Here is a 72,089-nt window from a genome sequence, read left to right as displayed (position 1 = left end):
GCCAGCGTAGATGGCTAGATATCCTAAACGCAGCCGATCATCTCGAGACTATGTTCTGCACATCTGACACGTTGTAGTTAATTCATCAATACTTGGCCCCCGGTCGAAATTCACTCCCATCTGCCCCCAAAATGCTTTTATGTCATATGTTACCTTAACCAACGGATTCTCGACATTCTTCACATACTCGCAGTTCAGGCCAGTTATCTCTTCAATTTCATGCAGAGAAAACCTCACTGGTTGAACACCTACGAGACTCCACAACTCATACTTTTTCTTGCACTCAAGCTGAAAACACAGTATATAGTGCACCAGCCTTGAAGCCCATCCAAAATTCATTTCATGGAACTTTTAGAACACTCCTAATCTCGAGTTCTTGAGCTCCTCTCATTCATCTGCCTCGAGTGCTTCTTTAAGAGTAGGGAAGAGCTTTCTGTCATCGCTGTAGTAGGCAATGATTTTACTCGAAAAAGGTTCTTGCCCTACAGTACACAACCTCTGTGGAAAATCAAGCTTATCCATTTTGAAACCTGCAACAAAAAGCACAAAAAAGAATGATACAAGAGAAGTCTGCAAACGAATAAAAGAAGTCTACAAGAGAAGTCTACAATTCAAAATGAAGTCTACACGAGAAGTCTAGACTTCAAAATGAAGTCTACACGAGAAGTCTACAATTCAAAAGCAAAGCCAAAAACAGTGGACAACAATTCAAAAAAGATGTCTACATATCAACAATGATGTCTACCTTAAAGTAGACTGACGGGAAGCAGAAAATGGATTAGAGAAGAAACTAATAGGTTAGTTAACAAACTAAGAGAGAGGTTGCAGCAATATAAGTCAACTAGTTAGGTTATTAGTTGAACGAGAGAAGACATAGAGAGATGAAGTACCGTTCATTCGCTGGAAAGATGAAACACAGTTCGTTCGCCTGCTAGAGTAGAAGCCGTGAGACTGACAGGAAGCAGAGATTTGGACGAGAAGCACTGTTCGTTAGAAGTCGCCGGCTCAGATCTGAAAAAGAAAAAGGTAAAGGTGGTTACTTTTTAGCGACAGAGCGGACAAAGCCAAAGACATTTAACTTACTAGAGCGACGGAGTGGACAGCGACTAGTTTAAGCGGCGGAAACGGTGTGGCTAGAGTTCGCCGGAAATCTCCCTGAAAATCGCCATGAGAGAGAGAACGGCGGGGATTAGGGTTTTTTTACCCCAAAAAGCTTAACAAATCGTATTTATATTCTGGGTAACTTTTCTGGTTAGGTTAAAAAAGGTTTGGTTGAAATTCGATTAGGCTAGCATTATATTGGTTAGATCCGGTTAGGTTAAATTTGATGTGTGGACTTCTTTGTAAGTCTACAACGATTTTTTTTTTATGTGTGGACTCCTTTATTATTTACAAAAATTAATAAATGATTTATTAAATTTGTTTATTTATTTTTAATAGTTATAATATATGATTTAACATTCTTATTCGTAAATATGTAAATTTAATTTAAAATTAAAGATTTTTTGTAAACACCAATAAAATAGACTGAAAGGACGTCTCAAGATAAATAGATTTTATTGTAGGTCTACGAAACCCTAAACCACAAATCTCAAACCCTAAATGTTTTGCTTGATAATCAAAAAGTCTCGATTATACAAAATATAAACTACTAAACATTAATATGCAGATTTAAGTTAATAATAAAAAAAACAAAATCTAAAATCTAACCCTATGAAATCAACCGCTAAAAGACATAACATGTTAGAACCTTTTGTTTCTAAACCATGAACATTGTCTAACACATGATAACCAAATTAATATATATTCTTCAAAATTGTTCAATTATATGAAATTTTAATTATTTACTTCATATTATCCATTATATTGATGATTAGTTAAGAATGTCATAATAATTATTTTTATATATTTTCAAAATTAAATTATTAGATCAAATTAGAGTGTAGACTACAAAACAAGTCTATAAGGTAGACTTTGTAGGAAGTCTATATATATGTAGACTTCTTTTATTACGTGTAGACTTCCGAAAGATGGAAATGTAAAATACATTTCTGTTTTTTTGTTTGGTCATAAGGGTTAAATGGTATTTTCACTACCCATTTAGGTTGGTTTTGCATTTGACTGAAAGTGTGGTACACTTTTAAGTTTGACTTGAATATTTGGGTTGGTTTTAGCAAATATCCCTGAACAGGTCTCAGTATAATTTGAGATGGCATGTTATATTAGTTCATTCGTTGTTAATTTGTTGTAAAAGATTTCATCATAAATTACCTGTAATTTAACAACTATATTATGACGATTGTTATCTAGTACACAACGTAACATCATCAAGTTTACAACAAATTTTTACGTTGGTAACATGCCATAAGTCTACGATGAATAACTTTTGTTTTTTTTAGCGCTGATTTATTATGATATTACAATTATGAGAAAGATTACATAGATAATCCGACAACCGACAATACTACCTGCCTTATAAGGATCTACGCGTAACTGCATCACCTGAACTGTCCTACGAAGATCACGCATGATCGAGTTTACTTGCACCATGTTGAAGATCCCTTGTAAGTTTTTCCTTTATAGTATGTATAATTGTTTAATAAATCGTTTTATCAGGGAATTGAAACTTGGATCTACTGGTGTAGAAACATTAATGAACATTTAGCTAAACCATTGGACTAAGAAGGCTTCTGCGGATGAATAACTTCTGTTAACAACCTAAAATTTTAGTTTTGAAGAATACTGCACAGTCTAATTCAATAAGGACTGTATAAATAGGGAACACATTAAGTGATTGTAAGACGCAGCATCGGAGACGGTGAAAGTAAACACTTAAAAGTGAGTTTGGAGGGAAGCTCCTTTTGACGTGTCGTGTTTCTTTGATTATATGTGTGATGGCTTTTCAAAAAAAAAATGTCATAAGATAGGTTTAATTGATTAAAGAAACTGCCGTAAACCTAAAAAACTATATAATCAATTAAAACGATACGTAAGAAATCAAATTACATTACCAAGACAGAAGAGGTGGGTGCGTTTTGGGAGGTGAGCAGCATCAAATATTGTATATAAAAACACTCACATGAAGGGGAGAGCTATAAATGAGTAAAATATATTTTAGATTTTGACCTCTTTTTACTCCCCATTTAAAGTTTTGTACATCAGTTTGGTACCTTCACTTTTAAAAAATGGGTTTGCAATATATAGCCTCGGTAGTTCATTCAAATGTACTTGCAAATCAACTGAAACTGAAAGGAAGTGTTTTCAATGTCACAAATTCGATCACCAATGGCAGAAAAAGTGACTGGAATATCAACTCAGACATTTTATGATCCAGTCATTTTTTCTGCCATAATTTGGCAAACAAAAAACTACGGAAAATAAGGCAATACTAACAATTTCTCAAAGTTTAAACTATAAAGTTATAGTATTACATTTGACATACAATGCAACTAGTGAGAAGAGGGCCAAACTAACAGTCCGGTTATATGTATTTAGCCGTCTAAAGTATAAAAACAAAAAAATTCTTCCATAACCCATTACATTAAAAAAATTATTTCATTAGAATCATGCAAATTTTGACACATAAACCTGTTGTTGCTTGCCGACAAAAAAAAAAAACCTGTTGTTGCTTCATGAGCTTTGACAGTTCAAACATTTTTAGAAGTATTCCATCCGGTTCTAAATAAATATTTATTTATAAAAAGTTCATTTATAGAAAATAGAAATTTTATGTTTTCACTGCAATTTATATGAGTTAACAATAACAAATTGTTAACTGTTTTATAAAATAATTGTATTTACTGTATTACTATTAGTTTAAAACATAAATGTTTTGTATACTTATTTTAAAAATTTAATGTGTTTTTGATATGCGTATATATATATATATATCTTATTATATAAAGTTTGGTTATTCAAAGTTGTTAATTAACATGATCGCGACACATGACAATTATATATTTTAAGACTGTGACTTGTGTTAATCTATCTCATAATTAAAAATATATATACTAAGATACTAACAAAAATGAATTTTATTAAAAATTAATTATAAATATTATTTAATTGTAATTTCCTTTTTTTAAATCCTAATCAAAATATTATTTGATAATAATGTTTCTTCTAATATTGTGACATGTGTTTAATATATAATGATTAAAAATATTTATAATAAGATAACAAAAACGAATTTTGAAAAAAAAATACTTTTAAAATTATTTAATAGTAAACATAATTTTTATAAAATATTTAGTAGTAATATTTTTAGAAAATTTCTTTTTTCAAAATGCTAAAAATTTGATTTGAAAACCAATTATTTAATATAATTTTTATTTTCTAAGTTTTTAATGAAAATATAATTATAAAAGATTATATTGAGCTTGGTTCTTCAAAATTGCTAATTAACGTGATTGTAACACTTGTCAATCATATATTTAAAAATGTGATACGTGTTAAACTATCTCATAATCAAATATATATACACTAAATAATAAAAAAAAATTCATAAAAATTAATTATAAATATTATTTAATAGTCTTATTATTATTATTATCTTATTATATAAAACTTGGTTCTTCAATGTTGCTAATTAACGTGATTGTGACACATGTCAGTTATATATTTAAAAATGTGATATGTGTTAAACTATCTCATAGTCAAAAAAATATATACTAAAATAATAAAAACAATTTTTTAAAAAATTAATTATAAATATTATTTGGGAAATTGCCAAAAATAACATTTTCAAAGTGCCACTTTTCATGTTTATACTAACCACTTTTACTACCATCTTTAAAGAAGGGTAAAAGACATTTATAACTTTTTGATTAACTTTGACAAAAAAAAAACATGAGGGTAACTTATCTAAACTTAAAACATTAACTCTAAACCCTAAATCATCAACTCTAAACCCTAAACCATGAAACATCAACTCTAAACCCTAAACCCCGAAACATCAACTCCAAACCCTAAACCTTCAACTCTAAATCTTCAAATCTAAACCCTAAAATATCAACTCTAAACCCTAAACGTAAACCCTAAACCCGAAACCCTATATTTTTCTGAAATTCAAACCCTAAACCCTAAAACCCTAAACCTTCAAATCTAAACCCTAAAACATCAACTCTAAACCCTAAACGTAAACCCTAAACCCTAAATGTAAACCTTAAACCCTAAAACACCAACTCTAGGGTTTTAGGGTTTTAGGGTTTAGGGTTTAGGATTTAGGGTTTAGAGTTTAGGGTTTAGAGTTGAAGGTTTAAGGTTTAGGGTTTAGAGTTGATGTTTTAGGGTTTATGGTTAATTTTTTAGGTTTTAGGGTTTAGAGTTTACTTTTTAGGGTTTAAGGTTTAGGGTTTAGTGTTGATAGTTTAGGGTTTAGTGTTGATGGTTTAGGGTTTAGAGTTGAAGGTTTAGGGTTTAGAGTTTATGTTTCGGGGTTTAGGGGTTAGAGTTGATGTTTCTGGGTTTAGGGTTCGTATGTAAAAAAAAATAGGGTTTAGGATTGATGGTTTATTGTTTAGGGTTCGTATTTTTTTTAAAAAAAGGGTTTATGATTGATGGTTTAGGGTTTAGAGTTGAGTTTTAGGGTTTAGGGTTTGAATTTCGAAATAGTATAATTCAAAAAAAAAAAAAAAAATTTTTTTATTTTTTTAGATTTTATTTATTTAAATATTTATTTATTATATATATATAAAACAAGGGCATAAGAGTCTTTTGCCAATTAATGAATATGATATTTTTGAAAATGCCCCTTTGGTGAAGGTAAAAACGAAAAGTGGTAGCATGAAAGTCGTAAACATGTAATTTTCCCGTATTATTTAATAGTCTCTTATTATTATTATTTAAATTATTATTATTATTATGATTATTATTATTTATTTTTATTTTTAAAGATACTAAAGATAGAGAATTATAAAAGATAAATATTAACTTTTAAGAATTTTTAAAAAAAAAAATGAATTGTAAAATGCTACAAGTACAATAAATTATTTAATAAAAAACATCAAGAAAAACTAACTTTAAAATAAATAATATTATTTTTTTTAAAACCTAACGAAAAGAAAATTGTAAAAGTACTCTTATTATTTTCTTATAAATAACTTACTTTCTTTTTTAATAGATAAATGTATGTTAAAAATTTATGACCAAAAATAGTTACAAATATTTCACTTCTAATTAACACGATTTTGACCCGTGTGAATTATATATTTAAGATTATGACATGTGTTAAACTATTTTTTAATTAAAAAATATATGTAATTAAATAATAACAAAAAATTATTTGTAAAAAAGTAACTATTAATTATTTAATAATAATTTTCCTTTTTTAAAATATTAAGCAAATAATTATATGATAGTGATTTTTCTTTTAATATATCGACATGTGTTAAAATCTCTCATGATTAAATAAATATATGCTAAGATAATAAAAATGAATCTTTAAAATTATTTAATAGTAAGAATTAATTTCAAAAGTTATTTAACAGTAGCTGTTTCTAGAAAATTCTTTTTTAATAGATAATTAACAAAAAAAATATGTAAAAATATTAGTGATATAGAAAAAAACGAATTTAATAACAATCACGAGAATTGTAAAAGTACTCTTATTATTTTCTTATAAGTAATAATAATAATTTCATTGATAAACATGATAGTAAAAATTATTTAATTAACAAGAAAATTGTAAAAATATTAGTGATATTGAAAAAACGAATTTAGTAACAATCATGAGAATTGTAAGAGTACTCTAATTATTTTCTTTGAAAAAAACTATTTTTTAAATAAATAACATTACTTTTTAAATTAGAAGAAAATTGTAAAAGTACTCTTATTATTTTCTTATAAGTAAGTAACTTTCATTTTAATAGATAATTGTATGTTAAAAAATTATAGCCAAAAATAGCTACAAATATTTCACACATATATTTAGGTTTAAACTTCCACATATTATTTTTACAAAACACAATAATAGTTACATGAAAAGTATTACCTGAGTATTTTCTTTTAATTTGTTGATACAACTCAACTTTTTTATAAAATAACTTTTAATTTTGATGTTGCTGTCGTACATGAGTATGTATGAATATGATGAATATGTGTTTGTATGTATAAGACAAAATATATAAATAACTAAACATAATTTTTTCTATTAAAAATAAAATAGTTGTATAGAAATCTAAAAGAAAATTTAATTTTAAAATTATTAATTTCCTTTTTAAAAGTATAAATAAAATAAAAATGTAAATATAATCTTATTTTTCTTATAATTAACTAACTTTGCTTTTTAATAATTGTGTGTTAAAAAAATAAACCAAAATTAACTTCAAATATTTCACCTGATATGATTGTGACATGTGTCAATTTAAAAAAATTAGATTTTGAATGTGTCAATTTAAAAAAATTAGATTGTGAATGTGTCAATAAAAACTGCCGTTGTGTGAAAATAACTTTTTCTTTTTCTAAAATCCTAAATAAAATAGATTTCTAAAAACAAATTCTTTTCTAATCTTAACCAACTAATATTTTTTTTGTCTTTTTTTAAATCTTCACTAGAGAGAATTGTAAAATTTTATTTAATAGTAATTTTTACTTAAAAATTAATGATAAACATGATAGTAACAGTTATTTAATTAACACGAAAAAATTGTAAAAATATTAGTGATATTGAAAAAACCAAATTTTAAAAATGGAAACTTTTAAAAATAGCTAATATAAGCTGGAAATAATTATTTGATAGAAGTTTTATTTTTCTAAATCCTAGACAAAATATAATTGTAAATGATTATGTAATATTAATTTTCTTTTCTAAAATCCTAAAAAACTGTAAAAGAATATTTGATATTTATTTCCTTTTTTATAAAAAAAAATCCTAAACAAAAGAAATTTGTATCATATTTTTAAGTCCTAACCAAAAGAGAATTGTAAAATTTTATTTGAAAATATTTTTAAGAGAGTATTTGATGATGAACATGATACTAAAAATTATTTAATTAATAAAAAAAGTGTAAAATTAGTGTTGATACGAACTGTAAAAATAATAATTTTAAAATTATTTATTAATAACTAAAAATAATTATTTGATAGCAGTTTATATTTTTCTTAATAATTGTAATAGGTTATATATCAGCCAAGAGGAAGCACGCATCAGACCCCTTCCTCTAAAGATTTGTGCATGCATGATCGCATCTCCAAAACTACTACTAGGACACCATCAGAGACACACCGAGATACAAGAGCACCGCCAAATCAAACAGAGAAAATGACCATTTGACCCGAAGATGAAGCACCAGCCTAACCAAGAGGAAAAAGAGTGGGTCTCTCACGACCGTTGCCAGAGAGCACTTGGAGCCGAAGGGGCCGAGATCATAAGAAAACTGAAACTTTTCTTAAAAAGAGATTAAAGAAAAAAAGGGAAAGAGATCGTCTAGAAATTGTAAATTTAGCTACTCAAATTGGTAAAAAAACCCAGGACCTCGTAGTCCAGTGGTATCCTCCTTGTGGAGGGGAGGTGACCGGTTCGACTCGCGGGGAGGGGGAGGCGTGTCCAGGGCCCGTAAGAAGGTACAGACAAAGGCTGGCGCCGGGCCTAGGTGGTGGGCCGCAAGGTCAACACCTGGTTAATAAAAAAAAAAAAAAAAAAAAAAAAAAAAAAAAAAAAAAAAAAAAAAATTGGTAAAAAATTCGTCTCATAATACCTTTAACCTTCGTTTGAATCTCCTTTTGCACCATATTTTAAATTCTATTCTTTTTAACTAGCTCTAAAATCTCACTTATTTTATGTTTAGGTTTAGTTTATACATAAATTAAAAACAAAATTCCATATGTTTAGGATAAATTTTCAATTTAATTTTTGTTTATTTTTACAGTTTTAGTCCAAACTGTGTACTCGTGATTTGAAGTAATTTGCACTAAAGTGACAAATCCAAAATTATTCAGATATGATATCTTTAAAAATGCAGTGTTATTAAACTCATCATTTGATAAACTAATTTATATTTGCAGTCATTAAAAAAATAAAATAAAAATAACCTAAAATTAAAAGAGAGGGTGGGACAATTTATTACAGTACCGTAGCTGAAAACAAAGGGAAAGATAAAAGTTGAGGTCAGATAACTAGAGAAAATAAAACAGTAAAAGTTATTTATAGATCTTAAATTATTAAATACGAAATAGCATATATGCAATTATTAAATATAAATTATATTAGTATCACTGAATTTTTAGTTTATAGATATAAAAATATATGTATCACTTAATTACACTCTTCATTATCCATGTCATTCTTTCATATATTGTTTTGAATCGTTTATTTTAGATGAAGCAAAATTGTTCTACAATATGCGTTTCTTGTATATAAATACAAATTAAATCGTATTGCTGTATCTACTCGGTTTATTTCGTACCGCTCAATCCGGTTTTACCATTCAGAGCCTTTTTTAAGAACCTATATCAGACATCGGGACTCGACATGAATACACATTACTCGATATATACTATTTTCATTTTTATCCATTTGATTTTTTCATAATATCGTCGTTATTAAATAAGATATAAAAGAGTAGATTTTGATATTTGTAAGAACAAACCAAGTAACAAATACTAAATATTTATAAATATATAAAATTTTGATAGATTTTATTGTTTAAGTTGTATTTAGAAAAAGACAATTAGACATTAAGAAGACAATGTATTTTTGAGAAGTACATAGAAAATAGTTTGTTATTTTCAGAAGTGAACAATATGATCTCATATCGAGAAGTTCGTGTATTTTGCTCATTTTTCTTTGTAATAGACACAAGTATTTGGTTTAGATAACTCTCATGTTTTTTTAGTAGAATCAAAAAACAAACTCTTATGTTAAAATATAAAATATTACTTCATCTGTTATAAAAAAAATCTACGTTTTAGAAAAAGAAATTTGTTTCTAAAAGATACATTTCTTTACATTTTAATAGACTTTTTATTAAATAATAATGTTAAATTGTAAACTTTAACAAAATTAATTGTGTTTATTAGATTTTTTTTGGCGAAAATTTATGAGAATTAGTTAATCACTAAATAATGCATTTACTACTAAATTTTAATATATTTTATTAATATTTGTGGATATTTTAAAACACATATCTTTTTAAAACATATAAAGTATTTATCTATATATATATATTTGTGTTGCCATAAAAAACGGATAATGTATATAATAATATAATAAATTAATTTTAAATATTTTAAATATTTTACAAATAAGTACTTGAAAATAACAACTAGCATGGTGAAACAAATAAATCATATAATAAGGAAAACAGGTGTCAAACAAATGTTAGTTTACAAGTATGTTAGCTCGAGCAGCCAATTATTCAGCGGCCGGGTTAAAGCAATTGCTTTCGGAGCGTGCATGAAGACAAATTAATTACACTTATCATAAGCTTATTTAATTATTAGTAGCCCTCTTAGTATGTTCACTGAAGTCTCTTATCGGCGGTTTACAAAATGGTTTCGAATTCGATCATAGTACCTTAGTAATTTTCATGAATTTCCAATTAAATATAAATTAACAATAATAGACATATTCGTTAATTATTCTGTAGTAATTAGTTTATGTCTCATAATTTCGGAGAGAGATGGACACAAAATAAGTATGAAAATGATCAATTTTGACTCCAACAATTTCAGTCATGCCAAATACGAAATTGTTGGAGTATAATTAATATTCTAGGGTAAATATGAAAAATTGTCAAAAATATCATTTTCAAAATACCAATTTTTATGTTTACACTAACCACTTTTACCTTCATCTTTAATGAAGAGTAAAAGACATTTACAACCTTTTGATTAACTTCGACAAAAAAAAACATATGGTTAACTAATCTAAACTTAAAACATCAATTTTAAACCCTAAATCATCAACTCTAAACCCTAAACCATGAAACATCAACTCTAAACCCTAAACCCTGAAACATCAACTCTAAACCCTAAACCCTAAACCTTCAAATCTAAACCCTAAAACATCAACTCTAAACCCTAAACGTAAACCTTAAACCCTAAATCTAAACTTAAAACATCAACTTTAAACTCTAAATCATCAACTCTAAACCCTAAAACATGAAATATCAACTCTAAACCCTAAACCCCAAAACATCAACTCTAAACCCTAAACTCTAAAGCTTCAAATCTAAACCCTAAAACTTCAACTCTAAACCCTAAACGTAAACCCAAAACACTAAACCCTATATTTTCTAAAATTCAAACCCTAAACCCTAAACCTTCAAATCTAAACCCTAAAACATCAACTCTAAACCCTAAACGTAAACTCTAAACCCTAAAACCCTAAACCTTCAAATCCAAACCCTAAAACATCAACTCTAGGGTTTTAGGGTTTAGGGTTAAGGGTTTAGGGTTTAGAGTTGAAGGTTTAGGGTTTAGGGTTTAGAGTTGATGTTTTAGAGTTTAGGGTTAATTTTTTAGGGTTTAGGGTTTAGAGTTTACTTTTTAGGGTTTAGGGTTTAGTGTTGATAGTTTAGGGTTTAGCGTTGATGGTTTAGGGTTTAGAATTGAAGTTTAGGGTTTAGAATTTAGGGTTTAGAGTCGAAGGTTTAGGGTTTAGGGTTTAGAGTTGATGTTTCGGGGTCTAGGGTTTAGAGTTGATGTTTCGGGGTTTAGGGTTCGTATTTCAAAAAAAAAGTAGGGTTTATGATTAATGGTTTAGGGGTTAGGGTTCATATTTAAATAAAAAATAGGATTTAGGATTTATGGTTTAGGGTTTAGTGTTGAGTTTTAGGGTTTAGGGTTTGAATTTCGAAATAGTATAATTCGAAAAAAAAATTAAAAAATTATTTTTTATTTTTTAATATTTTTATTTACTTAAATATTTATTTATTATATATATAAAGAACAATGATATAAGAGTCTTTTGTCACTTAGTGAATAAGATATTTTTAAAAATGTCTCTTTTGTAATGGTAAAAATGAAAAGTAATATCATGAAAGTGGTAATCATGTAATTTTCCCGGTAAATATCCAGAAAATTATTTGTTTCAAGGTTATGAAAGATTAAGAAAAACTTGAAAGTTTATTTATGAAATTATATACAATGCGGGGATAAAACACACAAATCAAAGAATTCACTAAGGTCCAAAGCAAAATTACAGTCGCGATGCTCCTTTGCCACTGAAATAGACAAGCACAATCTTTTCTATGATGTTAAAATTAAGTAATTGTTTCTATATGTTCAAACTGGCCGACGGTAATTTCTTGCATTGATCACTTAAGTGTTGTAAGGAATAATTCTGATGGTTACATACATGTTTAAAGTGATCGATGACAGTTTTCTGTATTGATCGATTGTGTGCTGTAGGAAATAATTTTGCATATTATTTATTATGATGTCTATAATTAACTTATGAACTAACAACCGTTTTTGGATTCATATGATTTTTTCTTCTTCTGAACAACAACATTTGATTAAAAGCTGGGAGTTCAATACAGAAGAGTAGCATCGATACACAAAGTTGATTTTGCAAGCATGTCAGCTTTGGAAGGACAAATAGTAGATCTATGGTTATGAGGGGAAGCCCACCGAGATCACGAAGGATGCATGGGATGACCTCATCGCCTATTGGAAGCTACTCTCCTCGATCCGTAAGGCCAACTCGTGCTCCCCTTCCCGAAGAACGAAGGATAAAGATGGGATTTTTGTATGGTTCTACGAACCATGCAAAAATCCCACACCCAAGATTCGTCAAGAAGTTCTAAGTTTTATTTTAAATATTTAATTTTATTCCTTTAATCTTATATTTATTAATTCATTTTAATTTTAATATTTAATTTAATTTATTGTTTCTGTTTGTACGCTGAGAAGACGTGAGTCTTACCATCTCTGTCAGATCTATTCAAGATTACTCAAGCCACATCAGACGTGGTTTTTGTAGATCCTGCATCTAAGAAACTCTTTCACGAAGTGGCTGCTCGGGTTGAAGAAGCGAAGACGAAACTAACCCATCAGTCTCCCGATGGATTACCAGTCAAATTGACAACAAAAAATATCGACAGGATCTTTGAAGAGGTAAAATTGTAAAATATATTTCGTTTATTTGATTATTTTTATATAATTATATTAATATGTTTTTTAAGTGGCTCCTAGAAAGAAGGGACGGACGGTTGGAATATGCTCCGTCAACGAAGTCGCAAGAGCGAATTTGTCATACTTTTCGAGGCAGGATGAGGAGACTTCTCGGAAACAGGCTCGAATGAATGCCCAACAGGTTCACTTGGACTCCCTTGAGGATCTGCTCGACTTTATGGCGGTGGGAAACCCGCTTATGCAGAAAGCATTGAACGCCAGACAAGCGGATTTCTGGATGCAATGACCTCCTCTCAAATCCACGGATCGAGAAACTCCGAAACCGAGCACCCACCCCAACCCGTAGCTTTTTTATTTTCTTTCGTTTTGTATTATAAATTTAAATATTTTGTTTAATTTTGTATTATGACTTTTGTATAGATTTTTAAAAAAATTATAAAATTTTAATTTTTTCGTTTTATAAATAAAATATTTTAAATTTCGAATATTTCGTAATATTATATATAATAATAATATAATTATATAAACAACAATGAATATTCCTTGTTAAATCCTCGTAATAGTTACGAGGTGTTTACAAGGCAAGACTTGTAAAGTCCTCGTAAATGTTACAATGAATTTACAAGGAATGACTTGTTAAATCCTCATAATAGTTACGAGGTGTTTACAAGGCAAGACTTGTAAAGTATTCGTAAATGTTACAAGGACATTACAAGAAATTATTAAAACGAAACTTAACATGGACATTACGATGATCTATTGCTTGTCTTTTACGACGAATATTATTTGTTGTAACGTTTACACGGAAGTTACGACGAAACCTCCATTACGACGAACATTTTACAACGAAACGCTATTCCTTGTTAATTCGTCGTAACTCCCTATTACGACGAATTAACAAGGAATGTAGGCTTGCCTTGTAGTGATTAAACTTCCATTCCAAAAGCCTATTATTAAAAGTTCTAAGCCTTTTGATCTAATCTATTCAGATATTTACACTTATCCATTTTTGAGTTTGAGCAGCATGAAATATATGTTGTTTTAATTGATGGTTTTTCATCCTATCTTTTGGTATACCCTATTCGAAAAATGTGATGCTTATTCAAAAATTTTACACTTTTCTTCTTTTGTGAAAAAGCATTTCAACTACAACATCAAAAGTTTCCAATGCAACAATGATGGAGATACAACAATTCCCAACTCATGTAACACTTTGAAAATCATGGCATTTCGTCAAGATTTTCATGCCCTCGTACCTCTCAACAAAATGAAAAATCTGACAGGATGATAAGAACCATAAACAATGCAATCAGGTTGCTCCTCTTTCAAGCTCAAATGACCCCTTTATACTGGGTTGAAGCACTCCACATTATAACTCATGTTCTGAACATCTTGCCATCATCATCCATAAAGAACCAAACTCCTTTCTTTCTTTTCTTTGTTCGATCTCTAACTAATGATCACGTACGCATGTTTGACTCACTTTGCTTCCTCAATTGTTAATCATTCCACAGCCCACAAACTTTCTTCTTGCTCAAGTCCATGAATCCTTGGTTATCATCTTCATTATAGAGGTTACCAGTTCCTCGACCTGAAGACAAATCACATAATCATTTCCCGTCATGTGATCTTTGACGAAACCACCTTCCATGCAGCTCAAAAACAATCCAAATACAACAATCCTTATTCTTTCTTGGATAGTTTTGATGATCAACCACATACTTTCATGTATATTTTTAAAAATCATGTACTCGAAAACACTGCTCCTCTTCCACCGATTACTTTTCTCCTCTCATTCTTGCTTCACCTTCATCGCCAAACCGAACTACTCGAAATGTCAATCTGCAACATGCTAGAATGACTTTGAGGATAGAAAATGTTTACTCTTTTGGCGTCTTCTGTGTCTAGGTTCCCAAAAACAAAACTAAAAGATTTAGATGATCCGAATCGGAATCCGTCCATGTTTGATGAGTACGGTGTATAGATTATAAATAAGACTTGGAGGCTAGTATCTCAGCCTCATGGTGTTAACATTATTAACTCACTGTGGTTTTAAGCATAAACATTATGCAGATGCAAGTTTGACACGATATAAAGCGAGTTTTGTAGCAAATGGAAAAATTCAAGAAGTTAAGACTTATTTCAACGAGACATCCTCTTCGGTGGTGGAACGAGAATCTGTTCAAACGGTGTTGAACGCAGCATTGAGCAGATGATGTGAAATTTAAAAAGCTCGGCGTTAAGAATTCTTTCTTGTATGGATCAATCTCTAAAACAATTTATAAATATCACCCCCCCCCCCCCCCCCCCCCCCCAAGTTTTGATGAAAAAACCAATTCTCACTATGTTTGGAAGTTGGATAAGGCTCTTTATGGCCTTAAAAAAACCTCCAGGGCGCGGAATGCTCGCTTCAGTCACTATCTTAAAGGAATGAGCTTTACTAGCAAATTTAACGAGTCTTTGTTTGTGTATAAAAAATGCATGAACTTTTCTTACCTTCTTCCCTACCCTACATAGATTATGTCATCTTAACTAGTTCCTTTCAAGCTCTCCTTCACCAATTAACAGAAAAACTCAAGTGGAAGTTTCCAATGTCAAACATAGGAAGGCTACAATACTTCCTTGGAGGCAGTGTGGATTACAGTGCCTCCAGAACAATGCTCTCAAAAATATTATGCAAATGAGATAATCGAACAAGCCGGTATGATAGAGTACAATCCGGTTTCAATTTGTGGATGTGAACTCTAAACTATCGAGAAAAAGAGGAGATCAAATAAAAAATCTAACACAATAAAAAAAGTGGCAGGGGCACTACGTATCTCACATTTACAAGACCAAACATCTCTTACGCAATGCAACAAGTATGTTTATTCATGCATGATCCAAGTGTACAACATTATAATGCACTGAAGAGAATAATTCGTTACATTTAAGGAACAAAATATCATGGCCTACAACTATATAATACAATTACATCATATTTGAATGCTAATTGGGGCTACCCTAACAAGAGTATGGTCTACATCGGGTTAATGAGTGTATGTCAGAGAAAACTTGATTTCTTGGTACTCAGAAGGCCAGCAGATTGTCTCTCATTCCATCGCTGCAGAAAAGCACAGAAGAGTTACCAACATTATGGCATAAGCGTGATGGATTCAAAAGTTGTTGTTTGAATTTCATCTCCCAATATCTAAGGTGACTCTCGCCTTATGTGACAATATCTAAGGCACTACGTATCTCACATTTACAAGACCAAACATCTCTTACTCAATGCAACAAGTATGTTTATTCATGCATGATCCAAGTGTATAACATTATAATGCACTGAAGAGAATAATTCGTTACATTTAAGGAACAAAATATCATGGTCTACAGCTATATAATACAATTACATCATATTTGGATGCTAATTGGGCTGGCTACCCTAACAAGAGTATGGTCTACATCAGATTAATGAGTGTATGTCAGAGAAAACTTGATTTCTTGGTACTCAGAAGGCCAGCAGATTGTCTCTCATTCCATCGTTGCAGAAAAGCACATAAGAGTTACTAACATTATGTTATAAGCGTGATGGATTCAAAAGTTGTTGTTTGAATTTCATCTCTCAATATCTAAGGTGACTCTCGCCTTATGTGACAATGTTAGTTATGTTAATCTTGCGTCCAATCTAGTTGGGCACCAGCAAACAAGGCATGTCGAGCTTGACTTGCACTTCTTCCGTGTAATAGTTGCGGTTGGACATGTTACAGTTTTTATGTACTGGTGGCTTATTAGTACGCATAAATTTTCAGTAAAGAGCTCTGATCATCGATATTCAATTTCTTTTGAAACAGTTTAACCGCTTGAAACTCCGTCAATCAAATTGAGGGAGGGTAAAAGAATATGCTCACATATTTTTATTATGTTTGTAACCATCAGAGATACTCTCATGTAATATAGGAAAGATATTAGTCACCTATAACAAAGTAGTATATATAACTATTGTACATTCATTGATTCAATTAAGGAAAATTAATCAGACTTCTAACATTTTCACAAGCTAATAAGCAATATACAGAGAGACAGAGCGAGAGAGTATAGTACCTGAAGATAGGTTTGCTTCCAGAGATCTGGTTCAGTCTGTTTCTTAACAGATATGTTCTTGACATGAGAGAGAGAGAGAGAGAGAGAGAGAGAGAGAGAGAGAGAGAGAGAGTTATATTAGATATATAGACATTTCTAAACATTACGTTACGATAGATATATAGACATTTCTAAACACGACAATTTAGTAGTCGCATTTGTACTGTATAACATGATCATGTTATACAGTACAAATGCAACTACTAAATTGTTGTGTTTAGAAATGTCTAAATATCTTAGCATTCATATATATATATATATATATATATATATATAGAGTTATATTAGTCATCAAACTATTTAACATATATTTGAAAAAATGACTTTATATTTTTTTCAAAAAATATTTATATTTTGTATGTGAAATGAGATAATAATATACATGAATATATAAAATTTAAAGTTTGTACTTCAATTTTAATAGAATACTAGATCTCGACCCGCGCAACCGCGCATATTTTTGTTTTCACTTATTTTTATATAAATATTTTGTTTTCAATTATAAATTGGTATATATTATAATATATATGTGTCTATCAATTTTTAAAACATAAAAAATTTACTGTATATTTTTTTCATTAAATAGATTGTTTCAAACTTTCACATGTATTTGTATCTTCTTCTATACATATATTTTCGGATTATTATTTCATTATTAAAATCGTAACTATATATATAAAGATTAGTAAAATATTGTTTTATTGTCATATTCAAAGATATTGTAACATTTCACAAATTTAGAAAGTTTTTAAAAAATTAAACTTTTCGCTTCATAGATTTATATTATCGGTTAAATAATTAAACATTTAGTTTTTGTTTAATTTTTAAAATAAACTATATAGTTTAAAATTTGTTTTCATTGATTTAAGGTAGTAAAGATTAATCATTGTTAGATAATATGATTTTTTTTATTTAAAAAAATATTTACAATGTTAAAAGTTAACATCGACAAATATTTAAATATTTAGCATATAGAGGTATAATATTACAACATTAAATTATATCTATTTAATTTATACTATCTATAAATCCAATGGATCATCTATTGTTTAAATCTAATTATTGATAGCCCAATAAAAATTTATGGTAGGCCCAAAATTTAAATGATTAGATTAGATATTAAATGTAACATGAATTTCTATGAATAAGTTCATTAGGTCCATTTTTAAAAATCACACATGAATCAAGATTGTGACTTCTGTTTTAATATATAAGATATGTAAAAATTGGTTAGAGAAGTCGACAAAAAAAAATTGGTTAGAGAATAATCTGATTAGAAGATAATATTAAGTTTGGTAAGAGAATAATTTGATTTAAAATTAATTATTGTATTCTTATAATTCCAATATATATGTGTGAATAATATTAATCATCAAATTAGAAATGTCTATATATCTTATCATTCAAATATATATATGCGTGAGTTATATTAGTCATCAAACTATTTAACATATATTTGAAAAAATGACTTTATATTTTTTTCAAAAAATATTTATATTTTGTATGTGAAATGAAATAATAATATACATGAATATATAAAATTTAAAGTTTGTACTTCAATTTTAATAGAATATATGTAAAAATTGGTTAGAGAATAATCTGGTTAGAAGATAATATTAAGTTTGGTAAGAGAATAATCAGATTAAAAATTAATTATTGTATTCTTATAATTCAATTATATATGTGCGAATAATATTAATCATAAAATTAGAAATGTCTATATATCTTATCATACAAATATATATATATATATATATATGTGTGTGTGTGAGTTATATTAGTCATCAAACTATTTAACATATATTTGAAAAATGACTTTATATGTTTTAAGAAAACATTTATAGTTATATTTTGTATGTGAAATGAATTATTAGTATACATGAAAATATAGTATTTAAAGTTTTGATGTCATACTAAAAAAAATTCTGTTTAATTTTATTGTAAACCTTGATTATAGAATATTTCGATTAAGCAATAATGGTAAGTTTAGTTAGAGGATAATCTAAGAAAAAAATGATTTATTGTTAATTAATTAATAATTATGAAATAAGTGGTACAAATTGTAATTATTATAGTGAATGAATGGTTATTTTTAAAGGTAATCTTATATATTAAAATAGAAGTCATGACTTCTTTCATGTATGATTTTTTTTTTTTAATTTAGACTATCACTTAGAAACCTTATTAAATGTATTTTATTAAGACTAATAATACATAGAGTCTTTAAAATACTTTAATCATAATATCCTTTTATATCTTTTTATTTTAAATATAAATATATTTATTTTAAAATTCTAACAAATCTGTTTAAAAAGATTTTTACAAGATCTTCATTTTCGAAATTATATTTGAATATTTCACTAATTTCGCATAAAATAAATACAAAATAATTTTCAAATATGTTTTCTCATGAATATATTAATTTGCTTGATAACTAAATGCAAATACAATAAGATAAATATATAATAAGAAGTGAAAATACATACGGTTTTAAACAATTGATTAATTATAACATGTAAATTATAAATTTATTGTATTTGAAATAGTTATATTAAAATTTAAATATATGATTAACGTTAAAAATATATACCACTAATGTTTAAAAACAATAATTTATGTATAGAAAAGTAAAAAAAAACATTTGAGCGGGTTCAGTTTTAATTTAACAATACAGATGTTAATAACAAAACCAATCAAATCCTAACCGACGTTTTCTGAAACAATTATAAACCGGAGTATAATCAATTTGGCCGGTTAGAACATAAGATAACAAAATGTCAAGATGTCAATCTGACTCCCACCGAAGGTCGTTAAGTCATATTTTTCTTCTTGCAACCTCTTCTTCTTCTTCTCTCGCTCATTTGGGTTTTTGATTATACAGACGCGACCAGACCAGAATATATGGCGGTAGTAGGATCAGAGTCGCGGCGAACAGAGGTGTGCTGATCTCATCCATCTTCTCCCTTCTTTCGTTTCGTTAGAATAGGTGTTTCTATTTTCCGATTTTGTGAAATGATAATCGCAGATGAATTGGGCGACGATATGCTGCTCAGCCTTCTCCTGTCTCCAGCTCTACTGGGCACGTCTTGTCATTCGCAAATGGCTCAACGTTTCTTCCTTTGATTCCGATTATAGCGCCGATACTGACGACGACAGACTCTCCCTTTCCGGCAGCCAAGGTCAAACCTCATATCTATAAATTATTTCTTTTAAAAAAAAAAAGATTTAATGTGGCTGAAACTGAACCTGGTGTAACAGATTTTGATCCACGTAGCTCTGGTGCCACCAAAGATGATGATGATACTGATGGTATTGTTGATAACTCTCAGCTCTCTCAATTGTATATTCAGATTCCTTTTGCTTATACTTGAGACTTAATCTCAGATTGTCCGAAGCTTAGAAGACGCAATTCAGAAACTTTCAGGGTTCAGTATATTGACACACAAGCAGTCAGGTCTTTTCATTTCTCTGCTTTTTCATCTGTGCAAAAACAGCTTCTTTTGTTGCTTAGTGAGTCCCCCTGGTGTGTTATGTGGTTTTGATGTAGCCAGAATCTGTGCCGGGACATGGAATGTTGGAGGAAGAGTTCCACCTGCTGACTTGGATATCGATGGTTGGCTTGACACTCTTGAACCTGCCGACATTTATGTTCTTGGGTATTGTTTTGTTTTTTTTTTTTTTTTTTTTGGCTCTCATGTCTTTCACTTTAATTTAATTACAAATGGTGAGTCAGTTATGTATTCAGTCTTCAGGAAATCGTTCCCTTAAATGCTGGAAACATTTTTGGTATTGAGGATGCCCAGCCTGCTTCTGAATGGGAGAACATCATACGTGATGCTTTAGACCGAGTTCGACCTAGAAAGCCCAAGATTCTATGTCACAGTGATCCTCCCTCTCCCTCAATGTTTAAGCCATACAAAGAGGTCTCTCACAACGTACACGATATCGTAAGTGAAGAATCACTTACTAACATAGAAGTTTTGGATTCCACCAATGACAACGCATCACCATCAATGCAAATTAATAGTGATTCCCAAAGGGATGAAAGGTTTAGTTACAATGAAAGAGTTGGTCTGAGCTGGCCAGAACCTCCTTTAAAGCTGCTCAATCAATATGTCTTGGAAAGACGTGGTGGTGCCTTCAAGTCACTGAATCTGAGAAAACCAGCGTATCTAAGGATCGTGAGCAAACAGATGGTCGGAGTGTTTCTCACCGTCTGGGTTCGGAGGAGCTTGCGCAAGCACATAAGCAACCTTAGTGTGTCCACTGTTGGTGTTGGTATTATGGGATACATTGGTAACAAGGTCTTGATTTCTCTTAATAATTACTTGGCTCTTAATAATTTATTCCTAAGTTAGCAATAACTTAACGGTTTCTCGTGGTGTCACTTACAGGGATCTGTATCTGTGAGCATGTCAATCTATCAAACACCGTTTTGTTTCCTGTGCTCACATCTGTCATCAGGGGAAAAGGATACAGATCACCAGAAAAGAAACGATGATGTACGTGAAATTCACAGAAGAACGCTGTTTCATCCCCATTCTTCAAGTGCCAGTGTTCTTCCAAGAAGCATCCGTGATCATGAGTACGTTTTATTTCTCGGTTGATACAATCTCTCTCTCTTAGTTTATGGACATAACCAGATGAAGCTTTTGTAGAAGAGTAATCTGGCTGGGAGATCTGAACTATCGGATTAACTTGTCGTATGAGAAGACACACGAGCTTATTGCAAGAAAGGAATGGCAGAGGTTACTTGAGAATGACCAGGTACGTTTATTGCATTTGTTTACATAAATTTTAAATCACAGAGTCCTAATGTTTATGTTTTTCGAAGGTTACGTATTGTATTAAACCTTTGATATGTCTTATTATTTGGTAGCTTTCAAACGAAATGAGAAAAGGCAATGTATTCGAAGGATGGTCAGAGGGGGTTTTATGTTTTCCACCGACATACAAATACGAAATTGACTCAGAAAACTACATTGGAGATGACCCGGAATCAGGAAAACGTAGACCGGCCTGGTACTCTTTTCACACACTATGTTACAACATATTTTTGTTTAACGCACAGAAAGGTAAAAAAGTGAATGTGTGTGGATCAGGTGTGACCGCGTCATTTGGAAAGGGAAGGGAATGAAGCTTCTTAGTTACAGAAGGAATGAGATTAAGCTATCGGATCACCGGCCTGTCACAGCCACGTTCTTGGCCGAGGTTGAGGTTTTGTCTCCATGGAAACTGCAGCGTGCCCTTGCACTCACTTATGCCGAGATCCAAAGCCAGTTAGCTTGTAAGGTCGCCTAAAAACCCTCTAAGGTCAGATCAAATTTGTACAAACTCCCTCTTCTGTAAGAGGACACCACATTATTATTTGCAGTTTGTGTATTATCATTAGAGGAATGTATAATAGTGTGCAGGCGAGAAATACAGATAATATTTGAAGATAAGAAACTCGCATTTCATGTAGATATATTTCATTTTGCTTCACCTTCATGATGAACGCAAGTTATGATTATTAGGATCTGTTCTTGTTTATCCGTTGAATTGTAGGCATCTAATTATGAAACAGAGAGGAATAACCAGTTAATAGAAACAAAAATAAACCAGTGGTTTCACATCCTCACTTTATCTCTGGCACCCCGAGACGTGATCTTTCTGTCTTTAACACATTATGCGTGAAGAAGATGCAAGAAACGAAACAACACCAGCCACCTCCGGTTGGGTGTGTCACACTGGTTTTGGCCTCCTGCCAATCCAAGGAGTATCAGGGGCGGAGGTAAGGTAGTGCAAGAAGAGTGGGGTCAGCTGATCCCACTATTTTTTAAAATATATTTGTTTTTGTTCCGAGAAAAATTTAGATTGATCCTATTAGAAAAAAAAATCTGACCCTAATACAAAACGTTTTTTGGCTCTGCTAAGAGTATGATAGTGACGGGGGTTTGGTGGCAGGCAAATTAAATAGAGGATTAAGGCAATCAGGACTGCTTGGGTCCGTCAATAGTGGTTAGTTAAGGGTGTTTCAAATTAAATTAGGGAGTTTTGGGTGTTTCAAATTAGGTGGGTTTAGTTTCAAATTAAATGGAAGATTTTAGGGTGTTTTAGTTTTAGTGGGACTTAGGTGAGTTTTGAAATTATTTGGGTGACTTTGATGAAATTTTAAAAATACAAATACAAATTTTTAGGTGATTTGATAAGATATTTTGTAGATTTTAAAGTTGTTTTTTTTTTTTTTGAACAAGTAGATTTTAAAGTTGTTAAGGTGATTTGAAAGAGAAAAATAATAGTTTTGGTTAAAAAAACTTTTCTCTTACGGGTTTATGTACCTAGTCATTACGAATATGCATAAACAAATCAAACTTGGCCATTAACGTATATTACAATATATTACAATCACTTATGCCGAGATCCAAAGCCAGTAAGCTTGTAAAGTCGCCTAAAACCTCTCTTAGGTCAGATCAAATTTGTACAAACTCGGTCTTGTGTAAGAGAATACCACATATTCAAATTGTATATTCTCATTAGAGAAATGTATAATAGTGCGCAGGCGAGAAATACAAATAATATTTGAAGATACGAAGACCGCATTTCATGTAGATATATTTCATTTTGCTTCACCTTCATGATGAAGGCGAGTTATTATCATTAGGATCTGTTCTTGTTAATCTGTTGAATGGTAGGCATGTAATTATGAAACAGAGAGGAACAACCAGTTAATAGAAACAACATCAAACAACTGGTTTCATATCCTCACTTTATCTCTGGCACACCGAAGATGTGATCTTTCTGTCCTTAATATATTATGCGTGAAGAAGATGCAAGAAACGAAACAAAACCAGCCACCTCCGGTTGGGTGTGTTATTGAGAAGAAGAATCATGAATTCTTAAAGAAGACTTAACCCATCCACGGCTCCCCATCCAAGCTTAATCATTCGCACCGAGCTATCTTCACGGTAACCCATCCACATCATCGTATCCAATAGACCGTTGGAGACTGAATCTCAGAGAAACAAATGAAGAAGAAAGTGTTTTGTGGTTAAACTGTAACTGTAGAAATTTTACTGTAGAATTTAGGTTGTAGCATTTTTTGATTTAGCTCTAAGTGATGTAGCTTTAAAATTGATTACTACAACAATATATTTTCTACGGCCAAAAGGATGAGGCATTAGAAAATAAGGCTTTTACAACCATTCTTTTTTATTTTTTGGCTGTAGCTTTTAAAAACAAGATAAAGCATGATTGGTGATTTAAAAGCTGTAGATTAATATTAAAGCTAAAGTCAGCTCATACAGTCCAATCAATCACCCCCAACATCATACATTATTTATAATCAATCTAGATCTTATCCTCTAGCACACCTCAGCACATGATCCAAGACGGTCGAATCTATTTGTTGTGGTCACACAATGAGCTGACATTGCAGCCGTTGGAGTAGTACTATGCTTTTGTGTTGGACGTTGATCATATCCTTGGCTTTAGCTGAAACACATTGACTGGGCTGAGAGTTGATCTTTGTTGTGGGCTTTTTGGTTTGATGTGAGGCTTCATTTAGAGATCTATCAAGCATGGGCTTTATGTTGTTAATACTCCCCCTCAAACTTGGAGTCAGAGGAAGGGAGACACCAAGTTTGGCTCGCAGTTTGAAGAACGGTTCCCGAGCAAGAGACTTAGTAAACACATCTGCTAGTTGTAATGAAGCACACATGTGTTTAACCTCTAAAGCCTTGAGCGCCACTCTTTCCCTGACATAGTGATAGTCTACATCAAAGTGCTTTGTTCGCTTGTGGAACATAGGATTGACAGACATGCAAACTGCTTAGAGATTGTCACACAACAGCAAAGGCGTTACTTGTTGTTGCAAACCCATGACCTTGAGAAGATTCTGCAACCACACAACTTCAGACGCAGCTAATGACATTGTTCTATAATCTGCTTCAGTTGAGGATTTGGACACAGTCTCATGTCTTTTATATGCCCATGATATCAAATTAAAACCGAGCAGAGTACATAACCCTTCAGTCGATCTTCTTGTCTCCTTACAACCGGCCCAATCACTATCACTGAAGTCTTGATGCTGATGCCCATCTCTGATGTTCCCTTAACAAACTGAAGTCTCCTTTTCAGGAGTTGGAAATCAGACTTGGCAGGTGAGTGCATACATTGACATATATAGTTGACAGAGAACTGCAGATCCGGCCTTGTAAGAGTTAGATACTGCAGCTGTCCTTCAATGCTTCAGAAATAAGATGGCTCAGAGAAGAATTCATCTTGTCTTGTGACTGAATCAAGCTTTAAAAGAAGTGGCGTCGGCATGGGGGCGCAATCTGCCATTCCTGCAGTAACAAGAAGGGCCACTGCATATTTTGACTGATTCAGAAACAGACCTTTAGTATCCTGATGGACTTGTATTCCAAGAAAGTAGTGGACAGAACCCATATCCCTCATTTTGTTTACTGTATTAAGACTCACCATCAACTTGCCAAGCAAAGTGTTGTTGTTTCTTGTCAGAATCATCTCATCAACATAGAGGAAAATATATATGACATATGTTCCTTGGTGATAAATGAATAGAGATGGATCAGGAAAGCTGCATTCGAAGCCAAACTCAAGCAGAAAATCACTGAACTTGTCAAACCAGGCTCTCGTTGTCTGTTTCAAACCGTGTATAGCTTTCTTGAGTTTGCATATATACCCTGGTCTGCTTGAATCTTCATAGCCAGGAGGCTGAGTCATGTAAACCGTTTCCTCTAAATCCCCATGCAAAAATGCATTTTTTGAACATCTAGTTGCTTCAGCGACCATCCTATTGTTACTGCAACATGGAGGACGGTTCTGATTGTTGATGTACACACCACATGACAAAATGTCTCAATGTAATCATATCCTTCTTCCTGTTGATTGCCTCTGGCCACAAGTCTTGCTTGGAGTTTCAACACAGTACCATATGCATTCAACTTTTTCTTATAGATCCAACCACGATCTACTGGTTTTTGACCTTCCTCTGGTGGTACAAGCTCAAAGGTTTCTGTTTCTTCCATGTTTTCCATCTCAACATCCATAGCAGCTGTCCATCTTGGGTTTTTCAAGACTGCTTTCACTGACTTTGATTCTGTATAATCACTCTTAACAGTCACCAAAGCATAACAAGGATTTGGTTTAATAATACCATCCTTTGCTCTGGTTCTCATAGGATGAGTTATTTGTTCCTCTGGAGATTCATGTTCCTGCACCTGTAGACCAACTGTTTCCGGAGAACCAATGTTTGGAGTACTGTGACCTGAAGATGCAGAAACTGAGCTTGGAGCTGGAGATTGATCAGCTTGCTACTGTTGGGGCTGAGACTGAGCTTGTGTCGAACTGTCTGAGTACTTTCTAGGAATCAGATCTTCTTCAGAAGTCATCACATGCTTTTGAGCACCACTCTTGGTTATGTAAGTAGAACACCAAGAATAGAGTAATGGTGAAGTGGTGTCTCGATGATATTTGCTATACATATTAGAAAAGGAAAGTCATGTTCGTCAAATAAAACATGCCTGCTAATAAAAACCTTTCCAGTTGGAGGATAATAACAACGGTATCCTTGAAACTTCTCATTGTAGCCTAAGAACACACATAGTAGGGACTTAGGATCCAATTTGTTTGTCATGTAAGGGAGAAGATACGAAAAGCATTTTCAGCCAAATACACGAAGAGCAGTATACGCTGGTGTGTGACCATTTAGAACTTCAAACGGACTCTTGTTTTCTGACATCACTGAAGAAGGCAAGAGATTACCAATAAACACAGAAGTGAAGAACGCTTCAACCCATAGCTCTTGAGGAACTTTTCTATGAAACAACATAGTAAGCGCCAACTCAGTTAAATGTATGTGCTTCCGTTCTGCCAGACCGTTCTGTTGCGGAGTATGTGGACACGACACCAGTTGTTGAATTCTAGAAGCAGCGAGATGAGTGAGGAACTGCCTACTGATGAACTCTCCACCTCCATCACACTGAAACTGTTTTATCTTCTTCTGTAGTTGGTTTTCAACCATGTTTTGAAACCTTATGAACTCTGAATAGAAATATGAGTTCTGCTTTCATCATGAATGAAATCTGCTCCAAAGTACATGCAATTTTCAAACAAAACAACACAATCAGTCTATAAATCTTGTAATTGTAAAATATGTTAGCTAACGTTTAAATTATTTGAAAATAATGATGTTGTATTTAGAATGGTCAGATTATATGTATAATTTTTGTTACACTTCACTAAGCCACAAATATATCCTTGGTTGGTCTTGTGTTATTACAATGGCTATAATAAGATTAATGAATGTGTATTATAACATGACAATACAGATCTGGTTTATAACATTAATATGAAGAAAATAATTTTTTTTTTTTGGACGTCAAACGGCTGATCTATTACTCAAGCTTGAGGTGGTCTGGAGAACCAGACCGGAATAGAATAGCCAATGTAATACAGGTCCCTGTGATAGGATCTTGCTATCTTAGCTAAACAATCAGATGATACATTTTCAAAACGAGGAATAAAAACAATCGAGAAGTCTGGAAATCTGCTCTTCAGCTTATGTAGCTCATCTAACTCAGTGGAGAAGTTGGGCCATGCTCCTGGGTCTTGAATCATTGAGATTAGATCCTTACAATCGGTGCCAAAAGCCTGACACGTCGACAGTTGAAGCATGCATTCCATCGCCCATATAAGGGCATCGAGTTCCGAATGAAGTGGTGAGATTCTTCGTCGCTGGTTTCTTGCTCCCAATAGCTAAGTTGTTCCTCCTGAGGTTTTCATTGTCCATCCATAACCACTGAAGAATGCGTCATGTGTCCATGAGCCATCTATTAGGCATCTCTCAGAACTTGCTATCTTGTCAGGGGTTGTTGTAACTGTCTGTTCTTCTTCTTCTTGTTTCATGTTTGCTTCAAACCAAGCATGACATTCTGATTCAGCATGTCGGATAGTTTCCAAAGGGTCCCTGTCTATTCCTCTGAATAGTTTATCATTCCTCGCTTTCCAAATCAAGAAAATAATTTTGTATCGTATTAAAAATGTGTTTTATAACCGGATAATACATCATATGTTCGAGTTGGGTTACTAGAAGAAATGGAATAATATGTATGTGTGAGTTTTAACCGGATATTAGAAATTAATCTTGTGTACATACTCGATTGGTCTTCTGTTATTACAAAAGAAACAGTAATATTAATAATGTATATTATAACCGGATAATACATTGATTATCCGGATTATAACAGTAATATCCATACAATACTATTTGTATCTGAAATATGAATGTGTATTATAATATCCACAAAATAATAAGTAATAAATATTGGCGGTATACCGGATGTTATATATTATACATATAAAACTTTTTCGTATCAGAGAATGAATGGGATGATAATGTGTTATAATAATACTTATAATTTATCATAGCGAGAAAAAAAATAAAGAAAAAAATATACCTACAAGAAAAAGAATATTGATATAGAATTACGAGAAAGAATATTTTTAAGAAAAAATAAGAGATATCTATTACAAATGATTGAATAGGTCATTTGTATAGGAAGAAAAAAGAAGAAGTTGATGTATATCATAGTAACAGTAGGCTCTACATAATTATATTCACATGGTTTTATCAAATTCGGTTAAGACATTTGGAATAAAAAGCTATTTTCGATTTTTCATAACAAATAATATATAGTGCAACTGGGTGAATCTAGTCTTTTCTTGAAATAAGCAACTCACACACACTCCCTTTTCAAAAAAAGATTAATACACCAAAGACTACACTTAAATATTACGAATGTTTGGAATTCATATAGTGCAAAGAAACATTGCTTTTGTTAATTTGAACTGAAGAGCGATCTAAAATCGGTCTATTTTCGATATTATATCCATAGTTAGTGCATTCATCATAATTAGAAGCTCCAGTTCTATATCAAGCTCACAATCCATACCGTTACTAGTATCAATATCGTTATCATCATCAATTCGAACTCGATCATTATTCGAAGGGATAGTAATCCTTTTTCTGTGCAATAGAGATAGTTAACTTTTAAACTGAAATACTCGAAAAACTAAAATACTCAACCTGAACTCGAATGGGGTATCCGATCTCAGAGCATGATTAACCCACAAACCCATTTGGGTCACTTAATCATTATTTTAGTAATTAAATGTAATTAAGAACCTTAGTTAAGAAACACCTTGACTTTGGGCTCCAATGGTAGTCTCTTATTTAGGGGTTCTTAAAAAAAAATAATAAACATTTTTTAATTAAAGATAAAATTTATTTATTAAATAAAAAATTATAAAAGATAACATTTTAAACATAGATTAAAAAAAACATAAAAACAAAGATTATTAAACTAAACGAGAATAATTTGAAAGAAACATCCAAGCTCAGTTGTTGTCTTCACCACGTCCAAATTTACGCCATATATGTTCAACCAAATCAGCTTTCAGTTGTTGATGCATTTGTTTATCACGAATTCTAGTTCGAACACCCATCATATTGGCGATATTTGTAGGCATATCTGTAGAATACGTGAGATCGACATGTGAACTTCGGGTGTCTTCTCCTTGTTGGAACTCTGAAACATCAAATTGATTATATTCATCTCGTTCGTCATCTACTATCATATTATGGAGTATGATACATGCTCTCATAATATTCTCAATTTTGGCTTTATCCCCAAAAAGTGCTGGATTTTTAACAATGGCAAAGCGAGCTTGCAAGACTCCAAAAGCACGCTTGACATCTTTTCGGACAGCTTATTGATGTTGAGCAAATAAAACCGCTTTCGGACCTTGTGGTATTGGAATAGATTGGATAAAAGTTGCTCATTTCGGATAAATACCGTCGGTGAGATAGTAAGCCAAATGATACTCTATTCCATTGACAGAGAAAGTGACTTGCGGAGCTTGACCTTTTATTAGGTCATCAAAAACAGGTGAGAGATGAAGAACATTGATATCATTTAAGGTACCTAGAGGTCCAAAAAACGCATGTCATATCCATAGATCATACGAAGCAACCGCCTCTAAAACGATTGTGGGTTTTCCCGAACCACGTGAATATTGAACTTTCCAAGCGGTGGGACAATTCTTCCACTCCCAATGCATACAATCGATGCTTCCTATCATCCTAGAAAATCCACGATGTTCACCAATATCAAGTTGACGTTGAAGATCAGCCGGTGTTGGTCTTCTTAGGTACTCCTCGCCGAATAAATATATTATTCCTTCCACAAAATGTTCCAAACATGACCGAGTAGTAGTTGCACCGAGTCAGATGTATTCGTCAACAGTATCAGCCGCACCACCATATGCCAAGAGACGAATGACTAATGTACACTTTTGAAGTGGAGAGAGACTAAGCCTTCCGAGACAATCTTTCTTTTGTCGAAAGAATTCAACTTCATTGGAGAGTCGATCAACAATATGCATGAACAATGGCTTGTTCATTCTAAATCGTCGTCGGAATAGATTTTCAGGATATGTTGGAGCATCACTAAAATAATCATTCCATAAGCGTAGATCGCCTTCTTCACGATTTCTTTCAATATAAACTCTTTTTTTCTTTCTTTTCCTTTCTTCTTCATTATCACCAATGGAAATTTTTTCAAATGTTTGATCAAAATGTTGATCAAAATGTTGATCAAAATATTGATCAAAATACTGATCAAAAATTTCATCATTCACTCCCTCGAAAATGTTAAGAGTAGAAGATGCTATATATGTGATAAAAATGTAGAAAGTGTTTATGATTTATTTTTGAATAAAATTGGAACTTGTTTGATGACTTTGTGAGAAAGATATAAGTATTGGTTTCAGTTTCTTGAGAGATTGATGACTGTGCACCCTCGTCACACTTCTTCCTTTTAGAGCTTCTCTCGGTTTTAGAAGTAGAAAATCACACCATTTCTGGTCATTGTGCAGCTCTTTCCATGCATGCTCAAGGGTAAATGTCTTGTTATGGTTGTTGAAGAAAATTTCATGAGCAAGCTTGAGCACATCATTCTCATTCTGGCCGCTGCTTTTCTCTCTGGTTGCAGCTTCATACGCTCCACAAAACTTGCCTACAAGATCATTGATCTTGTGCCAACGCTGCTTACAGTGACTTGGCTCCCTGTGTTCACAACTGGCCAGCTTCGGACTTGCAGCAAAGTATGCGGCGATTCTCTTCCAGAAAGCATCAGACTTCTGCTCATTCCCCACAATAGTGTCTTTGCTCGTGTTTAACCACGAGCTGATGAGCACTACGTCCTCGGTTGGTGTTCATGTCCTTCGTTCTTTACGTTCTGCAGGAGAGTCTTCACCAAAAAGAGGCAGTTGTGATGAAGATACTTCGCCACTTTCTTGTCCTAAACCGAAGAAAATTTCTTGTTGACTATTTAGAAGGTCAACAAAATTTGAATTGTGGTTATTATATGGATAGGAATCCATACCCGACAATTACAAAGAAGAGAAGGCGAGCATAAAGAGAAGAAGGAAGAGAAGAGAAATGTTTAAGAGATGATAAGATAAAGAAGAAGGAGATGTGTTTAATAGAGGAGAAGAGAAGAGCAACCAACATAAAGACTTGACATATATCTATAACACATTCATGACAAACACAACATCGATTTCTATCTACACATAACCATCACAACCTACCAAATCAACTTCTATTTATTACCTGATCTAACACTAAATAAAACATTTATTACCGAGGTTCAACCATAACCAGTATCACAAGACTTTAATCAATTGAACAGAAGAGACATAAATGTATTACATGTGTTGTTCTTCTCCTCTTTTTGTTTGACGAACCACGTTAGTGACTCCGGATGATCAAACCGTTCTTCAATCTCAAGAATCTATAACAGAACATAAACATATCAAAAGGAATCACAGGATTTATATATTAAATTGAACAAAACCGTTCTTCATTCTCATGAATCTAGATCATTCAACCAAGCCACCTAACGAGAAGCTACTAAACCAATAAGAACTGAAAGTAATACAGATGATGATGATTGAACCTTCAGTTTGCAGAGAAGAACGATTATCTTTGAAGAGATTATGAATCTCCCTTCAATGGACTTTCATCTGCAATTAAAGAACACACAATTAACTTACAAACCGCTTGAGAATAACAAGAAGAACATAATCTAAAACATTTATAAACCTTTCGATTGGACTGAGCCAATTGAGGATTCAAAAAAACCCATAAAATTTCAGAGCTTTACCTTTCTATTCTAATGAGCACCAACCGTCGATTTCCGTCGTCGTCGAGGAGAGCCACCACCGATTTGCTTCGTCGTCGAGGAGAGGAACCCACGATTTTCTTCACTTCGTTGAGGAAAGGAACCGCCGATTCGATTCGACTGAGCAGCATCTGATGAGTTTCGTCGTTGTCGAGGACAGCCATCGCCTTGTTGCTTCGTCGTCGAAGATTGCGCACACGATTGTCTCGGCTTTGTCGAGGAGAAACCGACGGTTTTCATCGTCAATGAAAAATGTTTTCTTTCTCCCCTCGTATTCTCTTCCCTAAAGCGTAGCTACGTGATGCGTGTCCAACAAGATGCGTCTCTTGTATCGCTTAATTAAGCGACGTTGCTTAAAGTAATTCCCTTTTTTTCTTTTTCTTTTTAAATCCTAATAATGCATTAAGAGCCTCCTAAGAGACATCAATAATCATGGTCTCAATCATGCAAATTGATAGGCTATATATTAGTGAATAAAGTGCTTTTCTTAAGCGTAAGAAATATTATGCAACTCACTTCACTTCCCCAACTTGATTAGAGCTAAGAAATCTCGACTATTACAACCCGACGAGATGACTTGACTCAGATCACACCTCTCGTAGAGACAATGGGAGGCAAACAAGAGCCCGCCAACGCGAGCACGAAATTGGAATCAATGGCGGTGAAGAAGACCACCCCATATCTGCTCAATGCTCTCTCTTTCAAATCCCTGAAATTGAAAACAAAGCAGCAAGAGCTACTGATTCGTGTCTTCATCCTCGGTCTAGTCTACGTACTAGCCTTCATTGCTCGTCTCTTCAGCGTCCTCCGTTACGAATCCATGATCCACGAGTTCGATCTCTATTTCAACTACCGCACGACGCTCTTTGTTTGAACCGAGACTGTCAATAAACTAGTAAAGAGAAAAGGACGAGTTCTCGTCGGTGGGTCAATACAAAAACGTGTTTTATTAGATCAAGTGAACGCTCAGTCGTATTACAAGGAGGGGAAAACAAGGAAATGAACCGGCAAAAGCAGGTTTGCCGGAGAATACAAGTTTGTGAGAATAAGATGTAAAACCCCAGTTTCTAGCCGAAAGTAAGTGTGTGGTGATTTGCGGATCCCTTCATCGTTGTCTCTCCTCCTCCTTTTATAGACGGTCTTCTGTTGACCTAATTCGACTTGACCTAACGGGCCTTCTCGACGATTGGGCCGAGGTGTCGGTCCGCTGAACCGAGTCGTCGAGCCGAAGACTTACGGTCGTTCGCTCTGCCGGCTAAAAGTAGTCCAAAGTCGAGTCGACTACGGGCTCGCGAGTCGACGAGCCGAGCTCATCTGTTTTGATCATGTGTCAGGACAATCATCATGTGGGCCTTTTGGGAGGGTCAGGCCCGTACCAACAGTAAGTCCCCCAGTTCGCTGGTGAGTAGCGTAGCCGACTCAGTGAATTTGGAAGTAGGGTTTACAAGATAATTGTTCTGGACCCGCGATCCCGCTCGACTCCTCAACTACACGGACGACTCGCTTGCTCATGACTCACAGTTTCATTGGATTGGTTCGAACCGGCGGTTTCCTTTGGCTTTGGTTACAATCGCTGGATTTGGTCTAAACCGGTTCCGTTTTACCTCGAGAAGTCGAACCGTCACAAGATCCGGTGAACTTCACGCACCTAAATGGGCCTACATAGGCCCATCTAGGTCTAATGATGACGCCTCGGAGTGCGCAGTCTCTCCTTATAAATACCCCTCTCGCCTCTCATTTTCTTCATTCTTCACCCGACTCAGGTACTTTCTCTCTCTTTCTCTCTGCTTCTCTCTCTACCCCTTTTTAGTCATAGATTCCTAGAAACTTGCCATGTCGTCGGGCAGTAGGCTTTCCAAGGAACAGAAAGGGAAGGCTGTGGCGACGGAGACGAGCCCCGTACGAGTCGTCGACTCGACCCTGCCTTCTGATTTTGAGGCGATACATCGTGAGGCCATGATGGATACGACGAATATGGATACGTCCCAGCGGGTCTTGGTCGCCGAGTCGGCGCGCCTAATTCGCGAGGAAAGGGCAAACGTTGAGTCGGTTGCGCAAGATTGTGCGAGAGATGGTCGAGGTGGAGCCCACGACACAGAGATTTCTCCTCCTGATTTTGTTCCATGCTGCTATCATCCTGAGGGGATTTTCGAAGATCTCCCGACGTTGGCACCGGGGCTGTTACGTCCTCCGGCCGTGGAGGGACAATCGTGGGAGAATGTTGAGGCGACTCGTTTGACTCCAAGCAGCGTGAAGATTCTGTTGAGGGAGTGTGCTGGAGTCGGGGTGACTTTTCTGATTCCAACTAAGACCCAGAGGCCATGGTCACCCCCGGTGGGATTCCAATGTGTTTACGAATCCTATTTTCAGAATGAGACCAGGCTTTGGTTCCCGATCCCTAGGCTCATCACGTCTTACGTGAGGCGTCGTGATGCGGCGATAAGTCAGTTCTTAAATGGTTCATTTCGTCTCCTGGTAGCATTGTTAGTGATGGCGGCAGAGATCGACGTGTCGATGAATGTTCGATCCTTCGATGAGTTGGCGTATCTTAAGTCGATGGGGGAAGGGTTGTACTTGATCCAAATGAGGCCGAACTACAACGTTATCGTCGGGATCCCAATAGGACGAACAACTGGCGGCGTTTTTATTTCTACGTCAAGTCGGATGAGTTTGCTTTCGAGGAGCCGCCCGGTGACACCTTTCGTTTTTTATGGAACTCTGAACTTGGTAGATTGTTGCTGATAACTCGCAATTGACTGCTTCCCTGATCTTACTAGTTTTCTTTTGAATGCAGTTGATCTTCCGGATACGGCGGCTTATCCCGAAGAATTTATAGAGAATGCTCGGGCTCTCACACTGCTCCCTCAAGAAAGTTGGGATAACATTACTGTGGAAAGGATTCGGCGAGTCATCGACAGGATCTCGCGAAGTGAGTTTTCTCTTATTTCACTCTCGTTTCTTTGTTATTTCATCATTCTTACTTGTCGATCTTTCGCAGAGGATTGGGGATCTGATCTTTTGCCACTAGTGACTGGTCGCAAATGTCGGTTTTCGTTATTCACGAGAGCAGAACAGAGAAAGATCACCACTGCAAGAGAGATGAAGGCCCTTCCAGACTTAATTGCAATCATCGGGAAAAGGCTGAGTGCCTCATCTAGTGACGTGCCGTCGAGGACTCCTGACGGAGTTGATCGCTGGGAGTCTCCTCCTGCGGTCATTCGAACAACGCCGGTTCCGGACCCTGTCGGTTCCGAACCTTCAAGGGAAAGTTTTGTGCCAGAAGTCGACGAGTCGGCGCAAACTAGGAAGAAAGGAAAGAAGAGACCGGCTCCTGACGCATCTATCACTATGGTTCAGGGGGGTTCATCGGAAATTGCTGCCGAGGTTCGTCAGGATGAACCTCCCCAAAAGAAGAAGAAGAAAGATAAGAAGAAGAAGCCTGCTGAAAAGGACCCGGTACCGAGTGTCGGGGCAGAGAATCGAAAGCTCGTGGTTCACGAAGAGTCGAGTCGTGGTAACGGGGCTTTGACTGATGACGGGTTGAGCAGTTTTCCGATCGTTCCCTTGGAAAGGGAGAGAAGGGAACCATCTGTTGATCGAGGTTCCGACGGTCGAGACCATTCTAAGACTCCCGAAGGGAGGCGCGAAGCAGAAGTTTCTCAATCGATCACTGCCACCACTCCTCGCCCTACGCCGTCGGCGCCCGGAGGCAGCTCTACTCGAAAGAAAGGTCCCGTCAATTTCCCTGATCACGTGGAGTTCAAATACGACGGTGAGACACCGCTCGCCTACACCCCTGAGGATTGCGCCGAGTTAGTTCGCCAAATCCGAGGCGGTGCAAAAGATATGCGGTCGGTTAAAGACCTTATCTTCAAGGATGCTTATGTCGATGCGGCAAGGACCAAGGTTCTGGTAACCTTCTGTCTTTTTAATGCTTCTGGTCCTGACGCTCAATCTTTGTTTACGCAGAGTGATGGTAGCATGAATTACGTCGTTGAGCTGTATAACACGGCCTTGAAAGAAACTATCTCCAAGTTGAAGAACGCTGAAAGGCTCGTGCGAGTGAAGGACTCAGCTCTTAACCGTAAAACGAGTGAGTTCAAAGCAGTGATCGAGAAGGCTGAGGCAGAGCAGAGTCGATTACTCGCAGGGAAGAAGGTCCAGAAGGCGAAGTTCACGGAGAAGTTTGGAGAGCTGAAGGGCAAATTCAAGACTGCTGGCGAGAAGATCAGAGTTCTTGAGCGAGAGAAAGCCTCTCTTGAGGAAGAGAAGGCCGCTTGGGAGAAGGAGAAGGCTGCTACGGCCTTAAGGCATCTGAATGAGATTAACCGGTTGAGGGACTCCTGAAGCTACGAGGTTACCCTTGAGAGGGTCCGCGTCCAGACTGAGATGATCGCGAAGTGCAATAGGCGCTTCAACAACATTCGCGAGCGGGAGGCTCGTCGTGATGATTTCGACACCGCGAGGTATCTCTACAGTCAAGCATTCGGGACGAAGAAATGTCTTGAGGCGTTTAAAGAGAATGGGATCGACATCCCTCAGGAGTCGATCGATCTATTCGCCGGGCAGGAAAAAGAGTATGGTGAAGAAGCCGATGGCCTTGATGTGGGTGAAATTCCTGAAGAGTATCTCTGCCTGTCTCCTCTCATTCTAGCGTCTAAGTTCCTCAACGAGAACGTCCTGGCGGCGATTGATCCGTATGGGTCAAACGCTGGTTTGATCGATGCCGGAACCGCTGCTATCCTTCAGACTCCAAGCAGGTCGCAAGGCGAACCGTCAGCTGAGAGGTCGGCGGTTCCGTTGGTCGACGTATCGACAGTTCCTCCCATACTTCCTTCGAGTGATCCTGGTTCAGCTCCCTTAGGAGCAAGCTCTATTGTTGATGAAGAAGCACCAGCTCGAGAGGTCGGTCCTGGCGACGCAGATCCGGTCCTCCCCGCCAAAGGAAGAGAAACGAGACCCGGTCCTGAAGACCTGGTCGAGTTGTCTGATTCTTCGATCGAAAGAAGCGGCCAGAACGAGTCCAGTGATGGAGCACCTCCCGGAGTAGGGGAAGATTTGAATGCATCATCAGTTGAGAGGGGGGAGCGAGGGAGCGAGGACGCGATTGCCCAAGTCCCCGAGGAACCTGAAAGCAGGTAACTGGAGGCTGACCCACCCATTTCCGACGCGGGAGTTGTCGAGAATGCTCTTGATCCGGCTCCTCGACTTTCAGTGGACGACCCTGGCCGTGTCGAGGGCTGGCTCTTTATGTTTGTTGTAATCTATCTTAGTTTTTTTTGTCTTTTGGCCCTTCGAGGTCTTGTGTTGTTGTAACTCCGAACCTCTTTGTTTTGTGGCTTTGTTTTTTGTTTTGAAGCTTCAATAATCCTAATGATTGTTTTTGGACTTAGAAATTTTCCAAACGAAGTTTGCCTTAGTCGTGAAACGAGGCTTCTTGGTCTCGGAACTGCCAAAGGTCTTTTGACGAGTCGTCGAATTTTGTTTCTGACTTTAGGTTTTAACGATTTTAATCTGGCAATATGGTCGGCATCTCGAAGTAACACTCAAGGCTGATCAGATGGTTTATCGAGTTTTGACGTGTTGTGCCGTCAGTTCGAGTCATCGAAAAGTTAAAATTTTCGATTTCGAAGAGAATCGTTTGTTTTTCAAGCGACAGCGGTTCTCAACCGATCTCAATGTAATCCTAGAATATTAGGTTGGCCAAACCTGACTTTAAAGGATCATAAGATGATTGAAACCCACCGTCTCGATCGTATCGGCTGGGACCGTGATACGACCGGGAGTCCCCCGAGCACGTGTCTGATCAGGACATGCTCATTAGTGGGTGCGAGTGCTAGTACGTTCGTCCGAGAGACAGGGTCGTGCTCGTGCGTAAGCATCGCCAAAACAATTCGCACTTCCTCTCGTCGAGGGAATTTGTTTTGAATTTTTGGTTATAGCTGGACCGGTTAAGGCTGCCTACGTACCTCTGGAAGAGGATCAAGCCATTCGTAGTTCCTTTTTGATGAGCGAAAGTGGCAGTAGATGCGCATTCACTAGTTTTTTTTTTAGGCGAGTGAAAGTGACTGATTGTCATTCACTCGTTGGTTTTGAGGTCTGATCGAGCTAAACTGGCAGTCGCTCGATCGTTAGATACGTTCTCAAGAGTAGTATCTTCGGAGATGCATGGAGTTCCTTGCTCTGGGAACAGGTTCGCATGTTGATGTCTCGAGTCGATAGACTCCTGGTTTAATGACTTGGGCGATCTTGTACGGTCATTCCCAGTTAGTTCCAAGCTTGCCTGCGTTCAGCTCCTTAGTGTTTTCGAACACTTTGCAGAGTACGATATCGCCCAGTTCGAGGGGTCGAGACTTGACCTTCTTGTTGTAGTAGCTCTCGATCTGATGCTGATAGTTCTGGATGCGGAGCAAGGCTTGGTTGCGTCGTTCTTCGATAGCGTCCAAAGCATCGAGCAGCATGTCGCTGTTAAGCTCGACGTTCTGCGGCATTTTTGACCGACGTAGACTGGTTACGTTTACTTCGGCGGGGGCCATAGCTTCGACTCCATGGGCCATTGAGAAAGGAGTTGATTTCGTTGCTCCTCGAGGAGTCATTCTATGCGACCAGAGAACACCGTCGAGTTCATCAGCCCAGCATCTTTTTTTCAAGTCGAGGCGTTTCTTTAACCCGTCGATTATGATCTTGTTGGATGCCTCAGCTTGACTGTTGCTCTGCGGGTATCGCGGACTCGATGTGTTGAGTCGGATTCTCCATCTTTCGCAGAACTCTCGAAACTTGTTCGATATAAGCTGGGAGCCATTGTCAGTCACTATTTCGTAAGGTAGGCCGTGGCGACATATGATGTTTTTCCACACGAACCGTTGAACTTCTTTTTCTGTTATGCTGGCGAAAGCTTCCGCCTCGATCCACTTTGTGAAATAGTCAGTTAGGACTAGGACAAAGCTCTTATGTCGAGAGCTCGACATAGGGCCGATTATGTCAATTCCCCATCGCATAAAAGGGTATGGTGCCGTCATCGTCCGTAGCAGCTCTGTCGGGGAATGGATTGTCGAAGTGTGTCACTGGCATTGGTCGCATCGTTGAGCGTATGCTTCGCAATCTGCGTTCATCGTTGGCCAGCAAAAGCCGAGACTTTTGACTTTTAGAGTGAGTGCTCGACCTCCAGAGTGATTTCCTGCAGCGCCTTCATGTGTTTCGGCCATGACAAGATGGGTTTCTTCGCCGTTGATGCATTTTAAGAGTACTTTAGTTGCGGTCCATCGATGGAGCTCTCCATCCAAGACGACGTAGTGGGCACTCCGTGTCTTGAGTCGTCTTGCAATCCACTTCTCGGGAGGTAGCTTTCCATCGACCAGATAGTTGATGAATTCTGTCCTCCAGTCCGCAGCTTCAGTTTGTTTTGCTGCGGGGTCTTCGTCCATGGGAGTGGCTTCGGTTATGGGTGCTACAACGGTCAATTCGCTAAGCGAGAGCTCGATGCTTGGGTTGTCGATCTTGTGGATGGGAATGGTCCGTTTCACCTGATCGCGCAGCCTACTACCCAAGGCAGCGAGGGCGTCGGCGCACACGTTCTCTCCTCTGGGGACTTTGGTGAGTTCGAAGAACTCGAAGTCTTTAGCGAGTGTTTGAACGACTTTAAGGTACGCGTCCATTCGTTCATTGCGAGCATCGTAGTCGCCGCCAAACTGACTGGTAACGAGTTGTGAGTCGCAGTATGCACTGAGGCATTTTGCTTTGACTGCCTTAGTGAGTCGTAGTCCTGCGATCAACGACTCGTATTCCGCTTCATTGTTTGAAGCGGTGAAGCCGAAACTGAACGACTGTCTGAGCTTGATCCTGAGGTCTTCTGATTTCGAGTTTAGCTGATCACGAAGGTCGAGGACTCGGGGCATGAGTTGAGGTTGAACACTGGAGTCTTCGACTCTTTTAGCCTTGGACTCGTCGATGATTGAGCGAAGATCGTTTTTAGAGTCGTGCTCACGGTTGATTGTCTGCGACTTTCGCCTGAGCTTGTTTCTCAAGTCATTCGACTCTTCTGGTCTGCCGTTTTCACTCGGTCGCTTGCTGGAGTGTTCGTGAGAATTGCGGACTTTGTTGTCCTCTTCTTCATCCGAGGAGGAACTAGGTCGTGCGAGGATAACTTGGACGCATCGACGATTACGAGGTTGCTCTTCTTCGACTTGTGCTTCGCCCTCGTCTTCGTCTTGCTCTTCTGGCTTGTCATCCTCTGCGCGCTTGAGTCGGGCTCTGGCCTTGTCTTGACTCTTCTGAGCCTTCTTTTCTTTGTTTTAGCTCCAGCTCTTGGTGTTGTTCTGCCTAGGCTTGGGAAGCTCGACGTTGGCTGTTCCGTTTTCGTAAGATGAGAAGAGCGCATCGACCAGATGCATGCAGTTCCTCGTATCGTGCGCCTTAGACTTATGGTAACTGCACCATAGGTTTGGCTCGGTCGGGCCAGGATTCGAAGTTGAAGGCGCCGAAGAGGTTTGCGGCTTCTCGTCGTTCTCCCAGACGTTCCAACCCTTCTCGCGTACGACGACAGTCAATCCCGGGGGCAGGTTTTTATCTTCGACGACGTAGACGAAGCTTTTCTGCTGATTAGACTTGTTGCATGTGGCGTGCTGTCGGGGTTCTTGGCGTGCCTCAGGAGCTTTTGGAGCAGTCGTCGGTTTAGCGGCCGCATTCATTTTCTTGAGTATCGCTGCTGTGTCCTCTTCCATTCATATGAAGTTGTTCGACCTCGCGATAGCATCTTGAAGCGACATGGTGGGGTTTCTGTAGAGATCCTCACGAAACAGGGACTTGAAGTATTGGGTATTCATCAACGCGTCAACGGCGATGATGTCCGGGATATGCACCTTCGAAGCGACAGCTTTGAACTTCTCCATGAAGTCGCAGAAGCTTTGGTTCGCTCCCTGAGATAAGTTCCAAAGGTCGGATAGGGTTGCTCCTTGTCTCGTAAACATAATGTACTGCTTGAGGAATGCGGACGTCAGGTCGTGAAAGTCGTTGATGGAGTCTCGTTCCAATCCAGTGAACCATCGAAGGGCTGGTCCTTGAAGACTCTCGACGAAGAGCCGACAATAGCCAGCGTCTCTTTCCTCATCAGAAAAGTTAGTTCGACCCATCGCTATGTTGAATGCGGTGATATGGTCAGTCGGGTCTGCCTTTCCGGCAAAACTCGGAAGGCAGATTTTCTCGGCTGGTCGGTACCGTACGTCGGTGATCCACCGGGAAAAAGGAGTTTTTAGGGTTTCGCCGAGGACGCGTTCAATCAACGGCGCCGAAGTAGGTCCTTCAAGCATTCGGTCTTTCATGTCCAGGAACGACTGCTTAAGCTCAGCGAGTTCCCAGACGGTAACGAGTTCTACGCCACCGGGTGTTTGAACCTGGGCGGCGTTTGTGTTCGTCGTGTTTTCTGCGCTGGCTGTTCGGTAAGTGTCGAACAGCTGTTTTCGGACCGTCGAGGCAGGATCTCCTGAGTTTCCGGCCAAAGGAGCCAAGATGGCGGCGATGGCGGCGAGCTGATCGTTCGTCGCCTTCTGGGCGGCGTCTTGCTGCGCCATCCTCTCGAGTATGGTGTCTGCGAAGGCCGCTGCTGTCGGAGCGCCTTCAGCCGTAGGTGACTCGTCGTCGGACGGCGAGTCAGATCGAGCCATGATCTTTTGCTGACACTACTCTGTCTGCCCCACGGTGGGCGCCAACTGTTTGAACCGAGACTGTCGATAAACTAGTAAAGAGAAAAGAACGAGTTCTCGTCGGTGGGTCAAGACAAAGACGTGTTTTATTAGATCAAGTGAACGCTCAGTCGTATTACAAGGAGGGGAAAACAAGGAAATGAACCGGCGAAAGCTGGTTTGCCGAAGAATACAAGTTGGCGAGAATAAGATGTAAAACCCTAGTTTCTAGCCGAAAGTAAGTGTGTGGTGATTTGCGGATCCCTTCATCGTTGTCTTTCCTCCTCCTTTTATAGACGGTCTTCTGTTGACCTAAATTGACTTGACCTAACGGGCCTTCTCGATGATTGGGCCGAGGTGTCGGGCCGCTGAACCGAGTCGTCGAGCCGAAGACTTACGGTCGTTCGCTCTGCCGGCTAAAAGTAGTCCGAAGTCGAGTCGACTACTGGCTCGCGAATCGACGAGCCGAGCTCATCTGTTTTTATCATGTGTCAGGACAATCATCATGTGGGCCTTTTGGGAGGGTTAGGCGCGTACCCAACACTCTTCCTCACGGAGAAAGGCTTCTACGAGTTCTGGAACTGGTTCGACTCCGAGAGCTGGTACCCTCTCGGCCGTATCATCGGAGGCACGCTTTATCCAGGTCTCATGGTCACCGCCGCCGTCGTGGCTTACTTCTTCGGTAAAGAGATATGGGACACAGGAGCTGGCCTTGTCGCTGCTGCTCTCATCGCTATTTTCCCTGGCTACATCTCTCGCTCCGTTGATAACGAGGCCGTTGCCATTTTCGCTCTTTTGTTGACGTTTTATCTCTTTGTCAAGGCGGTGAACACTATATCCTTGGGGAGGATATGTGTTTATCATTAACTTGGTTCCGCTTTACGTCCTTGTGTTGTTGATCACTGGAAGGTATTCGATGAGGCTTTACGTTGCTTATAACTCTCTCTATGTATATCTTGGGGATGCTGCTTGCGATGCAAATTAGGTTTGTTGGGTTTCAACATGTTCAATCTGGAGAGCATATGGCTGTCTTCTTGTTGATGCAGGTTTCTTCTCTTTCTACCACTTGTTCCTGCCTGTAAAGGTCTCATTTGGTTTTTCTTGGTTTATGTGTTCACCCCTTCTTTTAGTTTCTAGTATTGTAATTGGGTTTCTACTTAACCTGTTGATTATGAGCTAGAAAGTTGGAACCTTGTTTCTGATCGTTCTGTTTCACACACATTGTATAGGTGTTTTACTTCCTCGACTGGGTGAAGTACCAGTTGAATGACACCAAGTTGTTCCAAACCTTTTTGAGGATAACTGTGACATCGGCTATTCTGGTTGGTGCTATTGCTTTGGGTGTTGGCACAGCGTCTGGCTATATATCTCTCCGTGCACTGGTCGATTTTACTCACTGCTTGACCCGACTCATGCAAAGCCTCACATTCCCATTATTGCCTCTGTTTCTGAGCATCAGCCTACAGCATGGTCCTCTTTCATGTTTGACTACCATATTCTGCTCTTCCTTTTCCCTGCCGGACTTTACTTCTGTTTCAAGCGTTTGTCAGACGCCACAATATTTATCGTCATGTATGGTCTCACTAGCTTGTACTTTGCTGGTGTCATGGTTCGGCTTATCTTCGTCGCCACTCCAGCAATATGCCTTATTAGTGCCATAGCAATATGCCTTATTAGTGCCATAGCTTGTACTTTGCTGGCGTCATGGTTCGGCTTATCTTCGTCGCCACTCCAGCAATATGCCTTATTAGTGCCATAGCTGTCTCCGCCACTGTCAAGAACTTAACATCTCTGTTAAGGGCAAAACAAAAGGTTCCCCAGACTGGTTCTTCTAAAGGACCTGGTAGTTCAAAAGCCTCGTCAAAGGTGAATCTTTAATGTCCCTGTTCCAACCAATTTCTATTGTACCGCTTGCCACCTACTTTGAACCGTGTTACGCTTCTCTTGTGAAAGTAGAAAATATAATCCTTATCTCCTATGTCCTGTCAATACAGGTTACACTTGATCAGGCTCAACCTTTCCAGAAGAATGGTGCCATTGCTCTTCTTGTTGGAGTATTTTATTTGCTCAGTAGATATGCTATTCACTGCACATGGGTGACGTCAGAGGCATATTCATCTCCCTCAATTGTCCTAGCTGCAAGAGGAGCCCATGGAAACAGAATCATCTTTGATGATTACCACGAGGCCTACTACTGGCTTACGCAAAACAGTCCCACTGATGCTAAGGTCATGTCGTGGTGGGACTATGGGTACCAAATCACTGCCATGGGAAACAGAACTGTCATCGTCGACAACAATACCTGGAACAATACTCACATTGCTACTGTTGGACGTGCCATGTCTTCTTATGAAGACAAGGCATAGGACATCATGAGGTCACTTGATGTGAATTGTGTTGGTCGTCTTTGGTGGCGTTACTGGCTATTCTTCAGATGATATCAACAAGTAAGTCTCTTTACTTCTCTCATGTCTGTTCCTGTGGTTGTATATGCTAAACAAATACTTCTTTACTGCACTGGACGGTCTTCTAGTACTTTGGTGGGTCGTAAGGAAACGTTCTCAATACAGTTGATGTGTTGGATTTACTGATTCATTTTTCCTTTTAAAAATATGGTTTAGGTTCTTGTGGATGGTGAGAATCGGAGGTGGTGTATACCCAGTGATCAAGGAGCCTGATTATCTTGTGAATGGTGAATTCCTTGTAGACAAAGGTGTATCGCCGAAGATGCTGAACTGTCTCATGTAAGTTCCGTACTCAAGACTCTACTCTTATGTATATTAATTTTCCTCCAAAATGAGTTGTATCTGAGAAAGATGCAATGCATCTTAATTGTGTGTTTACTTGTAGGTACAAGTTATGCTATTACAGGTTCGGCGAGCTTGTCACAGAATATGGCAAGCCAAAGGGGTACGTCAACCACCAATTCTGAATGTCACGTCTTATACGTGTCCATGTGACAGAAAAAAATTGGGTTGTGAATTGTTGGCAGGTATGATAGAGCAAGAGGGGTGGAGATAGGGAATAAAGATATCAAACTTGAACATTTAGAAGAAGACTACACAACATCAAACTGGATTGCCCGTATTTACAGAGTCAAACCTCCCACAAACAGGTTGTGAGACACTTTTAAGAGATTCCATCTTACAGAGTATGGCTTTAGATAGTGAATAGTTTTATGGAGGAGATTTTTGTTGGACATGGGTTTGTTTTCATGCAGACTGTTTTTGTAGCTTTTTATTACTTAAAAGTTCGGAATATATTTGTATGTTTGGTCATCTTACAACAAGTTCTGAAATCTAATGATTGAGAGCCAATATAAAAGTCAATAAGTATAGCTGTCTTGTTAAAACAGAAACATTGTAAATGTCAATAAATTATATCTCTCTTGTTAAAACGGAAAAACATTCCGTAACTACTAGATTTTGACAGTCCTTTCAAAGCGCATGTTTGTTTTCCCCTTTTAATTTCATTTAAAATTGGAAAATAATTGGGAATGTAATATTTTCATATATTTTTGTAGCAAACTTAAAATTATTATATTTCTTTATTATTATTTATTAATAAATTATGTTTACAAAATTTTGATTGAAGTTGTGAAAGGATCTAAAGTGGTATTTCTCTAGTCAATAAATTTTATTATGATGAGAACTTTTTTTTACTAAAGTTTTTTTATATACAATTTTAATTTGTTAATAAACTATTATACTAAACTTTGAATAAATATTAATGTGTTTCATTATAATATTAAGATATTTTATGAATGTTTAAAATATATTGATAAAAATCAAAATCCAATAGTCATGTGTTTATTTATGTGTTTAATGTGAGTTTATTTTTGTTAATATAAACAAAACATTTGAAATGGGCCCGAATTGCACAAAAGAAAAAGATCTTGAAATACAACAAATATTAATTTTAGCCTGAATTGTCCAAAGGAAAAAGATCTGTACCGATAAAATGTATAGTTTATGACCAGTCATTTTAGAAAAAAGACAGAATAAGAAAGAAAAAAAAATTATGTCTCTGAACTATAGCATGATTAGTTTATTAATACTTGTTTGAATTTTTCATTTGATAGCTTCGATAAATTTGGATAAAGAAAAATACGTTGGAAGTGAACATTTACCAAATACAAAAGATAGATCATGCTAATATATCTATCTATCTATGTATATAAAGTACAGTTCTCTCAATTCTGGTGCCTCCACGTCACCCGCCAGCTAGATAAGTCGTCGCTCTTCATCGCGATACATGTCGCCGATTAATGAAACTCGGCGTTTCATTTAGACGCACGTCGAGATGTGCTTTCTTCATTTATCGCGTGTTGGACTCTGAGTTTACTCCCTTTATCTGGCCCAGATAGATGTGGTTCTCGCTCTAACCCTAATCATGCTAATATATCTATCTATCTATATATATAAAGTACAGTTCTCTCAATCCTGGTGCCTCCACGTCACCCGCCAGCTAGATAAGTCGTCGCTCCTCATCGCGATACATGTCGCCGATTAATGAAACTCGGCGTTTCATTTAGACGCACGTCGAGATGTGCTTTCTTCATTTATCGCGTGTTGGGCTCTGAGTTTAGTCCCTTTATCCGGCCCAGATAGATGTGGTTCTCGCTCTAACCCTAATCATGCTAATATATCTATCTATCTATATATATAAAGTACAGTTCTCTCAATCCTGGTACTTCCACGTCACCCGCCAGCTAGATAAGTCGTCGCTCCTCATCGCGATACATGTCGCCGATTAATGAAACTCGGCGTTTCATTTAGACGCACGTCGAGATGTGCTTTCTTCATTTATCGCGTGTTGGGCTCTGAGTTTAGTCCCTTTATCCGGCCCAGATAGATGTGGTTCTCGCTCTAACCCTAATCATGCTAATATATCTATCTATCTATATATATAAAGTACAGTTCTCTCAATCCTGGTACTTCCACGTCACCCGCCAGCTAGATAAGTCGTCGCTCCTCATCGCGATACATGTCGCCGATTAATGAAACTCGGCGTTTCATTTAGACGCACGTCGAGATGTGCTTTCTTCATTTATCGCTCGTTGGGCTCTGAGTTTAGTCCCTTTATCCGGCCCAGATAGATGTGGTTCTCGCTCTAACCCTAATCTCAATTGAAGAATCGCAGACCGTCTCTTCTATTCCTGCGATGGCGCCATGTGATGTCTGAGCTTCCTTTCTCTATCTGAAACGGCCCAAGTTGTGATTTCGTGATTAATCCCATTGATTCACTCCCCGACAATGTGTCTTTAAAGCGTTGTTTAGAGAGGCGGTGTGGGTTTGTTATAAATATATATGAGATTCATCTCCTTACCTCTCTCATCATGCGAAAGAGATAGAGATTCCGCCGGTAAATCAAGTTAGCGCACGTGATTGAGGTCCAATTTCAAGTCGGGGTCGTCTGAAACCAAACGGCCGCGCTTCATACGCGGAGGTGGAAGAGAAGAGAGGAGGTGAAGAACATCGTACCGGTGGCTGTTCCAGTTAACAAGCGCCGTCGGGGAGTTTACAAAGGTAGCCATCGAAAAAGAGAGCGTGACGACCAATAATCTCCAGGGCCATTGATGCTTTTGAATTTGTCTGTGAAAATTGGAAGAGGATAGATCTGGTGCTGACGACTTCAGAAGAGGTCTCTTTACTAAATGACGTCGTTTCATGGTCTTTTTGATTGCAGTTTGAGGAGAAGGAAAACGTTTGTTTCAACAACGTTTCCAATGCCGAAAACATAAAACAATGTGCATTTTGTTAAAATTGGAAACTCAAAACGACGCCCATTGTTTTTGAGAAATTTGAGATTTGTTTTGTTTTTTGTATTTCGGACCCCATACTAAATAAACGTATCTTTTTGCCCCATAAATCTTAACTTTCAGTTCTCTCTCTCCACTACATAGTAACAACGTATCTGGTCCGTTTCGTCTTCTATATAATGTTAGATCATATAGATTGTTTTTAATCGAAGGAAAAGTTAGAATCTCTTTACTAGGATTTAAAAATCATCATCTATCTATATACCATAATCCATTAGACATTATTCACTGGTACCTACTAATTTGTATCGAAGTGATTGGAATGGCAACAAAACAATGAGGATTTACAACTGTTTTGGATGTGTAATTTTCAAAACCAGGAGAAAACTGTTTATTTTCATAACAGTTAGGAGTATATCACCATTTATATGCTTAAATAAACAGCATCAATTTGGATGAATTGTCTTCGATTTCCATGTACCAAAATACCTAGAAGATTTTTTATAAATAAAAAACGCAAAAAGTGAAAGAACCAAGGAATATACGATATATTGTCAAGCTTATTTAAAAAATACATAACACAAAAAAAAAATTAATGCAAAACTGAATTTACTGGTTTAACATACATATATTGAACTATAACATACGAATATACTTTACGTTAGGGGAGTTCCCACTAACATCAAGATATTAAAAAAGATTCCTACTTTTACGTTAAATATTCATCATACCATAAATTCACATAATGAATCGACATAATTATTATCTTATACTATTATTTATTTATTTAACTAAACCAATCATCTTACATCTCAAAAAAATTGTATTAAAATGAATTATAAATTGTATTACATGTAAAATGTATTTTATTCACATCTCAACATAGCTACTAAAACATTATTCCGTTTGGACAAAAACATAATTAAGATTAATATTAATATCTTTTTTATGTGTAAAAGTTTTTTCCCCTTTCACCTCAAAACACGCAGAATTTATATTAATATCTTTCAATCTTTATATATGTGTAGTAAAAAAAAATATCCTGAAACTGTTTGAGGAAAGCACAATACGCACAAAGTTACACAACCTAACTCAATAGTCAATACACTCTGAGAATCATACATAAGATAATATAATACAAAAACATCTTATTAAACCATTAGATATAACATACCTATAAGCCTTATTGAACCTCACAAATATACAAAGAAGCTCCATCCAATATTAAATTTGTTTAAGGTTTTAAAATATACTAACACACGTTTTACACTAACGTACTAGCAAGTAACTAAAATATAATTATGAAACATATTGTTATAACGTATATACACGTTCGACTGCATCTTCACAAAGCCATTAACTCGCATCTACACTTACATGGAGACCCCTATCCTCCACCTACATAAACAATGTTCTATTTCACAATTATCATCACCATCTAGAATACATAAACATAAAGAAAAATGACTTCCCAACTCAGAGCCTCCGCACGTCTCGCCAACAAGCCAAAACACAACTCCGTTTACTTGAAGAAACTCAAAAATGCTTCTGAGTTTTCCCTCTCCGATGTCATTGCCTGTGTCTATGCTCCTGACGTTTTTTTGCACAAAAGACTTACAACACTATCTTTAAAAAAGACAGGATACGCCACCTCACAAGGAGCCCTTTCCTTACACTTAGATGCTATACACAAGAGATGGAAGCTTGCCTCAAAGCTGGCAATGCTGAGGCACACTTTATAGAGGAAGTGAAGCAATACTTCGCATTGGATCAGCCTAAAAAAGGCCTCAAACATCTAAAGTTCTCGGCCAAGAACAACCATGATTTAGGTACATATTTCTATGCTAATCTTCTAATGATCACAGGAGAACATGAAGAAGGCATGACATTTATGGACCTCTTCAATTGGCGTACAAACATGTTATCAGTCGACCGATATTGGAGAAACTGAGAAGTACCTTGCGAGATGTCCTGATCGTGAAGAGGCCATCTTATGGTACAAACATGATCCTTATAATGCACCCAAGAATCTGCATGCTCAAAGGAAAAGAAGATAGGTGTAATGTTTGTTATTACTACAAGCAGATGCAGATGTTCTTGGATATGATAACCTGACCATTGCATTCGCCCTGCCCAAAGATCCATTTACTTGCCAAGTTTTGAATTCCTGATTCTCTTTTATAAGTATCCTGTTTTGTTGAACTTTAAATATTCCAGTACATGTGTTTAATATTAACGGATCTTTACTTGGTTATCAAAAATCATTTGGTCATACATACTCAAACTTTGGTCATACTATCATTTCTTGCAATGCAAGTTTACACCGTTTCAACACACATCCGCACCAACGAGCATAAGCCCATGCCTCACAATCGTAACCAATAAAGATTAAGCCCACTAACCAAACTTCTAATTTCAAAACATAGTATACAACTCACCACTCAAATTCGAGATAAACATCAAATAAACAATTATTAAGAACATGTAATACATAACACATAATGATTCAATAAATGTACGTATCTTGATCCAACATCATAGCACACGATACATTTTTTAACTAATTATATTATATTATGTTTTTCCTGTTCCATAATAAATTTACAGCAAAATTTTAAAATAAAATAATATATTACTCGGTATAACAAATGCAACAATATAGAAGGTAATAGAATAGGTAAAACAACCACTAATAATACACTGAAACTGAATAATATATTAAAAATACAAGTACATTCAATATAAACAAAATATAAAATAATCAATGTTTTGAGTAACCACAACAATAAAAACTCGAATAACACTTACTATATATAAAAATTGAGCAAACATTTAATAAATGTATATCATTTCAATCATGAAAATTGTATCATACTAATACAATTTTATAATATCTAGCAAGAATAATAAAAAATAAACAAAATTATTTAAACATATCCGAAGATGATATTAAAATGTGTTCTCATTATAAAAAACATAACATAAAATAAAGATAATAACTAAAATAGTATAATGTCATAAAATATATTTGATAACAAATAAAAAAACAAAAACAAGTGATAAAAATAAGCAAACATCAAACATTAACTAAAATAGATATAATAATATCCTTCATCACTTAAAAGGTCCTAATAGACAATAAACACTATTATACGCATCTTTCGCAAATGCAAATCTAAAAAACAAACCACCAAATCAGATAAAAAATAAAAACGAGATTACAAGTAAAGTATACCACGCTCGTAGGGCGGGTCTAATGTATAAATCAAAGTTTGTTAGGATACATGGGTTACATTTTCAATTTGTAAGGTTTATAATGAAAGTGGGCCTAGCTTTCTAAAGCATTCAAACTTTGATAATCAACGTGTGGGCCTGTAAAATCAACATGTTACCGAAACAAAATTAATGAGAGCCACGAAAATAGGGAGAAATCGGTGGTTGAATAATTTATGTGAATACCCTTAATGAAGGGGTCGAAATCTTTGAAAAATCAGTGGCATAGATAGTAAATAAAAAGGTATTATAGGGGTTAGAATTATATAGGATCATGCTTTAATAGTATAAATTGTTTAAAAAAATAAATAAATATGGTTTTGTAATATTTTAAATTAAATACACCTTCTATTATGGTGCAGTCATGAGTCGAGACATTGGAGAGCTGAGTGAATCTGACGAGGAAGAACTGATTGAACCTGAGCAAGGGGATAAAGGTGCTGCCAAAGAGACTGACTTGGAAGAGGAACTTGAAGCTGTGTGGAGTGGACTAGTTACTCGATCAAGGTTGAAAGCACAAGAAGAGAGTCTCCAACACTTAGCCAAAAACATGGGGAATAAACCAAAAGGAGAGATTCAAGATAAACCAGCCTGTTGGTTTAATGTTATTTCTGTGTAATTGATTTCATTTAAATTAAACCAAAGACAGTTAGGATTAGTAAACCAATTTCGGGTGGGATTAGGATTTAATAAACCAATTTCGAATTGGGATCAGGATTAGGAATTAGATTAAACCATCTCGGTTTATGATTAGGGTAGCTGGGAGTTTTCTATTTACTTTGTACACAGTCTTTGAGAGAAACCATTCAACTTTTCAATCAAAAACTTACAGCAAAGAGTTGTCTCGTTTCTTGTTTTCTCTGTTTAGCTGAAGGAACATTGATCTCACCTTAGGGAAGGAATTTCTTAGTGAAAACCTTCTAAGACAATACATGGTAATCTTGTGTCTTTGAGTAGAAAATCATCTATGTCGCCATTCCATAGCTTCAGAGAAACGTCCATAGTCCAGCAGAGTGCTAGTAGCCTCCACGGACAACCCTCTTTCATTCCCCTTCAAGTGATCCATGAGCAGAAACCATACCCAGGCTTCACCATATTATAAGTTTATATTTTATACCCATTTGAACTCTTTAATTGTACTATCTTAATATTTTGACTCTCTTATTAAAATAGAAAACCATTCCCTTTTACGTAACTATTGTTTTGTAATATTTTAAATTAAATACACTTTCTATTATAAATTTAAACTTTATACCCATTCAAATTCATTAGTTTTACTATCTTAATATTTTGACTGGTTTATAAAATAACTGGCCCATGGTTTTTTTCATAACAAAAATATTTCTACTGATTTAGGAAATGTGTTTTTGAAACAACAGAGACTCACGAAATTTAAGAACTTACTATCATCACTTCAACAATATTGCAACCACATCAAATCAATCTTAACTTAGAAATATTTTGTATGCAATATCCTAGCTTAACAACCAATTCCATTCATCCAACAACTTAACTAATCATGTCTAACTAACCCCTCTAGTGACATCATTTAGTACATGTAAATAAAAAGTGTAGGCTTTATCTCGGGAGTATCGATCACTGAACACATGGAATCAACTCAAGCAAGTATCTTGACCTATAGACAACCCTCTCTGGTTTCCCTTCTCTCTTCTCTGAATCTGATTTTTTTTAATGAGCAAAGTTGTAGGCGAATAATGGGGTCATTGATAATGTATCTACCCCTCGCTTCCAAAAAATGTGTGATCATTCCTTTGAATTAGAATAGTGGGGTCATAGGTAATGTACCTACCCTTCTGCATCTTAGGAAATCATCTCAATTTTTTATAAATATATATGGATGCCAAAGAGAGGTGGAAGGAAAATCAGTGACAATAAGTCTAATACCTTCCAGACTTGCAAGAGGATTCCGATCCAATGTATACCAAGCCCCAAGATAAGCAAGTTAAGCTCAATCATGTTGGAGGTTAGCTTTGGTAAATCGTAACATTTTCAGCAAGTATGAATAACTGGCAGGTTGATCCACTTTAGCATCTATAGTTCATTCTGCAGTCAATAAATCTAAGAATGGTGCTAAAGAGTGGTTAGATGAGTAAGGAAAATTGTAGAAGTTCATTGTCCATTTCTTGACTCAATAAAACTTTATGAAAACATTTTAAAAACTCATAGATAAATAATATTAGCAAACCCTACACTGTCCCCAGTGTATATTTAGTTGGAGTTTGGTGAGAATATAAATCATAAGTACTGAATGTAACAAGGAGAACAATAAACCTGATCGCTGATGTCGATGTCAATCGACACGGGAATGTGTCTATCGATCGGTGCGGGTGTTGTACTGTCGATCGATGTCGACCTGGTCTCATCGGTCGATGACAAATAACCTCTCCTTGGTTCTCTTTCTGGTTTTTTTTTTTCTGGTTTGTCTATATATTTTTTAAACCTGCAATAAAGTAAAAACGAAAATAAATAGCATGTAACTAATAAAACTATAAGAAATTACCTAATAGTGGGGTGCCTCCCAATCAGCGCTTTGTTATAGTCATTTAGCTTGACTGTGGAGGTTGTTTTTGGCTAGTAATGATCAAAGTGACCACTTGGTTGTATGCAAGTGTCCACTTCATCTTTGCTCATCTGGAACCAAGTGCCAATGAAGCTTCTTATGGCCTCATCTCCTCTGGTCCACTGATTCTTAAATATTTCTCTAGCAAGTTCACTTGCATGCATCCTATGCTGAAGATTCCCAATGTTGCGATGTTGCATTCCAAGTCTGGCATATGTTATTTCTGAGATGTCCTTCAGCTCCTGGTAGACATCTTCTTTCAGCAAGTCTTGAGAGAAAGTGATCTCATCAAGCTTATCATGTAGTGACTTCTCGGTAACCATCTTGCTTCGCCGTGCTGCATAGTCGCGGTCGATCGATGGTCGAGTCCTTCTGTCGATCGATGGTGACGGTTCTGCTTGGAATCGAGTTGTTTCTGAATCGTATCCATCTCCTGTTGCAAAGCGTCCAGGCGTGTGGTCAGGAAATCTACCCTATCACGTAGCGGGTAGTAAACACCATCAAGCCGATAGGTGAATGATTGTAGCCTATCTTTGAATGGTGCGAGGTGAGCGTCGATCGATGCTTGGATGCTAGCGTCGATCGATGTTTGAGTGTGAGCGTCAATTGATTTTGATCTTCTTGCGCCGAACACATGTTGTTTCTGAAGCATAGCTAGGTTTTGCATCATCTCATACGTGCGTGTGGTCAACAAACTGATCCTGTTGTCGAACGGGTAGTAGACATCATCGAGCCTCTTCGAATGATAATCGTCTGAAGTTTTGATAACTCTGTAGATCTCTTCTACTAACTCATCAATCTCTGCTTTGTTGTATATGTCTTGCTCTGGTCCGTTGTATGGATACCTCTGTGTTATCCCAACGAGGTTTCCTCTTCCTGTTCGGATGAAGTGTACTTCGTTTGGATTCCAAGTGACCATCGATCGATGGTGCTGCTGCGTCGTCGATTGATGGTGGATCGTCTGATCTTTTCTTCGAGTGGAAGAAGTTACTGGACCCATTCATGGCAATGATATCAGCTATGTTCTCCTTGGATATGTTGAGAATGCGTCCATCCATTGCTCTTGCTTGGCTTTTTGGATCCCTGAAAATACCAAATTCATCCGGAGTTAGATAACCATAATTTGTATTATCTTTAACTTGTACCTCAAGATTTGGTTTTTGATGATCGTCGATCGATAGCTTGATGTTGGTGTCGATCGATGTTGACGTCACATCTGCAGACGATGTATTGAGAAGTCCTCTATCATCTGTGGCAAGACCAGGGTACTCAATGTTTCTCTTTGTGGTAGTCCTCGTCATACTCATCAGATCTTGTCTCCGGTAGTTCAGTGTCTATTGCGAAGCTCTCATGAAGGCTAAGCTCTCATGAAGGCTGTCATCTGCCTAACTCCCAATAGAATAATCGCCTTGTCTTCTGATCGTATCACCATAGTAGTAATAAATCGATGTCTGAGGCTGGGTAGGAACGTCAAAGCTCGAATAGCAGTGTGCTGGCAAAGAGAAAGTCTCATTCGCAGGACTGCTGTCGATCTATTCTCTGGATTTATCGTCGATCGATCCTGAATACTCGGTTTCGTATTCGTCCTCATAATTGCAGTGGCATGCTGAAATGAATCATGTGTTAACTCCAGTGTTGGACGTCTGTGGCCTCACAACTCTGACTGGATCATATTGGACATAATGATTTATCAGTGTTAGACCAAACTGATTAGTCTAGATGTAGCAAACTGCTCCTAGGGTGGCCATGAAAGCTCTCCCAAGTAGTAGAGAATGATTCTTGTTCTGCTTGTTTTCCAGGACATGGAAGCCAACTGGAAATAGTGCATTGTCAATCTGCACCTCAAGATCTCTGATGATTCCTCATGAGTTCCTCGTAGAATGATCCACGAAAGTGAATGAATCCTGCGAAGGCTCTATCTTCAGACCGAGATGGTATGCTATTACCTTGGGTAGTATGCTGACTGATGAACCTGTGTCACACAACGCACATGGAAACTTAATTCCCTTGACCAAACATGGTACTGCAAATTTCCCAGGATCACTCTTCTTCTTCAGTGTAATCCTCTGCTTCATCTTCTCTCTGATCTGATCGAAGATCCTATGTATGTCCTGCTCAGTTTCTTTGGTTTCCCTGAAGAACATCCACAACCTGTGGTTAAAGTAAGCCTCTCCGAATGGCTTGTCCAAGGGTATCCTGAGAACTCTTTTGGTGAAGCTATCCATCTCCTTCTCATTAAATCCTCGCTTCAGATGCTTAGGAACCTTTTCCTTTTTTCCTCAAGGTTCTCCTCTCAGTATCAACTTGCATTGGCTCTGGTGCATCATCTGAAAGCTGTTCGAAGTTATCTGCCATGTGGTCTGAAGGTTGAGATGGGTTTCTGAGTGCATTTAGTCGTGCTTCGTCTATCTTTGGTAACTGCACTCGGTAGGTCAGAGGTGGTCGTCGATCCACGGTAGATGAGTTGTGTCAATCGTCGTTTGGGTTTGGCTGTCGATCGGCGACTGGATCCTGGTGTTGATCGATGTCAGACATCTTGATACGATAGGGTTTGGGTGGATGAGGGTGTTTTGATATCACTCCTTAGGGTAGGTACAGTACCTATGACCCCACTATTCTAATTCAAAGGAATCACACATTGTTTGGAAGCGAGGGGTAGATACATTATCGATGACCCCACTATTCACCTACAACTTTGCCCATTAAAAAACTCAGATTCATAGAAGAGAGAAGAGAGAAGAGAGAAGGGAAATTAGAGAGGGTTACCTGTAGGTCCATATACTTGCTTGAGTTGATTCCATGTGTTCAGTGATCGATACTCCCAAGCTAAAGCCTACACCTTTTATTTACATGTACTAAATGAGGTCAGTAGAGGGGTTAGCCAGACATGATTAGTTAAGTTGCTGGATGAATGAAATTGGTTGCCAAGCTAGGATATTGCATAGAAAGTACTTCTAAGTTAAGATTGATTTGATGTGGGTGCAATATTGTTGAGGTGATGATAGTAAGTTCTTAAATTATGTGAATCCCTGCTGTTTCAAAAACACCTTTCAGAGAGACTGCTCATTGTTTTTGCTTGAGGACAACCAAAAGAGTAAGTCTGAGGGTGTTGATATACCATGGTTTTTACCCATTTTTAACCATAGTATATAGGTTTTTTTTATAGTTGTTTTGGAGTCTTTTTAGTATGTTTTCAGGTTTTGGAGTGATTTGGAGGAAATTAGTGATTTTGGTGCATTTTGGAGAGAAAATGACAAAGACCCGAAGTTGACCATCGACCATGACTATCGATCAATGGGCGAAGGCAACAGTCTATCGACACACACCCTGTGGTCATCGAAGCGCGCAGAAGCCATATTGGGTTCCAGCCGACTTAAATCCCAAGTCCCACAGGAATTACCAAATTACCCCTGACGAGTTTTAACCTAATATTTATGCGCTCTACCATTGTTTTAGGCAACATACGCTTTAATACTTTCTACTTTTCATACAGCAAAATACTTAGAGTCTTAGGTTTGGAGAGAAGATCCAAGAACTCATTCAGAGATTTGTGATTGGAACACCAATTTCTTTACTCTATTCTATTTTATGCAGTTTTCTTATCTTGTTGTTATGAATTGCTTAACCATGTCTGAGTAGTTCATCTTGTTAGATTTAGGGTTCAGACATTCATGAGGGATTAGCCCAAAATATAGAATTGCTAAGTGTCAGGATATTAATCAAATATATTGTTCTTAATGCATGTGTTCTAGAGTAGCTAACTAAGATCTTGCCTATAGACATTAGGGCGCATTCGGAAGTTTGATTCTTTGTCTGAAATAGTTTAGGTTGTGTTAGGATTGCTAGAAACAAGCGGAAGCTGATTTATTTTAACCTAGTGAACACGTCAAACCCGTGCATAATTCTCCCTAGAAGGAACGTTGATCGACAACTCATTAGTTGCATCGATCGACGGACTGAAAGGTATTGACCTCAGGTCCTCCTGAGGTTTTTATATTTTATTCTACTGCAATTTCATCTATTCATCTATGATTTCTGTGACAAACTTCATGCTTGAATAGATCCACCTGTTAGGTTTAGGGTTCAGATAGTCATGAGGGATTAGCCCAAAATATAGAATTGCTAAGCTGTTAGGATATGAATCAATTGAATTGTTCTTTAGTGCTTGTGTTCTGGAGTAGCTAACAAGGACCTTGTTCTTAGATAATAGGGCGCAAGCTAAAGCATGTTCTTTATCTGATCTAATTCATATTGTGCTAGGATTTCTAGAAACAAGCGACAACTGATTTAGTTTAACCTAGTGAACAAGTCAAACCCGTGCGGTAAAGCTTGCTAGAAGGAACGTCGATTGACAACTCAGTAGTTGCATCGATCGACGGGCTGAAATGTGTATCGATCGACAATCCTTAATCGGTATCGATCGACACTTTCTCAAGACCAACAAGCGACAACTGAGGTCTTAGATCTAGATATTAGATAATATAAACAAACGGAAGTTGATAGATTATTACTTAGTTTGAGTTCTAGAATATCCAACCTTAGTTTCTATACTATTATAATCCTGATTGCATAAATAGAAACTCTAAGTTTTTATATTTTATTCTATTGCAATTTCATCTATGATTTCTGTGACAAACTTTATGATTGAATAGATCCACATGTTAGGTTTAGGGTTCAGATAGTCATGAAGGATTAACCCAAAATATATAATTGCTAAGTTGTTAGGATATGAATCAATTGAATTGTTCTTTAATGCATGTGTTCTAGAGTAGCTAATTAGGACCTTGTTCTTAGATAATAGGGCGCAAGCGAAAGCATGGTTCTTTATCTGTTCTAATTCATATTGTGCTAGGATTGCTAGAAACAAGCGACAACTGATTTAGTTTAACCTAGTTAACAAGTCAAACCCGCACGGTAAAGCTTGCTAGAAGGAACGTCGATCGACAACTCAGTAGTTGCATCGATCGATGGGCTGAAAGGTGTATCGATCGACAATCCTTAATCGATATCCATCGACACTTTCTCAAGACTAACAAGCGACAACTGAGGTCTTAGATCTAGAAAATAGATAGACTAAACAAACGAAAGTTGATAGATTATTACGTAGTTTGAGTTCTAGAATATCCAACATTAGTTTCTATACTATTATAATCCTGATTGCCTGAATAGAAACCCTAAGTTTAGAAACCATCCTTCCATCAACTCATCAATCAATCTCTTTAGAACAACTACATTGTTCGATCTGCCTTGCTCTATTTACTGCTTTTTAAAGTTAAATATTTTTTAAACTCTTTTTAAAAAAATGTAGGTTTAGATCCAAACACAGTTAAAGTAAAACCGGTTGTAAAAACCGGAAAATAAGTTCCAAACTTGTAGCCAAATAACAAAACATAAATAGATAAAAGTTTTAGGCCAAGAGGTCACTCATACATATTTTGCTCATCCAGCTTGAACCAATCGATATGAAGAACCTTCACATCATGCATCTTCGCCTGTGCAATCCTAAGATCTGCTCCTAAGATCCGCTTGAAGCCTTTCTTTCTCAGTCTTCAGGGCAGACAACTCGATCATGTCATCAAGTACTTTCAGTTTGCTTTGAATACGGTTCACTTCGATCTCCTCCTCATGCTTGGCAACAATGGCATTCTTTTGCTCCTTATACATACTGAGGATCGCCCTAAAATGCGATGTAATTTCCCTTTTTCCCATCATGAAAGCCTCCTCCAAGGATGAACCGTAATCAGTATGCATTGGACATCTGAGTTTCAAGTCTCTGTTTCCATCTACATTTATTTTCTGCATGTTCATAATCAAAATCTCGGTTTAAAATAGGAAGAGATGATGTATTGACTACACGAAAGAATACTACCTTCATAGATATAATACAATCATTTGACTACAATACAAATATATACCATTACGTAGATCGTCTAACATCGAACATCTCACGAATTAGACCTAATGTTCAACACAATATAAGCATGGAAAAAAAGTTCCATCTAAATAAGATCTAACCCTAGGAAACCAATGTACTTGTATTGTTCAACAAGATACAGAAAAAACTTACACAACCAGGATTTGGAGAGACCAAAATGAAGAAGAAGATATATATTGGGGTTTGTCAAATCTACTTTATTAATTTAGAGTCCTATATTTTATCTACTGTTGACAAGTCATAATAAGATCATTTATTAACTACTTAATGTGACATATTTGATTATTTGCATTAAATTTTAATAATTATTAAATATATTAACAACAAATTAATTTTAATTTGAATTTTGTATTTGAATTTTCGTTATAACAAAACCTGTTGAGAAAAAAATATATTAAAATCCTACCAAACGTTTCAATATTTTTATAAAATAATGAATTATAATTTTGTAATTATTAATGTAATATTATTATAAATTAATGATAAATTCTATGCTACTTTATAAATTTTATAATTTTTATCTATATTATATTAAAATAGACGTACTCTATAAATTAAACATGACAAAATTATATTAAATTGGTAGGTTAAGAGATTTTTTATGACAAAAAACATATTAAAAAAAAAACAATTTCATTTAAAACAAATTATCCTTCATCGTCTAAACATGTTAAAATTTGTAATCTAAGTAATATATTATACAAAAACTAAAATTACTAACATATGTTAAAATTTTATATCTACAACTATATATTATTATTTTATTTGTTTCAATACTCACAGCAATATATTATCTACAAATAATTATATAAACATATATAATAGTATATAACTAACCTTTAGTTCATGTATTATTTTACAAAATATATTATTAGAAAAAATGAAAATTTTAATAACTAACAAAAAAAATTAATGATAAACTAACTTTACGTATAAATTTAATTTTTATTTTAAATATAGAAAAATATGTTGAGGAAAATATAAAAAAATCTTACCAAGAATTCAACTATTGTTCTTATAAAATATTGATTTAATTTAGTAACAAAAATTCAAAACTCATATAATCTTCCAAAATAAAAACTAATTGTGTAATTTTGAAATTTCTCTTGACCAAGTATAAAATTTTAAAAATAAATATTAAAAACTCAAAATGATAATATTTCAAATTTTATAAAAGGAAAAATTATAGATGCTAAAATACAATTTTTTGAAATGTTACACAAGAAAAAAATATGTTGTAAAAATCAAAGTAATATAGTATTTTGAAATCTCAATTTAATAATAAAAAAATCAGAAAACTTAATACTGTAACATCAAAAAATTTATATATTGATAAACTTTACTAAATTAATATGATATATACTACTATGTATACATTTTACTAAAAGAATAGATTTATATTATTTAAACATAAAAATGTATTTACTTATAAAATTTCGAAATACTAAAGTGATAGATGTGACCTATCGACAAGAATGGTGACAGTGCCGTCAAAGGATTTGATCGGGAATCATGCTGGAAACAAGAGCATCGCCGGCGAGGGCTCCGAAGGAGAGACATGAAAGGATGAGGAAGATCCTCTTTTGGAGAAATCGAAAGCGAAAGGTTCTGTTGTGAATGGATTGGAAACTGAGATTGGGCTAATCTCCCTGGAGAGAGGCCGTTTGAGACTGATATTCCGGTGGTTCTCTCTGAGTACCGGATTGTCAATGGCATAAGAAATGGTGACCAAAGGAGTCTCCTCGGAACATGGATTAGAGAAGGAGAAGAGTTCGTATGCTGAGATTGTTAATGATGGATCAACTCCGAATGTTTCTACGGTGGTTGATGGTGTAGCTGACAGTGAGATCCCTGTGGAAGTTTTCGAGGATGTTGAACCACTGTGGAAAAGTTTTGTTGTTGGTTTCTTCATGGGTGATTCCCGATTCATTGGGTCGATACACTCTACTGTTAACATGATATGGAGCTCTCCAAAGTCCAAGATTGATGTCCAGTTCATCAGTAAGCGAACAGTTTTTTTCAGGATTGATGATGAACAGATGCGGAAGCGGGTTTTGCGGAGGAAGTATTGGGACATTGCAAATGTTCCTCTAGTGGTCTGTGAGTGGAACCCTGAAACAGCACAGGACCCGCCAGATCTCTCAGCCTTACCTCTATGGGTCGATTTAATGAATGTTCCATGTACGGGAAAGTTTGTAAAGCTCCATCCAAATACTGAACGTTGTGTGCGTATGGATGTGGCAAGGGTTTTGGTAGAGGTGAATCTGATTAAACCACTTCTACAGAAAATCTGCTTTAGAGACCGAGACCAACCAGGAGTTACAGTCCAGGTGAACTACCCATGGCTTCCTCCTCGCTGTACTTCTTGTGATAGGTGGGGACATTTCTTGAAGGATTTTACTAAGATACCATCTCACAATATTCTCCATAGGGGACATATCATGGAGAAGCAGTCTAAAATGTCGAGTTCTGGTTTGCAGTCTGAAGTTTCGGGTAAGCAGTCAGACGATTTAGCTTCCGGTAAGCAGTCTACCGATTTAGCTTCCGGTAAGCAGTCAGAAAGTTTGGTGAATTGTGAGAAATCTGAGATTTCAGTTTCTGCTGGTCCTGGTATGGGTAAGGAAGTGGTTCTGCGGTTATTGGATGATCTGTCCAGGGTTGAAGTAATTTCGCAGAATCAGCTAGCTGCCAACAGTTCCAATCTGAATGAGGTGGAATCAGGGGACCTAACCAAGTCGCTTGAGGAGGGTAATTCAATTGATAATGGCGGTTCATTATCACCAGGTCATCCAAAACATCCTAGGCCTGTTGGAGGTGTTGAGTCTCCTAATGGTTTCCAGGCTCTTCGTGATATCATGGAAGAAGGAGAGATAGTGGATTATGAGGAGGAGGAGACTCACCAGATGGAAGAGGATATGAATGGAGAAGTTGATATAATACAGACAAACAAAGTTTCGGACAAGAGAAGTCAGAAAGGGGTTGCTGTTCCATCCGGTGAACACCGTTTGTCTACCACTCAGGCCGCAAGTCAAAAGGGTAGAGGTAAAGGTGGTCGTAAGCCGGAATTTCCTGCAAAAAAGTTTTGTTCAAGCAGTCAAGGCGAGCAATAGCAAGAAAGCTTCCTCTAAGAGGAAATAATGTCGTCAAACTTTGCATGGAACATGCGTGGGTTCAATAAGTCACGTAAACAAAGAGCAGTTAGGTATTAGATTCAAGCTGCAAAATTGTTGTTTGGATGTTTATTGGATACAAGAGTACCCAAGGATAACTTTCAGGGCATTTTCGACGCTACTTTCCCGGGTTGGAGCTGTCTTCACAACTATGATTATCACCAGTTGGGTAGAATTTGGGTATGTTGGTCTGATGATGTCTAGATTGTTCCAGCTTTGATAAGTGCACAAATGATATCTTTTTTGGGTCAGGATCAATAGTTCGGGGGAAATAATGCTGGCTTCTTTTTTCTATAATTTTAATCATGCAAATGACCGGAAAGCTCTCTGGAGGGAGATGGAGGCTGTAGCGGCTTCTGCGGTTGGAAATGTGTACCCTTGGATTGTCCAGGGGGATTTTAATGTGATCCTCCCGTCTGACGAACACTCGCGAGGCACTCATCTAGGAACATGTAACAGTGCCATGAGAGATTTCCAGGATGCTATCAGATATTGTGGTCTTACAGATCTAGCTCAAGTGGGTTCGGTTTTCACATGGACAAACCGTCAGGATGATGTTAGGAGTTTTCAAGGCTCATAAGACAAATGTTGTACTATAAAAGATTGTCGAACCAGTTCTGAGGGATATCAAAGCACCGAGAATGCAAGTACTCACTTAATCTAAAGTGCAACCAATGATTTAGATGGTTTTAAACTACTACTAATACTAGGAAGTAATTACAGAATGATATTTTCTTGACTAAGGGAAAAGAGAACTCATGGGCATAGGGATTAGACCTTGGGTGATCAAGTTTCGAACTAAGGATGGCAAATGATCAATCAAACTATCGACCTTAAGCCTAGACACAATTCTAAGTAAGCTCTATGTCTAGATAAATGCTCATTTGCTAACATATCTCAAACATCAAATGTCTTTGGTTGAATAATATGAAAGCAATCATTACTAACAAGTCTATTAGCTATTTTAGCACCTTTAACAACAAATGTCTTTGGCAAAGTATACTAAAAGCCTAGGAGAGTTGTCTCAGGCGTTTCATCAAACACCTTTTGGGTGGGAAATGCCTATCGATCAACTTTTGAGTGGCCAACTCAGAAGATGCATTATGAATACTCTACTAGCAAGGAACAAGAATGATCTACACTAAAACATCCTAGAACTAACCTAATCACCCTTAATCTCCCTAACCCATGAATTCAAAAGGTGATTACTCACTAATCTCCATGATTCCTGTTAAACCCATATTGGATTTCAGATTAATCATGTAGAGAAATAAATAAGAAATCAACAAGAACATAAGATGAAAGCAATGAAATCTGAATCAAAAGAAGTTTTACTGGTTGTTCTCTAGAAAAAAGATTCCTCTGCCTCCCCCCTTTTCCCAAGGTACTTAACTTAGGTTTAGGCAATGTAAAACAACAAAACAAATGACCAAAAGGCCCCTGAAATAACATAAAAATAGACCAACCAAAACACGCGGAGCGACCTAGCATAGCCGCTCCAGGAGGTCGCTCCCAACGCGTTTCTTCGTGTCTCGCCCCGTCAAAACGCGAGCGACTTGAGCTGGTCGCTCTGGCTGGAGAGACTTGAGATAGTCGCTCTGGGCTGGTCGCTCTGGCTGGGAGCGACCTTGGTAGAGCGCTCTGAGAGGTCGCTCCAGGATGCTCGATTTTGGTGTCTCCGCACCACATCCGCGAGCGACTTCGTGCGGTCGCTCTGGGAAAGTCGCTCCGAGATGTGGTGCACAGCAACTTCATGTAGTCGCTCCGGGAAGTCGCTCCAGGCAGTGCTCGTCCAAAGATCACTCTAATCACCTCCGTTGAGCTCCAAATGCACCCAAATGTCTCCAGGAACTCCATGTGGTACTCCAATACCTAATAGAGACATATGTATGCAAAATGCAACCTAGACATGGCTAAATCCTAATCTACATGATGAAAATGCACATGAATAAATGAATAAAACAATGTAAATATGCAAGATATCAACTCCCCCAAACTTATTCTTTTACTTGTCCTCAAGTGAACTTTCTAGAACTCATAGGGAGAGAGGTTTGAAGGTGGGAGCTCATAGCCAAATGAAACACACAAAGCACTCAAATCAACATCTAAATTCAGCATTAGTACACCCTCTCTTATTATACTCTAGCTTCTCTAGGCCTATCTCAACTCTTTTCATCCCTACACTCATCATCATGCATTCACACATGCAAATCAGCCAACTCTCAAGTTCATTAAGCATAGCATCAAGTGAATTCTTGCAAATGGTCAATTGGTCCAAATCATTTGGGTAAGGGGAGGCTTTTTAATCAAGTGAGTCAAGGGGTTCAAGATATATGATATTTAAGGTGGTATACTCTCAAGACAAGTAGCCTTGACATTGCACATAATATATCTAAGAAAGGGATCAATTCATGCATACAATGCTCAATCTCCATTGTTCTACTCTTTTCCCAAACATATATGATACACATTCATTTCCCCATTCCAAACCCAACTCACATCTCTCACCCAAGGACTTCAAAAGCATTTCCCAACATCTAACTCTTTTTTTTTTACAAGGGATTTCTTACACTCTTTTGAACACCTCTTAGCTCATACTAGTTTTGCTAGCCCCCTTTCTTTATGCTCCCACCTTTTTTTTTAATTTTATTTTTTATTTTTTTATGTTTGGGGGCCAAGACTTTTCACAAATTGAGCTAGAAGTTTCTGTACTTATCCCATAAAGACTAGTCAATTAAGCACAAGAGTTCACTCTTTTCCTTCAACTTTCTCATACTCCCAAATCAAACTTTACAACACTCACCCCCATCCTATGGCTAGACAATAATGTGCCTAATCTAGCAAGAATGAAGATCAAGCATTGTCGTTCCCGATACTCTCAACATTATGTGCATGTAAGACTTTCCGAAAAAGGCCTCAATCATCAATCAATGAAGCCTTAAAAGGAGGAAGGGATTTTGGGGAGAGGTCTACCACTAGAGGTTGTCAAAAATATTGACATAAAGGATGTGACAACTCAAGTGTGTATATCCATGATTCAGTACACAAGGGACTATGAGCAAGATGCATTAAGTTCGTTCAGTTCAAATAAGGTTGTAGTTGGCTTCAAAGACTGAGTTTCAGCAATCAACAAGTTTCAGGAAGAGTTTTCAAGGCTCGAAGCATACAAGTCTTTTTGAGAGGTGCATAAGCTACTCAGGTGCAAAGTAATGTTCTTTACAAGGCATTTCAAATCATCGCTCCCAATGCAAGTAAATGCAACCTATATGCTCTAGACTCTCCTAGAAATGCAAATGATGCAAACTAAATAATTTTTTTTTATGCAAATATATATGTATAATGCAATGCATAAGACTCAAAATCATCAAAGCAAACGTGATTAAATACTTGGTACCTCCCCCACACTTAAATCACACAGTCTCTGTGTGAGTGAGAGAGAGATACCTAAAAGACAACTAAAATGCAAAATATGAACTGGTATATACAACGGAAAGTAGTGGGTTACCTTCTATGGGGAATGAGTAGAGGGAGATGCTCCCTCCTCCTCGTCCTCAGGTGGTAACTCTTCAATGTAGAAGGCTTGCCCGAACATAGTTGGTTTTCTCATTTTCCCCTTGATGTCAAAGTGGAGGATGTTCTCTTTACCCAAATGGAGATCAATCGTGCCTTCCTTCACATTAACAATAGCTCCTGCTGTAGCTAAGAATGGCCTTCCTAGAATCAATGGGTCTTGACGCTCCTCACCCATCTCAAGCACCACAAAATCTGTAGGTATCTCATACCTTCCAATCTTCACAGGGAGGTCCTCTAAGATGCCCACAGGGTACTTCACTGAACGATCAGCTAACACCAGAGAGAGTCTACACTTCTTGTACTGAGTGAATCCAAGCTTCTTTGCAACAGACAAAGGCATCACGCTGACACTAGCTCCCAAATCGCAGAGACATTTCTCAAATACCATAGGTCCAAGAGCACAAGGTAGTGTGAAGCAGCCTGGATCCTCTAACTTCTTTGGAACATCAAGCCTCTGGATGATGGCACTGCACTCATGGGTAAGAATCATCATCCCTTCCATCTCCTTCTTCTTTGCAGCTACAACATCTTTCAGGAACTTGTTGTATTGAAGAATAAACATGAAAGCATCGATGATGGGCATTGCAACCTGAGCTTCACTCATTTGCTTCTCAAACAGAGCCTTGTACTTCTCTAGCAGTTGCCTCTTGAATCTACCAGGGAATGGTAGTTTGGGTTCATAGGGAGGAGGAACAAAAGAATTCTCACTTGCTGGAGCAACAACTTCACCATCTTTCACTGTTTTCTTCTCTTCCCCAACCTTTCCTTTACCTTTTGCTTCCACAATCTTCTCCAAGATTTCATCATTGATTTTCTCATCAACAATCACCACTTCATCATCTATGTTGATGGCAACCCCCTCACCTTGTTTCTTAGCATCCCTGGTGAGGGTTGTAGGAGGTAACTGCTTACCACTCATAAGGGTTATACCACTCATAAGGGTTATAGCTTTGGCCTCCTTGGGATTTTGGTCAGATTTTCCAGGTAAAGATCCTTGCTGGCGATTCTGGTGAGTGTTCATGGAAGCAAACTGATTCTCTAAATTCTTGACTGTAGAAGCAAGATGTGAGAATTTGTTGTTGAGTTCATTGTAGCTCCCATCAATCTTGGAATGAAGGTTCTTCAACTCATAACCAACATGCTTCTCACTTCTAGTCTGAGACTCCAAGATTTGTTTCAGTAAGGTATCAGTGCTGCTCTCTTGAGGAGCAGAGGAACCAGACGAGGGGTTTTGCTGAGGCTGATAGCTGCCTTGCTGGTTGTTTCTAGGCGGATAACCACTCTGTTGGTTGTTGGGATATGATTTCTGTTGGTAGTTGTTGTACTGAAAGTTGGGCTCTTTTTTGTACCAGCTACCATTGTTGTTGATGAAACACAGCTCTTCATGACCTTCCAAACCCTCAACCTCATGGACAATAGGTGGATCTTCCTGCTTGGAGTTACCAACAAACTTCAGCTGCTCTTGTGTGGCTTTTTCAGCAATGAGTAGGTCGATCTTGTCTTCCAAAGCTTTGATCTCTTTCCTCGTCTGCTTATCATCACCCCTACTGCTTTTATTGTGATCTGCACTGTAGACTGCATCACTCTTCACCATGTTGTCAACCAGCTCTTCTGCATCATCTTCAGTTCTTCCCAAGAAGAACCCATTGCTAGCTGTATCCAATCTGGCTCTGTACTTAGGAAGGACACCTCTGTAGAAGGTACTGAGCAAGCTCTCCTTAGAGAAACCATGATGTGGGCATTTGGTTTGATAGCCTTTGAATCTCTCCCAGGCTTCACTGAATCCTTCCAAGTTCTTCTGTTGGAAACTGGAGATCTCATTTCTCAGCTTAGCAGTTCTTGAGGATGAGAAGAATTTCTCCAAGAATGCTCTCTTGCACTCATCCCAAGTAGTGATGGATTCACTGGGTACAGTCTTCTCCCACTGGCGTGTCTTATCCCCCAAAGAGAAAGGGAATAGCTTTAGCTTGAAGGCGTCTTCGAACACTCCATTGGTTTTTGACAATCCGCAGTAGCTGTCAAACTTGTCCAAGTGATCAAAAGGGTCCTCTACAGGCAAGCCATGATACTTGTTGTTCTCGATCACGTTGAGGAGTCCTGGTTTGACCTCAAAGTTGTTGGCTTCCACTGGTGGAGCGCGGATACCCAACCTCTGACCATTGATGTTTGGACGATCATAGGTACCAATGGGTCGAGCTGCTCGCTGTGGGTGTTCTGGCCCTTGCGGTTGATCTGCCATATCAATATCCAATCTCTGCAAGTGAGCCTGTTGCTTTTCTTCTCTTCTCGCTCTAGCACACTCTCTCTCTAAAGCTCTGATATCTGCAACTCTTGGAACTAGGTTTGATGGACCCCTGCTCCTCAAGTTCATACACCTGAAAGTTAAAGGGAGGTGAAGAAGGAGAATCAGTAACAAAAGAAAATAAAAATGACTTAGTCTCAAGCAAGTGACTAAATCTCAATGTTGAAATCTACTCAGAATTTGACAACGGCGCCAATTTGATGTTAGGAGTTTTCAAGGCTCCTAAAACAAATGTTGTAGTATAAAAGATTGTCGAACCAGTTCTGAGGGATATCAAAGCACCGAGAATGCAAGTACTCACTTAATCTAAGTGCAACCAATGATTTAGATGGGTTTTAAACTACTACTAATACTAGAAAGCAATTGCAGAATGATACTTTCTTGACTAAGGGAAAAGAGAACTCATGGGCATAGGGATTAGACCTTGGGTGATCAAGTATCGAACTAAGGATGGCAAATGATCAATCAAACTATCGACCTTAAGCCTAGACACAATTCTAAGCAAGCTCTATGTCTAGATAAATGCTCATTTGCTAACATATCTCAAACATCAAATGTCTTTGGTTGAATAATATGAAAGCAATCATTACTAACAAGTCTATTAGCTATTTTAGCACCTTTAACAACAAATATCTTTGGCAAAGTATACTAAAAGCATAGGAGAGTTGTCTCAGGCATTTCATCAAACACCTTTTGGGTGGGAAATACCTATCGATCAACTTTTGAGTGGCCACCTCAGAAGATGCATTATGAATACTCTACTAGCAAGGAACAAGAATGATCTACACTAAAACATCCTAGAACTAACCTAATCACCCTTAATCTCCCTAACCCATGAATTCAAAAAGTGATTACTCACTAATCTCCATGATTCCTCTTAAACTCATATTGGATTTCAGATTAATCATGTAGAAAAATAGATAAGAAATCAACCAGAACTCAAGATGAAAGCAATGAAATCTGAATCAAAAGAAGTTTTACTGGTTGTTCTCTAGAAAAAAGAATCCTCTGCCTCCCCCCTTTTTCCAAGGTACTTAACTTAGGTTTAGGCAATGTAAAACAACAAAACAAATAACCAAAAGGCCCCTGAAATAACATAAAAATCGTCCAAGCAAAACACGTGGAGCGACCTAGCATAGCCGCTCCAGGAGGTCGCTCCCGACGCGTTTCTTCGTGTCTCGCCCCGTCAAAACGCGAGTGACTTGAGCTGGTCGCTCTGGCTGGAGCGACTTGAGATAGTCGCTCTGGGCTGGTCGCTCTGGCTGGGAGCGACCTTGGTAGAGCGCTCTGAGAGGTCGCTCCAGGATGCTCGATTTTGGTGTCTCCGCACCACATCCGCGAGCGATTACGTGCGGTCTCTCTAGGAAAGTCGCTCCAGGATGTGGTGCACAGCGACTTCATGTAGTCGCTCCGGGAAGTCGCTCCAGGCAATGCTCGTCCAAAGATCACTCTAATCACCTCCTTTGAGCTCCAAATGCACCCAAATGTCTACAGGAACTCCATGTGGTACTCCAACACCTAATAGAGACATATGTATGCAAAATGCAACCTAGATATGGCTAAATCCTAATCTACATGATGAAAATGCGCATGAATAAATGGATAAAACAATGTAAATATGCAAGATATCACAGGATGATAATCCAATCAGTAAGAAGCTCGGCAGAGTTATGGTAAATAGCCAATGGCTGTCAGCCTATTCGGTCTCTTTTACTACGTTTGAAGCTGGAGGAGTATCTGACCATTTAAGGTGTTGGACGCAACTTAAATCTGCTGAGCCAACGAACCGGAAGCCGTTCAAATTTTTCACTCATGTCACTAATCATCCACAGTTTCTAGAAGTTGTTGATCATGGATGTAACTCTCTACCGCCGCTTCATCACTCTAGGTTAGCTTTGAAGATTTTTCATAGCAAGCTCAAGGGGTTAAAAAGTGCTCTTAGAGAGCTGAACATGACCATGTCTGGGGATATACCGACTAGAGTGAAACAAGCATTGGAGGAGCTCTGTTTGAAACAAACGGTAGCTACTGAATTTCCCTCACTTGAAGCGTTTGAAGAAGTTTCGGCAGCTTGGGAACACTGGCACCATATATCTGGTATCGAAGAGCAGTTCTACTTTCAGAAGTGAAGGGTGCAGTGGCTGGGTCTAGGAGATCGTAATAACTGTTTTTACCACAACGTCTGTCAAGCCCGGACATCAAAGAATGCCATCAGGATGATAATAGCGGCTGATGGTAGGTTCCTAAGGGATTTGCAAGAGATAAAGGGTGAAGCTGCTCTGCATTTTGAAACCTTCCTCAATAGCCTACCGATAAATTTTGATGGGGCCCCTATGGAGTATATGCAGGAGGTAGTTGATTATAGATGCCCTACTGCAATGGCAGCGGAGCTTGTTAGGCCTGTTCAGGGTGAGGAAATAAAGCAAGTCTTATTTTCTATGCCGACAAATAAGGCTCCTGGCCAGATGGGTTTCCAGTAGAGTTTTACAAGGCAGCTTGGCCTGTTGTGGGGAAAGATTTTATTGTGACGGTTCAGTCATTCTTCTTATACGGTCGCATGACTCGAAGTACTAACGCAACTCTCCTATCTTTGATTCAAAAATCAGCAGAGGCTGAGTGTATGACTGATTATAGGTTTATTTCTTGCTGCAATATCGTCTACAAAGTTATATCAAAGATTCTCTCCAGGCGTCTCAAGGATACTCTGCCATCAGCCATTGAGATGAACTAGTGTGCGTTTGTTAAAGGTCGTCTTCTCCTTGAAAATGTTCTCCTCGCCACATAACTAGTATAGGATTATCACATGCCATGGATCTCTTCTCGGTCAGCCATAAAGCTTGACATATCAAAGGCTTTTGACACAATGCAATGGTTATTTATCGAAGCTACTCTTAGAGCCATGGGTTATCCGGCTCTTTTTGTTACCTGGATCATGAGATGTGTGGACACTGCTGCCTTCTCATTCTCGGTTAATGGTGAGTTGGAGGGTTTCTTTTCTAGCTCCAGGGGAATCAGACAAGGTTGTTCTCTATCTCTGTACCTGTTTGTTATAGTTAGGAATGTTCTATCCACACTCCTTAATTCTGTGGTCCTTAATAGGCGTATAGGTTTTCACCCACTTTGTACGTTACTTAAGTTGACACATCTCAGCATTGCTGATGATATTATGGTATTCACATATAGAACTCCTTCGTCGTTGGAAGGTACTATTGGAGTCTTTGACGAGTTTGCTACAATATCAGGTGTATTCATCAACACTGCGAAGTCCACAGTATTTGCAGCTGGGAAAAATAAGAAAAGGCTTCAGGACAAGGCGATCTCTGTTGGTTTCTCGATCCAAGGTTTACTGGTTAAGTATCTAGGCTTA

The 72,089-nt window shown here is 37.1% G+C and overlaps 4 protein-coding genes, 1 long non-coding RNA gene, 1 other non-coding gene and 1 pseudogene across 8 annotated transcripts in view; 4 read left to right on the top strand and 3 right to left on the bottom strand.

The window, feature by feature from the left end:
- The window catches only part of LOC125587221, a 4,154-nt gene extending 1,604 nt beyond the window's left edge, over positions 1–2,550 (bottom strand). The window contains exons 1-4 of the mRNA XM_048757426.1: positions 2,469–2,550; positions 400–530; positions 154–288; positions 1–48 (exon numbers count right to left, since the gene is read on the bottom strand). The exon at positions 1–48 is cut by the window's left edge and continues 318 nt beyond it. Coding sequence (XP_048613383.1) covers positions 1–48; positions 154–288; positions 400–530; positions 2,469–2,550 — 396 coding nt within the window. The remainder of the gene's footprint in view (positions 49–153; positions 289–399; positions 531–2,468) is intronic.
- A 17,430-nt stretch (positions 2,551–19,980) lies between these two features.
- Positions 19,981–22,711, top strand: LOC106451814 (type I inositol polyphosphate 5-phosphatase 1). Of its 3 annotated transcripts, none has more exons than XM_022703672.2 (10): positions 19,981–20,136; positions 20,225–20,378; positions 20,458–20,508; positions 20,584–20,653; positions 20,751–20,855; positions 20,945–21,503; positions 21,594–21,784; positions 21,858–21,966; positions 22,079–22,221; positions 22,302–22,711. In XM_022703672.2, exons 1-10 carry the CDS (start codon positions 20,101–20,103, stop codon positions 22,498–22,500), a joined length of 1,617 nt encoding a protein of 538 aa, XP_022559393.1. In that variant the 5' UTR covers positions 19,981–20,100; the 3' UTR covers positions 22,501–22,711. The 3 variants fall into 3 exon arrangements, with proteins under 3 accessions (XP_022559393.1, XP_022559394.1, XP_048613595.1); XM_022703673.2 differs by having other exon boundaries at positions 20,049–20,136; positions 20,747–20,855; XM_048757638.1 differs by lacking the exon at positions 19,981–20,136 and having other exon boundaries at positions 20,174–20,378; positions 20,747–20,855.
- Positions 22,712–34,283: 11,572 nt separating this feature from the next.
- LOC111206156 (meiosis-specific protein ASY2-like) lies at positions 34,284–36,797 on the top strand. The gene is made up of 3 exons (XM_022702528.1): positions 34,284–35,118; positions 35,245–35,379; positions 35,449–36,797. Exons 1-3 carry the CDS (start codon positions 34,284–34,286, stop codon positions 36,795–36,797), a joined length of 2,319 nt encoding a protein of 772 aa, XP_022558249.1.
- Positions 36,798–41,170: 4,373 nt separating this feature from the next.
- Positions 41,171–42,109, bottom strand: LOC111206155. Its single transcript, XM_022702527.1, has one exon. It carries the CDS (start codon positions 42,107–42,109, stop codon positions 41,171–41,173), a length of 939 nt encoding a protein of 312 aa, XP_022558248.1.
- Positions 42,110–42,576: 467 nt separating this feature from the next.
- LOC111206154 lies at positions 42,577–45,405 on the top strand (annotated as a pseudogene).
- A 623-nt stretch (positions 45,406–46,028) lies between these two features.
- LOC111206607 lies at positions 46,029–54,439 on the bottom strand. The gene is made up of 2 exons (XR_002658933.2): positions 47,456–54,439; positions 46,029–47,326 (listed from the first exon to the last, which is right to left on the bottom strand). It is a non-coding gene; the product is annotated as an uncharacterized LOC111206607 (long non-coding RNA).
- Positions 54,440–68,144: 13,705 nt separating this feature from the next.
- On the top strand, positions 68,145–68,251 carry LOC125588005. Its single transcript, XR_007324401.1, has one exon. It is a non-coding gene; the product is annotated as a small nucleolar RNA R71 (small nucleolar RNA).
- The last annotated feature ends 3,838 nt before the right edge of the window (positions 68,252–72,089 follow it).

The sequence above is a fragment of the Brassica napus genome, chromosome C5 (assembly GCF_020379485.1).
Source record: "Brassica napus cultivar Da-Ae chromosome C5, Da-Ae, whole genome shotgun sequence".
Taxonomy (NCBI): domain Eukaryota; kingdom Viridiplantae; phylum Streptophyta; class Magnoliopsida; order Brassicales; family Brassicaceae; genus Brassica; species Brassica napus.
Note: the sequence above shows the minus strand (reverse complement) of the source record. Positions and strands in the feature narration are given on the sequence as shown.

Excerpts from the sequence above, each read along its gene's own strand:
- LOC111206155 (XM_022702527.1), bottom strand. The coding sequence starts at position 42,109 with ATGGCTCGATCTGACTCGCCGTCCGACGACGAGTCACCTACGGCTGAA.
- LOC106451814 (XM_022703672.2), top strand. The coding sequence starts at position 20,101 with ATGGCGGTAGTAGGATCAGAGTCGCGGCGAACAGAG. Across the intron at positions 20,379-20,457 it reads CTCCCTTTCCGGCAGCCAAG|ATTTTGATCCACGTAGCTCT; the intron begins GTCAAACCTCAT and ends CTGGTGTAACAG. Across the intron at positions 21,504-21,593 it reads TGGGATACATTGGTAACAAG|GGATCTGTATCTGTGAGCAT; the intron begins GTCTTGATTTCT and ends TGTCACTTACAG.
- LOC111206156 (XM_022702528.1), top strand. The coding sequence starts at position 34,284 with ATGTCGTCGGGCAGTAGGCTTTCCAAGGAACAGAAAGGGAAGGCTGTG. Across the intron at positions 35,119-35,244 it reads TTCTACGTCAAGTCGGATGA|TTGATCTTCCGGATACGGCG; the intron begins GTTTGCTTTCGA and ends TTTTGAATGCAG. Across the intron at positions 35,380-35,448 it reads CATCGACAGGATCTCGCGAA|AGGATTGGGGATCTGATCTT; the intron begins GTGAGTTTTCTC and ends GATCTTTCGCAG.